At 41.9% G+C, this 72089-nt stretch overlaps 2 protein-coding genes across 4 annotated transcripts; one reads left to right on the top strand and one right to left on the bottom strand.

The window, feature by feature from the left end:
• Positions 1-41203: 41203 nt before the first annotated feature.
• b9d1 (B9 protein domain 1) lies at positions 41204-45258 on the top strand. The gene is made up of 7 exons (XM_049561019.1): positions 41204-41382; positions 41530-41598; positions 42011-42122; positions 42266-42362; positions 42507-42569; positions 43323-43390; positions 44378-45258. Exons 1-7 carry the CDS (start codon positions 41320-41322, stop codon positions 44524-44526), a joined length of 621 nt encoding a protein of 206 aa, XP_049416976.1. The 5' UTR covers positions 41204-41319; the 3' UTR covers positions 44527-45258.
• Positions 45259-46910: 1652 nt separating this feature from the next.
• Positions 46911-71736, bottom strand: epn2 (epsin 2). Of its 3 annotated transcripts, none has more exons than XM_049561009.1 (10): positions 71553-71736; positions 62446-63239; positions 59939-60093; positions 54825-54937; positions 53992-54096; positions 53424-53562; positions 52767-52919; positions 52251-52343; positions 49287-49517; positions 46911-48668 (listed from the first exon to the last, which is right to left on the bottom strand). In XM_049561009.1, exons 2-10 carry the CDS (start codon positions 62874-62876, stop codon positions 48358-48360), a joined length of 1731 nt encoding a protein of 576 aa, XP_049416966.1. In that variant the 5' UTR covers positions 62877-63239; positions 71553-71736; the 3' UTR covers positions 46911-48357. The 3 variants fall into 3 exon arrangements, with proteins under 3 accessions (XP_049416966.1, XP_049416967.1, XP_049416968.1); XM_049561010.1 differs by having other exon boundaries at positions 52314-52343; XM_049561011.1 differs by lacking the exon at positions 52251-52343.
• Positions 71737-72089: the final 353 nt, after the last annotated feature.

Below are 72089 nucleotides of genomic sequence, written 5' to 3'. Positions count from 1 at the left end.
CCTGCAGTCTTTTTATTTATGTTTCTTACAGAGTGTCAAATAAAATCAATCACTCACTTAATCGTGCTTTCTTCCTCTTCCCTCTCTCTCTCTCTCTCTCACACAGACACCTACAGGCATGATTGCAAACACACTTGCGCACCACACACACACACACACACCCAAGATACAGACGTGGGTGATGTCATTAGGGTTTCTAGGCGACCTGTCACTGAACCCTGAGGCCTCTGGTTACAGTAGAGCTGGAAAGATGTGGTCACTCAGCTGTCAATAATAAACGAAGTGTAAGTAATGGTGTGTGTTGGTGTGTGAACAGGTTACATACAGTTAAGTGCACAACAGGAGGGGAAATACACTCACTGTAGGTGTGATTGCAAGTGTGTTGGTGTGTGTGTGTGTGTGTGTGTGTGTGTGTGTGCGTGTGTGAGTTTAAGGCTCGGGGTAATTAAAGCAAGAGGTTTATTGCGCGTGTGTAAAACAGTCCTCAGCACAGTGGGACAGTAAAATCTCTCAGAACCCGTTTACCTTACGTCGACACATCACTCCCTAGATTACTTAAATCTCTTTAATGGGAGTGTGTGTGCGTGTGCGTCTGTGTGTGCGTGCAATGGGGATTGGTAACACACATGGGTTTCCATTAATCTGGTGGTGAATGTTTTACACACAAAAAGCTAAAGAAGCAGCCAGTGCTAGTAGGGCCAATAAAGTTTTAACTGTGCAGCAGTATAATATGATAACAGCATACTGTATGCATCTGAAAGGCCTATGGGGGTCACTGATCAATACCAGTGACTCTGTAAATATGATCACAGGGTTGATTATATAAAAAGGAATATTTCACATTTCTACAGCAAACAGTAGCTACAGCCAGTTAGCTTAGCTTAGCACAAACCTGGAAATGGGGAACAGCTCTCCTGGGTCTAATGCGTAAAAAGGCAAAGAGTAAAAACAACACTATGATATCAGTCTCCATTTGTTGCCTGACAACCCACAAGCAATGACAAGGAAGTTCCTGCACCTGGTCAGGAAACAGTCTGCCATTTTAACACTTTGGTTTTTGTATGGTTGGAACAAAACGTTCTTTTCCAAAGTCATCACATATCGCTGCTTTGTCAGTGGCCTTTCATGTCTACACTAAGTACTCTTCTGGGTCTGCTGTTGATGTTCAAGGATGCTGCTACCAATGCCGGGACCTTAACGAAAGCCCACAGTTAGGTTTAGGGAACAAAAAACCCATCATGGATCGGTTCTACATTCATAAAGGAAGTGAACACCAGGCTCCTGGGTGAAAGTGCATGGTTTGTTGGACCCATCCACCACCACTCCCGCCCACCCTACGGGGGCTCTCCAGCTCCTTATACTGTATTTACCGTACGGACACTGAAGTGGCATTGATCTTTCCATCTAATTCTACACTCAACAAAGCAAATGAGCAAATTTCAAAATGCTGAACTGTTCTCTTAAGACACATGGGAATCCCACTGCTTGATAAAGGACGCAGCACATACTCTACCTCAGGTTTTCTTCAGGTAAAGTAGAAGTGTCATGCACCGTAATAGGGGGTGTCATTACTTGTTAATCAAGATATGCACTGCCATACATTTTAATAGTGTAGTTTCATAAATCAGCCCAACATCTTATTCAAAATAAGGCCAAGGGTCAGACTGTTGCACTCCATAATAACAACTTCATTAGATGTTGAGATTTCTGCCAACTTAACTATTCAGGTGAACAGACTTGGTTCTTAAATACAACAGGTGTTGCCAGTTGAGTTAGAGGAGGAGCCTCTTTAACAATCCACCAAACGCCATTGGCGCCTCGTTTACGTCACATGAAGAAGTTTTGTTTACTGCACTGCTTCTGCATTGTCCGATGTATTGTACACGTGTATGTAGCTAAAGCCAATTTCCAACGTCAATCCCTTCATAGGCATTGCTATTCATTCATTTCCGTAACCGTTTATCCCGGTACAGGGTCGTGGATGTGCTGGAGCCTATCCTAGATGTCACTGGGAGAAAGGCAGGCTACTATCACAGTGCTCACACATAGGCAGACAATCAGTCACACTCACATTGACACCAAAGGGCAATTTAGAGGAGGAAGCCAGAGAACTCGGAGAAAACCCATGCTGACATGGGGACAACATACAAACTCCACACAGAAGGGCCCTGTCATTGAATTGGAATCTGGAGCCGTCTTGCTCTGAGGCCACAGCGCTAAACCACCGTGCCCGGGACTGATAGTTCAAACAAAATTCTCTAAATGCTGCAATTGCTGATCTGACCTTGCCTGTCGTCTGCTGATGTTGACAATGACGCTCATCATAAACACAAAAGGTGTAATGGTTTGACATTTTGCTTAGAAAAGCTTAAGGGTAAAAAAAGATAAAAAAGCAGGCATCTAAGGGAAATGACTTTAAGCATAAATTTAAACTATAATTACATCATAAATATTCTATTTAGTTTCTACCCTGCACTGTATGTGTGTGCTCAGAGTGTAAAGAAACATGCATGGCTGTATTCAACACAGATTGTAACATGGAATTATATGAGGTTCATCCGGATAAAGGTCAGGATCCAACGGATAATCGTATTATTATAAAGTCTAAGGTAATTCTGCATGATTTTTTACATTCTTAACCTGAGTGGCAATGCAGTCTAGCTGTTGATCTGTCATTAGTCCGATACATGGCAGTTATATGACATTACTCTTCTATATTTAACTGTCAGGGGCCAGATTAGGCCCAAACACAGGATCCCAGGAAATCTGTTCTTTGTTCTTCCTGCTGTCTGTGACAGTGATTACATAACCCTGCCCTCCCTTACATAAGTGTCATTATTCAGCAGTAAATTTCAAACTGTTAAAATGCATTAGAAAAGCATTGGGCGTGCACTCCTGATGGCCTAGATTCATAGGTCTAACATAAATACTTCTGTGTCTAGTGATAACCTGTAATCCTAGAGACCATCTTTGCACAGCGGGGCATGGCAGCGCTAAGTCGGAAATAGCACTTAATTATTTATTTGCAGACAGAAGGTCCTGCACTGTGTAAAGTATACTTCAGTGTGGCTGGGATAAATCTAGGGAGGCTTAGACAATGCTGTAAATGCATGGATGTGTAAGAAAAACTGTGTATCAGTTTGGGAGACACATGGATTTTGTGCATGTCATAAGACTATAATAATGATTAAACTTCTTCACATCTTAAAATACCAACCCAATTGCTAGGTTAAATGATGTCACTGTACATTTCTGTAAACCATGGATATGCAACACTTGTACTTTATTATGTGTTGGATATATTGAGACGTAATGTTTCTTTACATTTCAAAACCGCTGTGGTTATCATGTGGTTATGTTTAGGCACAATAACCACTTGGTTATGGTTAGGAAAAGATATTTTTGGTTTAAAGTCCACAGCTGGAGAAGTTGCCTATGTCTCCCTAAATAACACCTGCTTTTGGGAGCACAATGATGGCTGCAAATGTTGCTGATTTCTTGCAATAAACATCCAATTACAGCTGGAAATGCTGCCAATATATTGCTAAAAAAAAATATCTGATTTTGGTGTCACAATCACAGCTGGAAATGCTGCCTACGTCTAGCTGAAAAACACTTGTTTTTGGCAGCACAATCATGGCTGCAAATGTTGCTGATGTCTCATCAAAAACACCCAATCACAGCTCTAAATGTTGCTGATGTCTTGCAAATTAACACCCAATTACAGCTGGAAATGCTATTGTGTATCGCTAAGAAACACCTGCTTTTGGTGTCACAATCACAGCTGGAAATGCTGCCACTATCTTGCTAAAAACCACCCAATCGTGGCTGGAAATGCTGCTGATGTCTCGCTAAAAGACAACTGCTTTCAGTGGCATAATCACAGCGGGAAATGCAACCGATGTCTTGTTAAAAAAATACCTTCTTTTGGTGGCACATTCCGGCGGGAAAACTGCTAATGTCTCACTAAATATCACCTGCTTTTGGTGGCACAATCACAACTGGAAAATGTGCTGATGTCTTGCTTGAAAAACACCCTGTGCTGCTGAGGCTGATTGAAAAAACAACCAGTTTTGTTGTTTGTTGGTCTCGAACAATGGTCTGCAGCTTGGCAACCGTTTTGCCTATGCCATCCACACCTCCATATGACAAAGTCAGCTCATATACCTCTAATCAGAACTACATCACTTTAGAAACATTGATATGATATGTATTAAATGTTCAAATGTAACATATCTTTGATTTGCAGACATTTTCAAAGACTGGAATATCAAACGTCATATCTTCTTTCATTAAAAACTCTCTTTAATTCTGATCTCATCTGATTTTCTATTCTGTAGGTCTGACTGACAGTGCTGACTACATAGTTCTCTGACTGAGGAAATCAAATTGTGCAGCTTCACACCACACGTCAGTGCAAGTCAGTCTCCTCTTCTCAGCAGCATTGCCAAGGCTTAGAAATGACCAGCTGGTGCAGAGAACATTATGGCCAAAACTGTGTGGCCAAGCCAATTTGCATTTTCATGTCAAATTACTTAATTCTGCTCCCCAAAGTGCACTAAGCCTATAACCTGGTAACAATTACACTGAAAGCCACAACACTGTCAACCTGGCAGGAGTGCTAAGAATACAGAAGGCCGTTAATTCAAACAGATGGAACATAAAGTGATTTGGGGGGAAAGCTGTATGTCTACTGCTCCATCTTTTCCCAAACATCAAATATTAATGGTCAGATGACTTTCCACATCACATAAATTGAGATCTCAGGGGGTTTTTCCCAATGAACAAGGTTAACGTTAAGCCTTATTTATTCAAAGCAAAGCAAATGTAAATGCTAATGCACAAGATGAAAATCCTTTAACTTCAAACCAAACAATCTATGGAAAACCATCTGGCACGCATACTTTTAATGTATTCCCTCAGTTGTATACAGTGTGTTAAGTTGCAATGGCGTGCTCCAATTCTCAGAGGGAAAAAAGGAAAAAGCATCTGTCACTGTATACCCAATAATCTTCTTTCTGCTCTCATTTTGTTCAGGTTTGGGAGTTCTTAGACTCAATTCTCCGGCAAAAATCCCTTCCGAGGGGCTGTCGCATTGGGGATTTGTGAATTTGTGAGTCTTTCTCACGCTGTCAATCTCTTCCTCTATATATCTTACTGAAAAAAAAACTCCTCCTCTTATCTCCTCTTATTTTCTATTTGTAGCACCAAGGAGCCCATTCATATTATCAGGCCACTCGGTCAGTCAAGGTAACGGAGCGTCGTTCACTGTTGCACTCATCGCAGGCTGCTCTGTACGCTCCTGTCAACTGAAAGTAGAGTTTAAGAGTTTTCGTGTCTTTACAGAATCATGAAGGCCTCATATGATGGGACAAAAGATCAGCTTGGGAACAGAACAGGATGTAGCCCTCTCATAGATGCCTTTCACACACTGCATCAAAATGCATCTTGTATCCAGACTGTATCTAGACATGATCGAACCTGATTACATTTACCTGATATTGATATATGTCCAGCATCCACAATGAGAGCCGATTAAGATCCGATTACTCTGTCCAGCTCAATCAACTGAGCACGGCCTAAATGGACCTTGCCCCACCTACTTTCAACTGTTATTATAGGTATAAAAAAAGGTTTTCGAAGGCAATAGCGAGGTCGACAAGGATGAAACAGGCATATCTGGTTGTAAAAACAGCCATCAACAGGAAGAGAACATTACAGATGAGGGAGACACCCTAGTAGCTGTAGCATCAGATGAGAGACAGACCACTGTGTGCCCTGCAGCTTCAGCATCAGGTGAAGAAGAGACGCTGCTGCCTCACTGGTTTAAAACAGTCGCATGTGACTATGTGTTTCTGTCCACCAAGTTGTTGTATGGAGACTGAAAAAGTAATTGCATTTACACTTGTGTTCCAATACACTTGAGGAGGTTTGGCCGATGGCTCACAATCTGTCTACAATGCATTTCGGGTGCATTCACACCTCAATTTTCAGCACTATCTGATTTTAATCCCATCGCCCAAAATGCATTTTAATTAAAGGTGCAAAGTTGGACAGAATATGTCTTGCATCCTGATTGTATTTAGATATGAGTGAACTGATTACATTTATACCTGGTTTAAATAATGTCGCTCCAGCATTCACATTGAGATTCAATTGAGATCTGACCATTCTGCTTACAACTGAATGTCCCTCTCCTCAAAGTGGGGAGGAAACGGTCTTTGACAAATAAAATAATGAAAGAGGAAAGCAGAGGAGAATGCTGTTTATTATTGCTTCCAATGTAGAAACGTGGAAGGCGTGCTCAAAAACAAGAGCGATGCAGTCGCGGCACACAAGCGTTCCTAAGCGCCTGTTTCTCAGGGCGCAACAGCTGTTCCTTGAGATAAACAAAGTTCAACTTTTGGAATGCAGCAACACAAGGAACAACCAGTCATGGCCTGTAGATATCTTCCCTTTCCTCCATAAATATCAGTCTATGTGGGGAAGTCATTGATGATTTTAGTTCAGGGCTACCCAGAGCTTTACATCTGTCCCACAGACAATATTTTTGGCCATATACACATTAAAAAACAACACCTGGAAGAAAATCAGCATTGAGCTCTGGAATTCTGGTAACTAGGCTATGATACAGTGTTGGTTATGGTTGCTTAACAACTTTAGACGCAAGCTGCTGGCCTTGAAAGTTGGCACTGAGTAGGACAAGAATAGCATCCAGTGCCTAACCTCGCATTTTCTAGGTGGTTAAAGACAGCATTTCCTGCTGCTTTCTTGCTAAAAGCTTAGCTTGCTGACTGGCTAACTGTTGCCATCTCGCTGTTTTGAAACAGTGGTGCATAATTCCACCTACGTAGATGGTATATTGATGTGTGTTGTGTCTAATGTGGGCTGGACGATCACATCGCAAACTACATTTACACACTTTTACTTTCATGTGGTGAAGCACTGCCCGATTGCATCCGATCACTGCAAATGGATTTTAATTCAAGGTGTCAAGGGGGTCATAATTAGTAGCGTCAGAGTCAAAAGATTCAGGGAAAAATAGAGGTGGATGGCAAGAATATGTCTGTATGTGCAAGTGGCTTAGCTCTGCTTCTCTCTTTATCCTCGACAGGGAGTTCATGCGGAAATGGCACATTCATTTCTTTAAAAAAGAACATCTGCTTCTTCACTTCTGGGCTCAGTTTATGTCATTTTTCTTTCCTCCTTTCAAACTGGTCTTGATCTCTCACTCTGTCGGGCACACACCGCCCAAAAAGTTCCCTCAAGAACAGGAAATCAAATATGAATAAAACCTTGGAGATTTTTACCAAGTCTATCTTAATACAATACTTCACCCTATAAGAGATAAGAGACAAAACCCACAGTTCATGCTCTGGAGAAAAACGCATTTTAAAGTTCAGCCGAAGCTAATGTGAGGACAGAGGGAAATGAGTAATGATAAAAATCTGAAACCTATCCTTTAAAGGACTGTACTGAGCTCAGGATTAAAAAAGGGTGGGGAAATGGGTTGAGCGTGAAAAACGCGGCCTTTCTGGATTTATCGGTCAAAAACGTGAACATAATGTACAATGTAATGTTTCCCTGATTCAATTTAAATGGCAAGCGTTGTGGAAAATTGTTCTTTCGTTTCATGTTATGCATATCAATGCTTTGCAGTTTGAGCGAGAGATAGGACACAGGTGATGCAAAGAAAAAAAACACAGTGACAGAGAAGGAGAGAACGCACACACACTCCCTTAAATAACAGATAACACCTGATGCATGGGGAGATGTGGACATGTGAGCACACGAGCAAAGAGAGCACACACGATTATATTTAAGTGAATTAAGATTGCTGATTGGTGTTAATGATCATTATTTATGTTATCGTCAACAGTGATGAACACAAAGCCTCTGCATCACATGCTGATTTGCGCTCAGTGCTAGCAAACGGAGCCAAATTGAACTGAGACAAGGGATGGAGTGAAGGAAGAGAGGATGGAGGGAGACAGGGGAGGAGGTTAATGACGGAGGGAGGGAGGGAACGAGATGAAGTGATGGTGGAAATGGCCGGGAGGGAGGAGAAAACATGTTGGTGTAAAGCGGACGCAAGGAACAGAACATTCTCTTTGGTTGGAAATGACAGCACATAGAGTGAAGATGAGTGTGTGTGTGTGTGTGTGTGTGTGTGAGAGAGAGAGAGAGAGAGAGAGAGAGAGAGAGAGAGAGAGAGAGAGAGAGAGCCTGCTCAGTCCTGTAATATGGGTCAGCATATCCCTCCACATAAATCCAGCAGGATGTGTGTATTACATTTAATGCTATTGTGCTTGACTTGGGAATATAGTAACAACATGAATGGATGCGTTAAGCCACTTTATAGAAATTACCCACTACATTTACATATGGCAGCACTAAAAGCTGAGCATTATTTGTTCCACTAAAAATACACTGACACTGGATACACACACATATTGTCATTTAATATGTCTCTGTTTACTATCAAGCTAGCTCTCTGTGTGTAGCATACGTTCCTGCTTTTTGCACAAGCATATGTTTGCTGACGCGACGAGGATGATGTCTCCAAAGCAAATAACCAGCTGCTGTATGAAATTCATACTGCATGCGATGATCATTTTGAGGGTGGGGGACAATGTGAGAGGGGAATGGAGCGCAAGGAAAGGAAAGAGGGAGAAAAATGAGCAGTCATGTTGTGGGTGTGTTAAGGTGAATACAAAGCATGCCTTTCTTTGTCTGTAGATTTTGTCTCATTATTTCTGCAGCTCTGTTGATCACGTGTTTAATAGAACAGGTGCACAGACCTGATGCTAAGACAAACATAGATGCATGCAGACTTTTGCTACTGCAGAGCTAAATCTGAGTCCTAATCTTAACCCTTAACCTTAAACCTGACACATACATCCACATAAGAAGTCTAAGATGTGGCCACATACACAATCTCACAGTGGAATCACAGGATATGTCCATAACGGTAAAACTGCCTGGCTTCCCACAGTCATGGATACTAATTCACCCCCACTTCTCTCTGTCCTGGATTCTTTAGGGTAACAGCTGCAAATGCTATGATTCCATACCCACTCACATGCTCACAAACATGCAGACGCTTGCACATAATGCACAGGCTCATATGGACACATATGGGTTGAGATTTTCAGCTCTGCCATTTCCAGAAGCAGGTTTGCTCTTAAATCTAACAGAGGGTTTCAAATATTTTTAATGTGTATGTCTTGAATAGAGTCAATTAGAATAACTGGTATATCAATAAAGAATGAAAGATGGTGCGCCCTTAAATTTGTAGCTGAAAAAACTGGGGACACACTACTGCTGCTACAGGAAAGTTGCAGCAAGCAGTCATGGTGGAGAAGAAGAAACAGTCCAAAGTGTGGTTTCATTTCACAAAGGAAGATGACATCAGTGCTGGCTGTAATGTGATGTAAATTCAGCTGTATAAGAATGTGAACTGCAAGGAGATGAAGAGGAAGTGGGCCAGCACCTGGGTGCAGGTGAGAGATGTGACCCATGTCAAGATTATCAGTTCATAAAAATGCAATGCAGTGAGGGTGCAGACACTTCATCCCTCCTGGATACCCTAATGTTGTGATTGCAATATTTATTTTTCCATTACCATTTATCCTGTTAGAGTTCACAGGGGGCTGGAGCCTAACCCAGATGACATGGCGAGAGGCGGGGCACACCCTGGACAGGTCACCAGACTATCACAGGGCTGACACATAGAGACAGACACCTACGGACAATTTAGAGTCACCAATTAATCTGTAGGTCTTACGTCTGTGGGGGGAAGTCGGAGTCCCCGGAGAAAACCCACGGTGACACAGGGAGAACGTGCACAGTTGTCACCAAAGGGCTTCCCCACTATGGGTCCGAACCAGGAACCCTCTTGCTGTGCTGACCATAGCTAACAATGCTAACCACTGCACCATCATGCTGCCCGCAATCCCATTGCGAACGTGAATTCCGTGCAGCCCTGAAATTTTGTCCAATCACTGCAACTTCATCGCAAATTTGACTATTTAAAATAGCTAAAATCCAATTACACTGTAAAGTTGTGTGCAGTGTGTTCATCGTTCAGCCCCCTCTCTTTCTCTCTGTTCATCATAAGACTATTGCTGCCATACCAGACCTCTACGCCTAAGACAGTGTCACAGGAACACACACAGTGACAGGGCTAACTTAGCCCAACGGTTACTACCAGGTTAAATGACAGAGTCGAACCATTTTGGTGACAGATATTAGCCAATACTGTGGGACTGGTCTGCTGAAGCTAGCTTTTAGCTGGGCTAGCCAGCCACTTCGCTTGCCCCTCTTCTGCTTCCACGCAGCCTACTTCCTCTTGCTCTTTTTCCGCTGTACTCTGCTACGCCAGTCTGCTGTCCTCTGGAGCTGCAGTCTGCCAAGCTTCGTTCTGAGTGGATGAGACGCTGTTGCCGTTGTTGTGGCCGGTCCATCCCTTATTGTGATAAGTTCGGTTCAGCTATGTCTCAAAAACAGTGTTAAAAACATTGGTGTCGGGCTGAACACCGGGAGCTCGAGAAGCCGCTGCACTGCTGTGTACCGCCATCTTGGTCTTGATCATCTGATGTAGCAATATTTATATTTTTATTTATCTATCATCATCTTTAATCTTATGCTATTTAATGTCCTTTGATTTTGTCTTGTGCTGCTGTGATACTTGAATTTCCCACTTGGGGATCAATAAAGTATATCTTATCTTATCTTATCTTATCTTATGCCCAAGCTGCAAAATATGACAAGCAAGGATGAGATCACGTTGTGCTGTGTTAGCTCATGCTAACTGGGCAGAGAGAGCAGGAGGAGAGCCTCTTGCAGGGATGGGCTTTCAAGCGCTTCGTTGAACAGCATTAACAGCTGATCGATGGCAATTAGCTGTTGCTGCCACTCATCAATCCCACTACAATTACAAGTATATTCTAATTCTGTGGGAAACACTGAATGTTCATAATAATACGCTCTGAATCTGAGACAGCATCTAACTACTTCTGCAATTTTCACTTGCCCCCGCAATATCACTGACAAAAAAACACTAAACTAAACATCGCAACATTCATCGCAATTTTTTAGAAAAGCCATGGCTTTTAAAACACCATTTAAACCAGAAGCTGTCAGTACACACAGTCAGACAGTGACAGGAACTAGTGAGCTGTTACTCACTCTTGCTGACGAGTAAGGATGAAGCAATTTTAAGTTTTCACGGTATTCAGATGTGACGGTGACAACCTGTTGAGTCAAACATTGTTAACAGTGTATCCTCAGCCTGTCTGTATCCTAAAAATACTGATAATCTCATTGATGCCTGACTATCAATCAGCTGAAGTGGTTAATGTGCGTTATCTGAGTTAACACATCGACTAACACTTAGCTGTCTTGAGCGAGTCCCAATTAGGTTATGTTTAATTCATGAGGCGCCACTGTGTGTCTGCATTAGATAGTGGCTGATGAATATGGATCAAGGCACTTCCACACACATAGACACACACCGACCAAGCACTACTCAATAATTCCAGATATTACAAATGTTTCTGACACTAACTGCCCCATTGACTTTTCAAGACAGCATTTACCTCGTTTTTTTTACCGGTGTTAGGTGGGTGTTCCTGTGAAAAACTGTCATCTCAGGAAATGAGACAGTTTTCATTTCTGGCAGCATCAACCAGGGCAGTTTCTTGCTTCAGACTTTTTTTTCAGTGCTGTCGGCAAGACACCAAATGTACACTCAGTAGACTTATTACCTTTCATATAAACCTGTCATAAACATCGCCTCTCCTTTCCTGCTCCTCCTGCTTTTATCTTTTCATAATCTGCAAATTTATATTCCACTTCTCCTCGAATGTCAGCTCAGTTTAACATGAATATGAATGTCTACCTGCACTCTATCTGCACAAACCCCCCCTTGATGACCGCACTCTCCATCAAAACTTCGACTGTCTGGGGTGCAACCCACAGAGATGAACACCCCCTTGTGGCCAAACATGTCACCTGATAGCCAGATTTCTTCTCTCAAAAGCTTCAAGCAACAACTCCAGAGCATGTCATTACAAATTGGCGCTTGAGCAACTTGTTTGCTACCCGCAGAGATTCAAGTCACAATGCCAGACAGTGTTTGACAAATGATCTCTGCAAAGTGCAGCGCGAAAAAACACTCCAGGCCCCAAAACTGTCTTGTAATTTCAATGCAGGTTGCTTGAAAGGTGGCTCCTGTGACAGCGTGAGTGGCTGCAGACAGGCCAGACAGCACAGTCAGCCAGCCCAGGAACAGTTTAAGAAGCAGAAGCTGAGTGACACTCTGCCTCCTCACATTGCATCATCCTTGTTTCCTTCCTCCCTTTCTTTCCACTGTCCCCTGTATCCTCACCAACCCTCCTTCACCCACACCCACCTGTCTCAGAGCAGGCATGCTGTTTGTGATGAGGAGAGGTTTAAAGTCACTCTCACCAGCAAGAGGGATAAATCACACAAAATACTGATACATCTCAGCTTGATGCATGTATATGTGATCATGCTGATAGTGGTTAATGTGCGTTATCTGAGTGATCAAACATGCTGAACATGCTATCTTGCTGCAGTCCCAGGATGTAGGTTATGTTTAACCTGGCGAGGATGGCACAGGTAGTGAACAGCATTTTCTCACCTTCCTATCTGATCACACTGCGGTGTAGTTTGTTAACTGTGGATGGCACTTACACACCCACTCGACCAAGCCTACTCAATAATTCCAGATATTACAGATGTTAGTTTCTACGAGCCAGCAGGTCCTCATGCTTAGAAAGCCTGGCATAACAAACTGAACTGTGGTCAGACTGCCACCTGGAGTGATTCTCATTTGCTTTCTTGACTGAACCTGCAGCTTCTTCATGGTTTGCTAAACTCATAGCAACTGGAATCACATTTGTTTCAACTCGCCTCACCATGAAAATATCTTAAGACGGGAGCAGAATTATAATATGACTGTAATATGTATGCCTAAGTCCCAGTGAATTTCGTTTCCAAGCCTGGCACTACTGTCTCCTTATAAAGTTGATACGCAAATGTGTTACCAATTGGTAGGAATGCTAGGGTGAGGAAATTTTCCTGCTGGTTAATAAACTTGTGACAACATCAGACATTTTTTTTAAAAAGATATTCATAGATGACATTCAATATCCGTAGACATTTAGAAGAACATTGTAGAACACTGTAGCAGCACCTGCTTTTCTTGTACTAAACTTGCTGAAGTCTTTTGGTTATTTTTGTTTTTCAGGCTGTGTCTCAGGCTGCGCAGCAGCTCCCTCCTCCTGTTTATCTCCATCTTCTCTCACAGGATATGCTCTCTGCCCAAAGATGACCGGTTCTTCCGCTATCATCATCTTGGTCTCCGCAACATTCAGGTCATAGTCATTCTAGTCTCGCCACCAGACAATCAGAGATCTCCGCCTTCTGATAGTCTGGGGACACTCCTTTCTAAAGTGTGTTTAACACACCGGAGAAAACGGCCGGCAACAAAGCAACGCCTCTTGCATTTTTTAAAAGGACACGCCCTCCCGGAAATGTGCGCTCCCCTTTTTCTTGTCCGCAAGGACACAAACACACACAGAGCTTGAAAATGGATGCCGAGAGATTTAACTCTGTTTTATCAAACGTGTGCTCAGTCCACAAGATTGTGGAAATGAAAGACTTACAGTGACTTTGTTTAAAACTTTTAACACAGTCGGACTATGTTTACGAGCACAAGAGTTCAGCGAGCCACCAAAGGACCGCCCTGTGGATTTACTATTGGTTCTGCAACGTAGGGAGTTTTTTTAAACTCTGAAATTGTATCTGCTCATCTAAAAAATCAGGGAGAAAGACATCAGTCTTTAGTTAAGCAAAGCGTCTAAAGACTGACTTGTGAGTCTATAGTCATTCCATGAATGATGCCTTGAGCATCAGATCCTGCCTTGCTTCTGGCAAAGCCCACTGCAGAGCACAGTCACAGCTCTGTGATGCAACTACTGCACAGAGTAGACATTTTAAATTTAGAATTGTAGTGTCTGTCGTCGAACTTAAGTATTGATAACACGCTTAGTATTTCACAAATTCAATTTTTATTTTTATTTTTTGATGAACACTGGCACTGAAAAGCAAAAAAAAAAAAAAAAAAAAAAGAAGCACTAAATAGGTTGTAACTACGGTAACAACTAGGGATGCACCGAATATTCGGTAACCGAATATATTCGGCTGAATATTGCAAAGCAAGGCCGAATAACAGTGGCATGTTTTGATAACGCAATCAACCAGCGTGCGGTGACGGACGGAGTAAAATGTCGGCAGCGTGGCGATATTTTACTCCGTCTGTCACCGCACTCGCATTTGTGACTAAAAATAGTTTTGTGCGGGCAAAATAAATCATTCAGCATGCTGTGCGAGTACAGATTTCAACCAGCAGCAAAAACAAAACGGCGAATCCTGCCGGTTGTGGGTTGAACAGGGGTCACAGACACAGACAGGAATGTATTCCTGTCAAATACGGCGGCGCATGATAACGGCTTACCGGCAACGGAGAAATCCAACTCCAGGTGAATAACTTGTTGTCATGACTGCCCAAAAGTACCTGAACAGCCGAGCCATGGCGGCACACAGTATGTGGCGTATCAGAGGAGAAACGAACCGTTCACATTTCTCTCTTTGTCTTTGTGCCAGGTAACAGCCCACAAACCTCAGCGCACTTTAGGGACTGTTCTTTACTTGTCAGGGGAGGAGGGTGGCTGGTTGATTTTTATTTTATTTATTTATTTATTTTATTTTGATCCCCCTATGTTAATCACTTATAGATGTTGTTTTTGAAGTATGAATAAGTCAATGAGTAATTTATTCCACTGAAATATCATTGATGTATTATAGAAAAGTGATTTAACTTTTATAAATGACAAAAGGCACAGCTGTCTCATTTTTGCTGTGGTATCCTAATACTACTCAGAACCGTGATACTTTCACTGGTATTGTACCATGGGTCCCAATTTTGGTATCGTGACGACACTAATCTGGAGGGGGTTCACCTGCAAAAACTGATGAAAAACTAAAAAACAGCATTCGGTATTCGGTACTCGGTATTCAGCCAAGCATTTATTATTATTCGGCTTCGGCCACAAATTTTCATTTTGGTGCATCCCTAGTAACAACGAGTATTAGTAGTTAGTTAGTTAGTTATTAGTATCAGTTGCATATTTGTGGATCTTAAACCAAAATAATATGCTGAAAGAAAGAAAAAGAGTGAAAGAAAGACTGAGGAGTTGGGTGTTACTTCTCTATGGATTTGTTACAACATTGCCATTTTATCCATTGCTAATTTAAGAAATACTGAATAGAACAACATTTAAAATTAACAGTATGTGCATATTTGCATATTTTTTTAAGAAAGTACAATATCTATGAAATAATATATTGTAAATTAGACCTAAAATGACCAATTGATTCACAGAAAATTACTGAAACCAGCAATAACTGGGGGCAACAGAAACAAGCTGTAAACACAAAAGACTAGTATCTCCTTATAAAGCAGATGTGAGGAACTTGCTATCAAGTTGTCTCATTAGACAAAAGCAGAGATAGGGTGGCGTTAAACTTCATTTGGAGTCATTTTGTGTCTACATTGTCAATGTAAATCTGATATTCACCATTCTTTAGCTCTGTTGTGCTCTCTGTTAGGTCTTTAGCTGCTAAATGCTTCACTATGTTTCACTTACAGTTAGCTGCTATCTTTATCTGTCTGCTGTTTGGTGCTGGGCTCTGGTCGCACGGTTGGCTTTTAGAGCTTTTTGTTGTTAAAAACAGGTGATAATTCTCTGTGGGTTCATCACTATGAGTGACCCCTGTCACACACCAGTATTTCACTCCTTCTTGAGAACTGGGACAAAACTTACTTTTTGGGGGAGTTAGTTCTACTCTTTAATTAGGCTAAGAAAATATATTTTAAAAGATCAAAGTCTTGATTATTAAACCTTGTTTGGGGCCAATCTCCCAGTGATTTAATTAATGTCTTCAATAGCATACATAATGGATGTCAGAGGTAAGATTTGACAGAGCTGATGTCTTACGGAGTTAACAAAAAGTAATATACTTGCTAATTTCACAGCAGTTGTATTGAGTAGCAATTTTATTTCTCAAACTTGCTCACAAATCTCTTAATGCTCGTCAAAATACTCCTTTTTAAACCACATTTCTTATTTAGCTTTGATTTAGAAGGGCTAAGGAGCTGACATGTTATGGTTGAGACACACCTGATGGCAATATTATTTAATTAATTTATCAAAATTTAGAAAGCTTACTAGAACTTCAGCAGCATTCCCGCCCCTTTGGAAACCAGGAAGTGTATCAGGAGTCATTCGGATATAGCTAACCCCTTTAATGGCCGATTAAATTATGTTTTTGTCGAAATCTGACAGAGCTGACAAAAATCTAGGACACTTTTCATTTTTCTAAAATACAGAATTTAAAACCAAGATAAATATAACAGTACATTTTTACAGTGAGGCTTTTAAAGCTGTTTAGTTTATTTAAGGTTGCGAATTCTTATCTGGGACATGGGTGTTTAGAAGTTAAAAAAATCAAAGCAGATAAACATATTCTATAAATCATATCTATTTCATGTAAATGAATCTTTAAAGATAATGTTTTAAAGGGCCAGTGTGTAAAATGGGTTGAAAACAGTGACATCAGTGGTCAAATTCTATATTGCAGGGCTCACTCGCTCACCCCTCCCGTCGGGTAAATGACGGTGGCCTCGTAGGGACAAAAAGCCTTGCGCACGAGTTTTTCAGGAGTAGGTCTATCTAGCGACTAGATGAATGTTTATTTAGAAATCTAAGCCATGTTACCATATTGTGATGAATCCCTCATGAGCAGGAGACCACAGGAGCGTTCGGGAAAAAGGCCAGTTTATTTGAGCACTCCAAAAACTCCAGTAACACTCCAGGGAGTAAAAGACTACATCCCAAACTCTGACTCTTCTGGCATAACAGACACACTTCATAACTTTACACACATACTCGTTTACCATGCTGAGTGGGGACCCCCTCCCTCCCTCTCTGCTCCGCCAATCTCCAGCCCGCACACTGACTGACAGCGTAGCCGGTAAACAGAGCTCAGCTGTTTATTTAGCCTAGCAATATCTCTGGACTATAGTAGGTGCAATGGACGACTTTGAACGCGATTTTGAAGAGTTTCTTGTAGCGGACACAGATCCAGAGCCATACCTGTTTGAGCTGGAGCATACAGATGAGGAACTCCATGTGTTTGATGCTGAGCGGGCGAGAAGAGAGGCTGAATGCACAGAATGGGATTCGGTGCTACTGCTACCATCGTTGGGGAGATAAATCATCAAGAGGAAAAGCGCCGCAGAGAGTGCATCACAAGGAGTGAAGATGCGTCTTCTTTTCCTCGCAGATGACGGTTCAGGTTCATTCTCTCCTGTTGCGTGTTAAGTGTGGTCCATTCGCAAACTTTATAACTAAAAAAACTTTTCACTACTCTCTATCGACGAACTACCAACACACTCTGCTGTTTCCTCCTCCTTCTTCCTTCCTTCCACTGTCTTCGTTGGTTTATTTATACACGCGAAACGCGTTCTCTGGCTGGCTGGATTGTCCGCTCAGGCTGCCTTACATACTTGGTGGCACAAGATGGCGACCTCTCTAAAGCAAGGCCCTTGCTATTTATATATATATATATATATATATATATATATATAAGCATAATTATAAGGCTCCGAAAACCAAACAAATTTTATTTTATAGCGATTATACACTTGTATAAACATATTAATGGGTAGAATATTCAGATTCAGATTCAGATTGACAATAAGCCATGCCAAATATTACACACTGGCCCTTTAAATCAGAAAAACAATAGTTACTGATAAGTTATAATTTTAAGGGTTTTTCTTTTTTGGAAGAACATGATTTGTCCCAGTTACATGATCCATTGTTTATGAAAATATTGATTATAGCTCTTTGATGACAAATTTGGAAATTGTAAGTCAGTTATTAGGTATAAATATGGAGTGTCTGCTGCTTTGATTGCTTTTCTTCATTTCGTAACAGTATTAATTGAACTTGTTAAGACCTTTGGGACAGATTGTCAGACAAAATAAGCCCTTTGGAGACATTACGTTACTATGTCAGCATGTTTCTCATTGTGGGAAAAGCTGGATATCATAAACATACCAAATTTTTATCATGATGCCCAAGCGTGACGTGCAACAGGCAATATGTGGAGTCATTAAAACAACAACACTTTCATTATGGATGTTATGAACTGCCTTTTATCTACAGTGCCTGCCTTGATGCGGAGCAGTGCAGCTGACAGTATTAGCATTTCACCAATCCTGCTTTGTTTTGCCTTCCTCTGGCAGGATTTAACTTTTTATTAATGTTTGGATTACTGGGTCATAACAATATCTCTGCTGGCTGCACGGTGAGATACCACATTACAATTGTGTTTGTCCAAATCCAATCTTCTCATATTGTCAAACGCCTATAACTGTACAGATACTGCCACAGCCGATGTGGGGCATTCCTTCACTTCTTCAGCTCACCCTGCGCAAATTAAACACACCGAGCAGACACGCACACAGCATCACATCTGTAAACACACAATTAACACCACGGAGAAGCCTAATCTGGAGCTATAGTTGTGTGGTTTTGCTGTTCTGAACTGTGTCCACGATTAAACTCCGTGTCATGGTTACTGTTCAATATGGAGATGATGCCTCTAGGCTGCGTGTGTCACACACATCCATACATCAGAGAGCGGCATCTTATCCAGTGACAGCGGCGACATCATGAGGATATTACAGCAATCGAGTGGATGATAAAACTGAGTTTTGCAGCATCTGTTAGTACTGTGAATTATCTAGTGTACTACTGTAGCTGCAGGGGTAAATGAAGAAGTTATGCATATTTCTCTATCTAGGCCACAGGGAAGGAGGGGAGGGAGCAGGGGGTGGTTGAGAGGGGAGTAATGTGATTGTCAAGACATGCAGAATTCCCACTTTGCTGTGCAAGCAGGGACCATGTGTATGTGTGTGTGTGTGTGTGAAAGAGAAGAGAGAATGAGAAGATGAAGGACAAGAAAGAGCAGAAGATGAAAACGCCACTGTATATGAGCAGAGCGGACTTTAAAGCCTTCTCTGATATTCAGAGTAAAAACATCAATATTCAGCCACAGAAAAAAAAACTGCGGGCTTGATTTGAGTTCCCCGTCTCTCTCAGTCAGTGATACTGCGGAGCTGGGAGGAGGACTTCTTCCTCTCTTTTCCTCTTTCATGTGTTCAGCTCTGTGGAATCCATAGATAACAGGCGTACATAACTCACACAAACACACACACACGTGCTGTGGTGTCATTTAAGCAAGGCGGCGCACTCAGAGGTGAGCGTGTGAAAGCCTCAAGAATGTTTTGAAAGGTTACTCAGAAGAAGAAGAAAAAGAAGAAGAAGAAGAAACGGAGGGGAGTGGAGTGACTCTGTTGCTATGCAACCAGACGGTGCTGTTTGAGAGCATAACCATCCACTCTGCAATGAGTTAATGCATGCCTGCGCACACACTCACACACACACATGCATGCACCCACGCACCATGCAGGAACTGTGGGAATCTACACACAGACACAGACTCCCATGGTTGATTCCCACCGAGAGTTCTGACACATAAAAAATATTTGACGTGTGTGCGCTCACGTCACGTCAGAATCTCTCTGTCTCTAATTCATATGCATGTTTCTCCGTTCAACAACTGCTTTGCTGATTGGTTATCAGAGACTGGGTCCCTTCTGAAAGCACTCAGAATAATGCCCCTTTCATTGGAGTGATAGAATTTCCCTCCAGGGATAACAGTGTGGAAAAATGACCTTAGGCATATTGTAAATTCAGCAGAGTATCATTCGGCTCTCATGTGACCCACCAGGACAAATCATATGAATGTGTCTTATTATCCAGTTCTTTTCCAACTCCCTGTCCCAAGATGTTATCCTCCAGGCACTGCTATACCTTAAATTTGCATGTTTTAAAGACTCACTGTCAGTGGGGAGACCATCTCAACACCCCTCACATATCAGCTCATACATCTAGCCCCGTGTGCTGCACTCCAGCATTGCTAACACGCTAGCATTGCTACTAGCCACTGTGTCCGCCTATTTTACCACCATGAAATTATTCATTTATATGGTGTTACAAAATGCTTTGCCACCAGAGATAACCAAACATGGAACAAACCCAGTGTTGTCAAAATAAAAGGTCTTCTGGCCAGATTGGATGTGAATCACAGTGTTTAGGCTAACTTTAAGCGACAATGTGGGTTGGGAATGTTTTTGTGGTGAGATCTGTTCCAACATCCTGTACAGGGACTTTCACATGCAGCCTTTGTATAGTCTGATACTGACATCAGTAAAACCAATTATCTTTAAAACTCAACACCAAGCTGAAAAGAATTGCTTATCTGCCCTCTCTGGTCTAAAGTTTCAAGGTTGTTTCAACTCACTGACCACACTCAGCATCACTGATAGGTGTGGTTGGGTGGGATCAGAGGTGTGCTATGTTGAACTGTGACCACACTCAATCAGTGCTGTCACAGGGTCTTGGAGAACATCTGTACATCGCTGCAGCAAGATGAAAAGTTAAACCACTGAAGGTCAGCAAAGACAAGATTTTCAGGGGGTGTTGAGTCACTCATTAGAGTTTTTAACCCTGTTAACAGTTATTGATGGTGTTTTTTAAATGCCACAAGAAATGTTGGGAGCGAAATAAGCCATCATTGCCATAAGTGTGCATTTCTGCTTTGGAACTGTGGTCTACAAATGGTCTCAAAAACACCTACTCTGACTTCCAGGATTTGTTACGTCACGAACCTAATGAACCAATACCAAGAACACTACAGCGAAACAAGGGGTATCGGAGTAAAAGCAAAGTTATGTATCAGTATTTTGCAAGCTAAACAAATGCTCATGCCCACTTACTGAACAGTGCACTTCAACTGTTTGCTTGTTGTTTTTTGTTTGCGAAATGTTTATGCTTTTTAACTTTTTGCTGTTGTGTTTTCAGTTTGTTTGTTGTATTACATGAAATTCTTAATGCTGCTGTCTTGACCAGGACTTCTTTGCAAGATTTTAAGTCTCAGTGGCAATATTCCTGGTAAGATAAAAGTTAAATGAATAAAAGTTAAACTTTTCACTCTCACTTCAACTTGTCAAAGCTGGAAATCAGGAACAAGGTTTATAAACATTAGCTGTTTGACAACGTAGTCAAGCTGAAGGCTCATGTTATCTCTGTCATGTTTCTAACGTTGTAGGGAGTAATGAGCAGAATTGAAGGTGAGCGTGTACGCTCGACCTGCAGGCAAATGCTGAGGGGTACGGCTAATTGCATATTTATAAATCTGTGCACACTAAATTAGGCAAAGGTGTGGAGTGACATCTAAAACATTTTTAGGTATGAAGACTTTTTTTCTTTTCATGACAAAACTTCTAAATATGTAATTCTGATGAACAGAGATGAGTGTTCAGGGATTTAATCAATGCCCACAGAGGAACTTTAAGCATTGACATACAACAACATGGTAACATGCATACGAAATCCATAAGTAATCGAAAGCCCCTTTCCCACTGGGCAAAATACCCACTAAAACCCACAACCATCTGGCTTTTGTATTTTATGAGAAAGGTTGCTATCAGCATTTACTCCTGACACAAATAAATCTGCAGTAGTCAGTTGTTTATCGGCTCCAGCCCTGATCAGCTTCAATTGGCAGTGATGGAAATACGGCACCAGGATGGATGTGCTCATTTTCGCCCCTCTGCCAGCGTCATGCAATGACAGGCTGCTACAAAACTGTCTGTCTCTGTCCAAGCAGTGCTTGAACATCTTGTCAGCACACAGTTTGAGAGAGACTGAATAAGTAAAGCCCAGTTCAAACCAAAGATTCACGACTAGGTGAGTTGAAACATCCAACTTCTTGCAATGCACCGTTCTGCAACGCTCTACAAACCGTGCTGGTTCACACCAATGCAACTAGATGAGACTGTGTATCATCTCGATGCAACAACTCTCTGTGCTTCTGTTCTGATTTCCAGCTTTCCAGGCTTATTTTCTAGCTGAATGTAATTTGTAGCTTCTTAAAGTATGAATGAGGACAGTGATAGTGAGATACTGGCTACAGTTGCATTTGTAGTAGTGACGAAACAAGCATCAGATGGACTGTATTCATAATAAATATGCCACAATAATATAAATAACCAGCACCAATTAAAGAGAAATTGCATGTGTGGGAGGTGTGTCTGACACCGGCACCCCGTAAGGACAGAAGGGGGACTTGGTGGGGACGAAGCACCTGCCACAGCAAGCGAACACGCCATCTGTGGTCATTTTGACTTGACCAGCGGACTTCACCACAAGCCGATTGGCTGTAGAAACAGGTGACCTGCTTTACGTTCTAAAACCAGCCGCTGGCGATTTGACCAGTGGAGTTGCAGGTCACGCCATCAGCCACCTTGAGTCGAGGTCAGACGGCCACTTCAACTTTTCTCTGCAACGCTCTAGAACGGTTTCCTCTTGTTGAACTACGTCTTGTGCCCACTGAAATATTCTCACTTGCCTCCATGATGCTTTCTACTGTTTACTAACCTGTTTTCCACCCAGTCCATGATGTTGGACATGACACACCAGAAAAAGAAAAACATATGGTAACCTTGTCTAACACAGAGCTGCATATATGGCAAGGGGAAAGGATACTATTGCTATGTTTAATGAGTTGTCCTTCATTAAAAAGAAAAAGGAAAATGATGGGAAAAGGGAAATAAAGGTTCATTCATTCTAACACAGACAGATAAAACAAACCAAAAAAGTAATTACAATGTCCACATCAACACCCTGAAACTTTATCAGTTCAATAACATCTCTAGCTAAGAGCAAACATTGACGGGATGATGTGCCAAGGAAAAATGATACTTCCAAAACATAACGAAAAGCAGATATCTAACACAATATTATTGGTCTGGCAGGTAATGTAGGTCTTTTATAAGGTTATGTCAACATATTGAATGACAGACTGGAGTCAGTGGTTGGCTTCCAATAATAGCACTGACATTTTAAACACTTAAAAAAACACTATTAGTTTTCAGTGATAATAAAAACTTGCTGCAGAGGATAGAGAAACAGTCTGAGTCTATACTGTAGAGGGAGTATAATTCAATGACTAATGCAGAAGGCATTAGGGCTAACCATAAAAAGGAAGGAATTAGCTATCACAACACCACATCAAAGTGTGCATTAATCCTCGTACTTTGTTTATTCTCACAACTCAATTAGCTGTTATTTGATTATTTGTGCTGCTTGGAATGAGCCACATGGTGAGAAGTCAGACATCTTAAAGTCTTGGATGGGAGTGGGAGGGTGGTTCTATATCACAGTGCTTTATTTAACAATGCTATGGACAAAGAGACACGTAGGCAATCATCTTTTGTAAACCCTGTCTGTAATTTATGCCCTCGCAAATGCTCAAAGTGTGTCGAGGGGGTACTTGTAGACAATGACAATGAAGGGACAGCAGATAAGTGAGTCATAACTTCCATTTAATATCTTCAGTAATTTGCTGAGAAGCACTGACTGATGCCAGCTATCATGTGCAGCGATATTCTCCAGCCTTGGATCTGGCAAGATTGCCTCACCAGCACTTGTTCTTTCTGCGTGCATCTGGTGATTATGATCAGTTCTAGGGTTTTTTTTCTGTCTTCCTTCCCATGCTTCTCTATTCATTAAATACGTCATATTCCCCAGTCCGTCACTATCCCCCCAGTCCTTGGCTTCCACTTCCAACCTCCTCCCCTTCTCCCACCAGCACCCTCACCCCTCTCACCCCCACCCCTCCAGTATTGGTCTTCAAAGCAGCAAGCAGAAGTCTACAGCAGCTCTGCAGCTCTTGAAATATAGATTTTATTGCCTGTGGGACCCTGCCTGCTGCTCTGTACATTTCTAACACAAAACACACACTGATACAGCTGTATGTATTGCAGTGCACATCCTCACATACACACACACACACTCATAAAGTCACATACGCACAGACACGTAACATCTTTCATTTCTCCATATGTCCCATTGTAATAAAGTTTGTAGTGTTGCAGTGGTTCAGCGTTATGAGCTGATCAGTGAGGAATGAACTGCAACCTTTACTAATATCTTTCTCACCTCCTCCACACTTCTCTATAAGGTTACACTATCACTGCTGTTGATGACTATCTGTTGGCTCTCTAAATATACACAGGAATAATAGTCTACAGCCACACTATCAGCTCTGTGAGGCTGTAATTTGGTACTAGGGTTGCAATGGCATGAGATTTTTACGGTACAATAACCGTTGTATCGTCTTATCAGTTTCACGGTGTCACAGTACAATTATGCATTATCATTAGTTACAATGACCCTTAAAGGAATGAAAACAGAAGAGTTATTTTTTGGTTGAACCAAAGGACCCTCTGTCCAGCTGCATTTTTTTTCCAGTAAGAACACTGCCCGTTAATTTTCATCCCACAGTATACCATGAAAGCAGTATAGCGCTGCAACCCTATTTAGTACCGTATTGCTTGGAAGCAAACATGCTCACGATGTCAGTGACGCTGATTCAGTTTGGGCGGTATCTATTTTTCCACACCTTCATACCTTCCTGAAATTTCACCAGGTACACAGTATATATCGGTGTCAAGAAGGATAATATTCTTACACCTATTGTCCTTACTAAACAGAAAAATACAACAATAAACCTTCTGAATTAAAGCTTCTCTTCTTTTACCGAACTAAGACTAGCTTAAAGAAAATGGCCACTTTAGAATAAAAATACAGACAGCACTTAGACAGTGCAGGCTTGCTGTGTTTACATGGCAACTCACGCGGGACTTGAGAACTAGCACCACCACTAACCATCAGCTAGTCTCGGGCGAGTTGCCATGTAAACACAGCAAGCCTGCAGGGCAGGCTAATTGACCATGATGAGAAATGATGCTATAAAAGTGGAGTAAATTACGTCTTTTCAAGTCAATTTTGCATGCCGCGGCTTCAGGGCACTTGGATTACGACGGACGAGCTGTTCTGATGTTTTTGAAATGGTAAGCTAGCTGTTATCCTCCGATACCCCAAATGAGTTTTGTGGATTAAAAAACTACACTGGACTTCTTGTCGGCATGAGGGTCAGTAAGTACTGCCTGTATTTTCATTCTAAAGTGGCCATTTCCTTTAATTGCTTTGTTAACTCATCGTAAAACAAACTTCGTTCAAACTCGACAGAAACAAAATAAAACATTTACCTACTTAAAACCGCTACTCCCATGTCCCTGCAATCACCACCTCTGGTTGGTCGCAATATGCTCTTACTTCACCAAATTAGATGTGAAAATATGCAGTTTTTCCCCACAGTGCTATTGTTAACTGACTGTTTACAGTCCTGTAACGTTATCCCCACCACCCACAGTCATTTCTCTATTCAGCTGCCTGCTCCACCTGTAAAGTCTGACCCCAAGTGGCACAATATGTGCACTACATACAACACATCCTCAACACAGCCTCTCTGTATGAGTTTAACAGAAAGAGCAGCATCTTTATTTTTTGACAGTATTTCAAATCATAGCTAGGATTTCTAGAACCCTGGTATGCCCATCGTCAATATATTATGCAATATTTTTCATAACATCATGTGCAATTTTACTCTTCAATATCATGTTCACTTGTCAGTGTAGTGCATCATCATTTTCTCAGTCATGTGCAATACTACTTCTCATTGTTATATCATATTAACTATAACATTGATTTACAGAAGCAGTCCATTTTTTCCACCATTCTAGTTCACTTATAATAACTCTTCTACTTATCATACTCCTGTTATTACTCTATTAGTCACTGTTTTTTGCTGTTGCTCCTTGAAAACATTTGTATCTTGTATATTTGTATATTTTGCCAGATATTTAATATTGTTCCAAAACTGGGCCCACTGAGTGACCCGGGGGACCCACTGGTTGTCTGGTTGGCAATGGTTGTGAATCGTTAAAATTGTAGTTACTGTACTTAGTATTACTGTAATTTGAAGCATTCTCTGGCACAAGAATTTCCTTTGGGATAAATAAAGTTCTATTGAATTTAATTGACTTGAATTAAATACCTAATACTGTGATACCACCCAGGCCTACTGCTGATGTTTAGCAGGTATAATGTTACTATGTGCAAATGTCTATGGATGGAAATGTCATAAAGTTGTTGTTGTTTTTTTTGTTTGTTTTTTTAAATGATTATTTTTTGGGGCATTTTCCCTTTATTGATAGTACATATAGAAGGAGAGGAGGGACGACAGGCATCAAAGCGCCACAGGTTGGAATCGAACCCAGGCTGCTGCAAAGGCCTCAGCCTATATGGGGCACACACTCTACAAGGTTAGCTGGAGTTCACCCAAGAACGTCATGTTAAGGGACAGACTCAAAGTCAGTGTGATTCATGGTCTGGGAGCCAATAATGTCTGCACAAAATTACAAGGCAGCTCATCAAAAATTTGTTAATATATTTTCAGTCTAGACCACAGTGATGGATGGACCGGCAGACCAACATTGCCATCCCTAGAGCTAGAGTGACTAACAACATTTTGAGGGTGGTACCAATTCACAGCTCATCCTTTCTTAGCATTTATAGACCACTGCCAATAAGGCAAAATCAATATGTCTCAAGCAACAAAAACAAAACTGACCTTTTTACTAATTAGTGGAGGATGTGTATCCGAGCATGAAGAGTAAACAACAATAAATCGATTGACAGAAAAAATTCAAGCAAAGTCAGTGAAAGACAGCAAAGGGAGCAACATGGAGGCAACTTCTGTTTAAGCAGTGTGAATAGTTGTTTTCCAAGAGCGGAGGGCTCCATTTTCTTCTGATTAGCCAAACATGATTTGGAAATTCTCTGATTTTTTTTTTTAAATCACAGAGGGGAAACAACCCAGAAAATTGTTTGTAGAAATAATCTGTCATCAACTACTACACTAAATTCTAGTTTTGTTGCTTTAGGGAGGGGAGTGTGTTCATGTTCTTCACCTACTAGACTATAGCTGTTGGTCTGAGACATCTACAGACACGACAAAACTTCAGCGCTCCAACACTTTCTAGTTATTGCTCCATTCAGTAGTTTACTTTTCTCTCTTTCTACATCTGTTTGTCTGCCCGTCTTCCGCCTTGTTCCTGTTACTTTAGAAGCCATTTGACCCGAATTACAGTAAATATAAGCCAAGTCACAAAAACATCTCGGGCACTTCTCAGTCCATCGGTTCATAATGGAACAGATAATCTTATCGCTGAGATGCTTTTTGTGAAAATGGGCCTGTATAACTCCATTGTAACTGCTCTGTATTGGAAACAACTCTCATGGGAGGGCTCTCCATCGCTCTCCGTCTCTCTCATTTTCAGCCACTCACCGTTTTCCTACAGTCTTTCTCATTCACTCGCTCGTTTCAGCTTTTTCTTTCACTTCCCATCATCCCTTGTTTCATTATTGATTAGTTCAAAAACCTCTCAGATCCCAAAGAGTTGCCCTGCCCTAGCTGAGAGTGTGTGTGAGCATTCCAGCCAAGTGGGACTTTGGGACCCACTTTGCTATATTGACATCAGTGGTTGCCGGGTGTGTTCATAACTACGGTGACCCTGTTGTCTGGGCGACCGCCATTATGTTGTCACGGAAGCACTCAGGCTAATGGAGGAGCCATATAAATGATCATGCACTGTCCGCTCTTCCTCTCGCTTCTATTCCTCTCACACACATACAGATATGCATACATTACTAATGGGCTTCCATAATAAATGGCTTCCTCATTCCACAGACGCCAGCCGTGAATCGATGACACTTTTACCTGACCTCCTTTCTTTTACCCGTTCGCTGACAGAATTGCGAAGATACACACATGCCCACGGCAGCTCTGTTTATTTTATTAGTTTATTAGTTATTTCATCTATTGATTAAACTTTTATCGAGGCCAGTTACTATCTGTAAGCAAAAAGATGCCAAGGTCTGCCGTTTTAATAGACAATATCCGTGACAAACACACACACAGCTGCATGCACAAGCGAACATGCTGTACACAGAGCAGATGGAGATCATTATCAGTCATATCATGATTTTCTCTCTGTCAGGAAAATGCTACTAAGCACGAATGCTAAAAAGCTGACAGTAAAGAGCAACTGTGTTTGTATATTTAGGGTCAGTGTGCGTGTGTGTATGCTGGTATCACTTTTTGTATGTGCGTGTACATGCCTGTGTTTAAGTCTGGCTGAATGTAGCAGCTAAGCCTGTGTGGTTTTTCATATGTGGCATGTGTGTACGTGTGTTTTCTTGAAGAGCACTGGTCGACTGCTCCTGCTGATAATAAAAGTCAGACATGTCAGTGAAAGTAAATATTACTGGGATAACAGATCAATAGACGGGTAAATGGGTTCAGCTACTCAGCAGGTAGTGTCCCCGTCTCCCACATTTCAAAGATAGACGTCAAGTGGAGACTTACTTCCCTAAATGCAGTGGTGCAGTGGTAGTTTATGAGGTGGGTGCACTATTTGGCAGATGGATAGGTTATCTGAAGAAGTGGATATACTCTTCTATATATTCCAATGGCTTTTTAGCGTTGATAGTTGGGTATACTGTCAACAGCCAGAAAAAGACGTGTACATACTCTGCATACCTGTGTATACATTCCACTACACCCCTGCCTGTATGTTTGAATGTGTTTGACTGGGTAAGGTCTGTAATACGCTGGTGACCCAAAACAACAGTCTAGAAAATCAATTTACAGAACATGACATTAATTTAAATAGAAATGCGTGATCAAAAAGCTCCTAAAAGGTTTATAAAATTGTTAAAAATGTAACATACAACTGAAGGGGTGAGAACCAGAGCGGTGTAAGTGACATTTTAGGCAAAAATTAGTTATACATATCAAATAAACGCTCATGATGAGCTCTTTCTACTTGCAAAAGGGTACTTGTGAGATCTAGACCAATCATAAATTATTAATCAAAAACCAAAAGACACAGTTAACTATTTGGAGTCAAGAAGAGTGTAAGTGCACTTAGTCACTTAAAAATATTTTTCAATCAATATTAAAATCTTATTCACTAAGTTTACTGTCATCTACGTGTTTATGAAGCTTTAATATTAAAGACAAAATTCAATAGACAAAGTCAGGTCCAAGTATGGTCATTTATTTGTTTTGGCTGTCCTGTAATATTAGTCAAATGTCATTTATGCCTGTTAGCTCCCTGAGATAAGATGTACACCACCATTTACTCACTACGTGCTGTGACCCTGCACGGAACAGACAGGCAGGTCACAACAAAAAACAGATGCTCTCAGCACCTGTTGTTAAGCAGGTGGTTTACACAAGATACTAATATCACATTCATATTATATAGTATGGATGCTATTGAATGGTGACGGTTCAAAATATATGCATTAACAAAAGCACTACATTCATTAAATTTGGGTTTTATTACCTTCAGCAACAGTCTTTGTCTGATGTGGGTCGTCTTTATTTGTTTAGCTATCAGGCACTTGTGTATCATCAGACACCAAGTCGGGTATGTCGCTGTCCTGAGCTTCACATTCTTAATTAATTACAACTGTGATGTTGACAAGAAACATAATTACCGAAACTGTGTTAGGAAATGAACCTGGCAAAAAAACAACTGTGGAGCTTGTATCTTTGTCAGAACATCAAACAGCATCTGAAACCACCCACCACCTCGCACCTTTTCAATGTCGGGTTAGGGAGGGGTGCATCCAATAATTGGCTCAGATAAGGAATCTGATCCCATTTGATTCGGCGGTGGGAACCTCTTGCGACCACATGCCTTTGCTGACGTCAACCCTGACAACCGAAAACTCAACACCCACTAACATCTGGCTTTGTCTTAGGTGGTTTACAATCAGCATTCATGTGTTCAAGCTCAGATCAGCAGTGATGGAAACATGACACCCAGAAGGAATAGCTAATTTTCACCCCTTTTCTGGCGCAACCGTCCTAACTTCTGCGACTCTTTGTCATCGTAGCAACAAACTCCATCCATCTCCGTCTGAGCAGTGACACCATTCTAAATTACTCTGCACCAAGTTTGAAAGAAAGACTGAATAAGTAACAGGTATAAAAAAGAAGTAACTCCACAACATTTTAACTGGCCTCCATGCAGTTTTATACTGTTTGCTAACCCTTTTTATATTATATTCGTGACACTGAATGTGACACACCAGAAAAAAAGGAAAAGGCATACCCATGTACTTTAATATGAATATTGTCTATTTTTGCAGGTTTTCCCATGTTTAAAAACCTTGCATACATGTGCTTCTTTGGTAGAAAAACGTTATATGACAGTATATACAGTTATTTTCACCAGTGGCCACTTACACTCTGTACAAATTGTTTAGTTTCAAGCATGCATCTGCCTCAAGAATCTTAAATTCAAAGTCAAGTTGTACACTGCTGCCTTTTAGCTCACCAAAGTCTCCTAAATTATCAAACATGCATTTCTCCAGACCTCTGTCATTTCAGCAAAAGCCTGCTGAACCTCTAGCTGTGAAACTGTTGCAGCTTTTAACTGCTAACCGATGAGTGTTTGAGTGTGTGTAAGCCACCCTCCTTCTACAACTACTCCCCCCAGGCTGTTACTGTAAATAAGAACAAGTCTTTAAACAGCTTGCCTGGTTAAATGAAGGTTAAAATTTCTAAATGGGCTTCAGACTCCCAGAGCAGAGCAGAGGTACAAGGGAATGGAGAAACTGCACAAGAAAAGCACTGGAGGCTCCATCATTTCCCATTAAGTTTCAGTGGTGTTTAGATCAGGTGACTGGGGGAGCACTGCAAGTCATTTGAAACCAGTCTTGTATTAGTTTAGCAGTGTAAGTTCGCGAATTATTGCCTTAGAATAAGGGACGATCATGAGGTAGTCTGCATTCACCATTCAGTTTCATGTAGGCTGAGGCCTTTGTAGCAGCCTGGGTTCAATTCCGACCTGCGCAATCAAGTCATCTAATGATATCCTGAGGTGACACCTAACCAATGCATCATGTTTAACAGCTGAGAACACACGGCTTAAGGCATTCCTTGGCTTCCTCCATCTGTCCAGATACAGGAAAAAAGTGAAAGATAACCATTCAGGCTATTTATCGCACCATCCATTGTCTAAACCTGCCTGTTTTCAGGGTCAGGGAGAGGCTGGGGGGCGATTTCTCAGGCCTGCAGCTTGGTTATCCTTAAACTAGGTTTCTTCTACATTACTTCTAACATTAAACAAAAAGAGGCCACAAAAGCTGTTGTTGCTCTTTCATTACTTTTCGGATAATTATATATTTTTCAATCATCTGTCATATTTAGCCACTCTACCAGGTGTCCCTCAAGCAGCAGTTCAGCAGTAGGAATGCCAGGTGTTGGAGCAGATGTGGGAGATTAGCAGGTGGAAATGTACAAGCAGATCACAGCACCTATCTGGCCTTCCTGCTCTCCCTCCTGTTGCAAATGATGAACAGTGGTAAGGCTGGATGCTGCAGCTTTACAAACATTGTTCAGGTCCGCTGAGCTGTTTTGAAGTTAAAAAAATGCATTGGAATATTTTTAAATACACACAATGTTGCCTAAGTAGACTCAAGTTGAGACTGTAAGCTGATATGACGGAGGAAAGAATCCTAAGTCCTAAACAAGGCATAATGTGGTCTTGTGTTACTTTATTTTACTTATTGTTAAAACATATTTGTTTAAAGTTGTTGTGTCTCCATTTATAATTTTTGACCCCCGTGCTCTGCATAATGCAATTCGTGTTTGGTTGACCAGCTTGTAGTTTTTGTACATAAAAGAATATATCTTTGGTTCATTTTTTAACATAGTTACATGTTAGTTGTTCATGGTTCTCTCCTGCTATGATTGGATGCTGTCAAGGTGAAGGTATCGAGTATTTTCAAGTCTAAAGACTCAGGTCCAAGTGAAATCACAAGTCATTGGTGTTTAAATCCAAGTTAAGTTGCACAACTTTTTTTTATTTTGTCAAGCTGAGTCTACAGTCATCAAATTTGTGACTCAAGTCCAAGTCATGTGACTCGAGACACCTCTGCGACAGAAATAACAAAGCTAAAGGAGCACAAAAAAGACTACTACAAAAATGACTACTAGATGAAGAGTGTTTGCCAGTATTGTTAATGATGTTCTAACAATAAGACTATAACATGCAAATATAGATATTTTTTCATTGACTTGGCAAACCAAATTTCATGTGCCATATTTTCCTTTTCTGCTGAACATTTAAAAAGAAAAAATTAATAATCTGTAGAGTGCTGCAGGAATAAGTCCTAAAACATGTAAATGAGTTGCCATTTTTTCACTTTTTCTAATTGGTTTTTGGTTAAATGTCCTGGACCTTGAACTAATGACTAAGGTGAAATCTGGACCCCGTGGCTGGACCAGTTTAGCCTGGATATCCAGACCCAAATCTAGAAAGATTTAGGGTCTGGCCATGAGTAATGAAAATGGCCCACCTCGAGGGAAGGCACCAAGCATGCATTTGTAAATATCACTGCACGCAACTGGATAACACTATGACCAATCAGAACAATACACAGGGTGGCAAAACGTCCTTCTTGCAAAGGAAAGACTTGAGCGCCGTCTTCTGTTCCTCTTTTAGAGAAAAAGCCAAGTCTAACTCGTTCATTGTAGCAGCCAAAGCCGTTTCAAACAACTGGTGTTCATCCATCTTGCAATGTTTACTGACTGATTCCGGACTTCGTCGTCGCAGCGCTGTCGTCATCTGTTTAGCTCGCCTCTGGCCCGCCTATATCAGATACACCGATATGATTGGTGCAGCTCAGTTCCAAGGGCTTAGGTAATGAGCATCATTAGTGATTGCCAGAGTGACTCGCTGAGCAAATTCAAATTGTGCTCTTGCGAGAACTCTGGATTTCCAGGGTAGGACCAGTTGGCAAGCAATGTCATAAGAAAAATGTCATTACTGTGGCGCTTTATAGAGGAAGTGATTGTGTGACCCCTCATTTCATACCCACTGTGCGTTTATTCCATATTGTAGGCATTATTACTGCAGCTGATTCTCTCATAATTTCACTGAGCACAAAAGATCAAGGGAAAAAGAAAAGGCTTAATTCCTGGATCGACTACATTTCAAGAAGTCAATAGTATGGCACAGAGGACCTTTTAAAGTAGATGTTCAAAATGAGCCTGGAATGAACAAGTAACAGTGCTGGTTAAACAAATAGGAGCAAAGGAGATTTAATTGTGTACATTAAACCGATGTGACGCATAGAAAACCTGCTCCTATCTGACAGGCCGGAATACATAAAAAGCTCGCCCTGGTAACTGTTTTCCTTTTTCCCCCAAGCAGAGCCAACAGCATCATGACTTATTACTCCACCGCTGGAGAGCTCAGTAGACCAGCCTGACCTTAAAGACTCACTCCAGTGACGAATATCTAAATAACCTCCCCTCTGAGTTCTTCAAATCTATCGCTCCTTTCCCTATTCCCCCACATCTGCTGCTTGATATTCTCCTCTCCCCTCCACCACCCACTCCTTAATGGTACTTTAAAACAGCAATCTTTTTCAACCAATAGCTTCCTTATTTTTAGTCCCTCGTAACTTTCCCACCACCTTGTCTCCTCCCCCCTCCCCTTGCTCTCTTCGTCTCCTCCTCAGTGAAGGACGGCAGAGGTTACAGAGCTGTGTGGTAGCCTGCGGGCAGAGCAGGCTCTCGGAGAAAGGAAGATGAGGTTGATGCTGCCTGGAAATGTAGGTGCCTCCCCTCACCACTCGTGTACTCACAGAGCCCTTAAGAGCTGATTTTACTGTCGACTAAATGCATTTGAAGTTTTTGTGGCAAAGCAGGGCAGACTTGTGGTTAGAAAATTGACAAGTTTCATCCACTCATAAAGCAATTATGACTATAGATGAGCTTCCTGTTCATACACAATCAAGGATAAGTGTGCAGCAGACGGTAAAACAATGATTACCACAAAGACATGATGGCTTATGTATGGACTTTCAATAGTCTATTTACTGTGGAAACAAAGCAGGAGAAAAACATTTAGAGATGCATGTGTATGCAGCACTCATGCTTGCATTTCCAAAACTTTTTACCCACACACACACACACACACACAACACTCTGGTAGATATCTGCTGGTCCTGGCATGCAAACATGACACATATTCCAATGGGAAATGGCAGCTAGTAATAGTGATAACAATAACCCACTGTTTTATAATTCAAATTTCTGTATGGATTAAACAAATGCTGTGTTAATCAGTGAGCTTTAGAGATGCTAGCTGGCTGATTTTGCTACATGCTACCCCGCCTGTTTTCAGCCTGTATGCTAAGCTAGTTGCCCACTGGTTGTAGCCCCATATTTAGTAGAAGGATATTATACTGGTTTTCTCTCCACAAGAAAATCAATAAATGTAGTGCAATAACTTCCCAAAATGTCACACACTCCTTTAAGGCTAAAACTCTTTGACTTGAGTGTGAATGAAATCTGTTCTCTACTGGGAAACCTGCTGTAATGACCACAACATTCAAAAGAAGCCTTCAGCCCAAACAAGACCAGCCTGATTCTGGACAGATGGGCCCTTGGGAGCCAAGAGGACTCTGGGACTGATGCAGAGAGACATTTGGGGAGAGGCAGAGAGAGGGGGGGACAGCATGCTGGGTGGAGGAGTGGAGCAGTTTAAAAATATGATGTGGAGTTTTGGTGGCTCTCCCAGAGGGAATACAAGATTCAAAGTGGGCCAAAGGCGGACCACACACACACTCACCTACATGCATGCAGCACACAGACACGTGTACAAACACACAAGCACACAAACAACCAACTGTGGATTCAGCCATGCTAGAAAGGAGTCCAGGTTAGGCAGACAAGAAGACGACTTGGACAAGAAACTTCTGCAGACAGTTTAGCCAGAGGCTCGACTGAGGAGGAGACAGCCAGAGGAACAGCTCATTAAACTGAATGTGAAGGGCTGCAACAGACAGTTTGGGTTTTTTTTATTTGACAGGCTGGATGTATCAACTGTTGCAGGTGTCATTACACAGAGAGTTGTCCTCATAAAGCCCCCGAGAACGACTGGTGTGGAATTAATGGACAGCTTTAGCGCCAAACACAATCTGTCTTGTTAGGTAGGTAGTTACTCTAGGACTGCATTTCTGGTGCAAGAAAAAAAACAACAAAGGAAGACTCTGTAGCGCCAGCACGTTGGCATCAGAAAGCTAAGAAATGCTCAGGAAATATTTCTGCTAACCCTTTCAAACCATATCTGTCTCCTCCCTCTTTCTTTCCCTCATTCCTTCCACGGCTGCAACCAACTTAGTAAACCATGGCTGTGTGCCAGAAAGGCAGCATTGGCAACAGCAGCACCCTGACAGTGAAGCAGCTAAACGGCTTTCAGCGATCATTAATTTCATTATTTGCACCAGTGGTTTTCCTACTGTGATGTGTCAGAATGTCATGTGATAAAGGCCAAAATTGAATAATAGAAGTTGAGGTTCGACAGTAACCATGGCCCGATGGCCCATGTCCACAAAAAGTTACTCTGTGGCCACCAAATATCACCTGTTGGTGGCCACCTGTGGCCACTTAGTTTTACCAGGCCTCCATTGAGAATGAGACTGCATGTTTCAATGAGATTATAGTCTATAGAAGAAAACAGCAAACAGTACTCATCACCAGCTAGTCTAGACCAGTGCTCCCAACTGATGGGTCGCGGGTCCATCCTGAATGGACCGCAAGTGACTCGCAAATGTGGGGGAAAAAAAAAAAAAACACTTTATTTTGAAGTATAGTGAATTTCTGGCACAGAGCTTTTACTTTTAAGTGCCGATTTCTACTGTAGAGTGAATGGCTAACCTACAGCTACTAGACAGAGACAGCAAACTAGCTCAGCTGCATGGCCAAACACAAGTATAATGCTTAATATATTCAATTGTGTGGACTTTGAACTAATGACTACGGAAAAATTTGGAGCCCATGGCTGGACTAGTTGGGAACCACCATGGTGGCCCATGTTGCAAGTGCTTAAAAATTTTAGCATCTATCCCTGAAAGTGTTGTCTAACCCTGAAAAAATGCAAAAACAGAAAAGAGGTCTAACTCGGCAAAGTCTTAATTGTCAAAATCACTCTCAATTTCTTTTTTTATCTGTTCACTAATGGACTAAAAGTTCTATGCAATACACATTCCATATTTCATCTATTCCCCTTAGATTTCTTCTCTGTCCTTAATGTCATTTTTTAATGGGTAGATCACTTCCTCTGCTCCTTTGTCAGCAGGTTAACTGTCGGGGCCTCCTCTAGGAGCAAAATCTGTACACCAGTGGTCATGCACCATTAGTCACACACAGTTTAAGACATTAACCTCCATCAGCATCTCTCACTTCTGTAAGCCTATTCCGTGTGTGCTTATGTGTGTGCGGCCATTTAAAAAAAAAAGAAAAAATTAGATAAATATGACTCACCAAATTATGCTTGTCATACATAATATTTTGTGACAGTCTGTTTTTGAGCAAAGACTCTGTGTGGTGAGTGCATGTGTGTTTAAGCTAAAATAGGAAAGCGGTCTTTCTCAGTAAACCTCTCCATCTCCCTCTCGCTCTATTCCTCTATTTTCCACCCCTGTTCTGGATGAATCACACTCACCCAGTAGCTACCTGTGAAGGGCACTTCAGCGACACATTTTCTCCAAGATGCTGCAGCCTCCAGGCATGAGATCATTGTGCACTCTGTGACAGAGGAAAAATCTCCATCAGGAATACATGTAGTGTCACTTTCAATCACGTACGCACCTGTGAAGAGCACTAGGTGACCGGTAAAGTGTGTTCTCATGTTCAGTGATTAACAAACAGTCCCACTGAGTGTTTTTGTCTTATAAAAGCTTCCAGGCAGATTTTCAATAAGATGGTGTACAGAGAAATGGGATAAAACCTGAAAATGGTGGGCTTGGAAACACATATATGCAAGCTGTGTAAGACATTCATAATAAGCATTCATAATTTGCATGAGTTTTCAGGTATAAAGTCCAAAGCAAATGAGATCCCATATGGCCAGATGACCCTTTTGGACCGGCCACTCCACAGCGACTTTAAATGGGCCGTGAGTCGTGAGGCTGTCTGACTCTAAATCAGGCATTTGGCAGGGAGAAGGAGGACTAGAGAGATGGAAGAGGAACAAAGGGGGTCAGAGAGATGGGGGAGGAGGAGAAAGAGGGACAGGGGGGAGTGGGAGGAGAGGAGAAAGGTGAATGAGAAGAAGAGACTGAAGGAGGAACGTTAAAATGAGGAGAAAGACACAGAGTCTGATTTAGGAGGGAGGATAAGAAGAAGATAAAATAGACAGGACCTTGGGGAGAATGAGGTGGGAGATGCTGGCAACAGGAGCAAATGCAAAAGGGAGATGAAAACGGGACAGAGGGATTGCAGGAGGTGGAGAAACAAAAAGACAGAATTGGCAGGTAGGGAGAAAGGAGGGCCAGTGACGTGCCATGATGAAGAGAAGGAGGGGTAGGGAGATGCTGGGAAGGAGATGAAAAGTGATAGGGTGTTAGTGGGGGGCTAACGGGCGGGATGAAAATATGCAGGCAGAAAACGAGGGATTGGAAGAAGAGGGGGGATACAGCAAGGAAAGAGATGAGACAGAGAGGCAAAGACGACTTAACTGGATTCCTTGCAGCTTTCATAACAAATATGGGCAGTATGTGTAAATGAACTCAGATCTCAGAACTCAGACCAGATCTCCCGGTTTAACTCCCAGCTCAAAACCTCTAGATCACGCAAAGTCGCGGATCAAGAGAGAGAGACCCTCACCTCTCTATTTCTTTCAAACTCAGACCAAACTCAAATAATCAAATGTAAACCAACACTCAGTTACTGCACTGCCTATTTCTTGCCTAAAATGTCATCAGAAATACATTTTAGTGCACTGTTTGGCTGTAATACGAGAATTTGTGAAGGAAAGTGAGTACAATAATGTTTCCTGTATTGGAAAACCTAGGGATGTCCCAGTCAACTTTTTTGACCCCAATTCCGATCTGAGTCATTTAATATTAAGTATCTGGCAACACCAAGTCCTGATCCCAGGCTTTTATTTTCTTTGATAATACAGCTACTCAGTTCACACTTCAAGTACTTCAAAGTTATTGAAATCAAGCCAACGTAGGCTACAGCCTCTTGACAGTTGAACAGCTCTGCTATGCAGTAAGAAAAAAATCCCTGTATCCAAGCTGTTCCTTGATGTTTTATTTAGTTATTTATACAAAATAAAGTATAAAATAACAGACTTTCTCTACTCTATGCCTTTAAGAGAGTATTTTCCAGTGTTTGTTGGAGTGTTTATTTTAGTCGTCTGTAGGCTAAATATTTTGTGCCAATTAGGGGACATTAATGAATTAATATTATTCGCTTTTTACTCGTGTGGCTTTTTTGTTTTTGTACTTGCACTGGCATTGTGAGTGTAGTTGCCATTGATGCTGCACCACTTTCTGTCTTTTCTCTGTCCACTGTCAAACATCACGCACTGTAGATGACAGTAAAATGCAAGAGACTCTCGGCTGAGAAGCTGAAAAGAAACAAGTGCTCATGATTTGGGGAAAAAAAGCATAAACAAACAATGTCATATTGCATTTTGCTGTCTTTTAAGGCATGTGGTGTTTCACCGCAGACAGGACTCAGCCTCTGCTTTTACACACGGGAGGTCGGAGAGACAGACAGTGAAGAGTTGGAGACAGCAGCACTCCACATTGCTGTGTATGAAAGCTTCGCAACTAAACACCTGTGGGACAACTGACGCGAAACAAAGCATCAGATCAAGCTTTCGATAGCTCGTTTGGGAAAGGATCAGGACATATTTTGTTATTTTGTTGCTGAAAAAACTGAGATTAAACTGTAAAACTACACAGAGCTGAGCAAATATGAACCAAGATTATGTTACTGTGTCACCTATTTTGTCACCTAAAATGTTTTCAGAAACATTTTAGCTTTAAATGTTTTCAGAGACATTTTCGCCTCCTGTTTTACTGTAATTCAAGATTGTTTGCTACCAGCTGGCCACCATATTTCTTACTATGTCAAAATGGTCAAGCTTGCATTACGTCACCCACTAGGCGAAGTGTTTATTGGTCTGGTGCGGCACAGTGAATTCTGGTAGTTGTAGGTTCTCTACCTCTTGAGCAAAAGCAAATGCCACAGACATTTCCCTTGGTTTACTCTGGTCATGTAGCAGCAATTTCAAAAGTTTTGGGGTCCTTCTGCGTAGACAGCCATTTCATGAAAATACGATCTTTCTAGCAGTGAAATACTTCTTTAAGGAGTCAAAAGGGGGATGATAGGAGAATGAGGGAATGAAGAGTCTGTAGTGGAGGAGAGGTGTGTCATATAGTGTCATCATACGAGTTCTTCTTCTGTAGTATTTACTTGAATGTCACCGAGTCTTTAGGAATGGCTGGTGTCTGTCTGCTGACTGTGTAATGGTGGCCTGTTTACTAATGATAACTTACTGCTTCCCTGATTTTATTACAAAAGGAGAAAGAGAGAGGAGGTGAGGGTGAGTTAAGATGGCAAAGATAGGTCAAAAGCATCACGAGCCTCGAGGACGGCGAATGAACAGCGTAGTGAAGAGATGGAGGATGGAAAGAGAGCTGCTGTTTGGGCAGTAATAAAAGGTCAGAGACTCAGGGGGCCCGCTGCTGTCTGACAGCAGGACACACAGCAACCCATCACACAGAGGGCCTTTTCCGCTGTCACTTTTGGAGAGGTGGGGGTAGAGCAGGCAGACAGAGAGACAGACGGAAAGGGGAAATTATTGGTGTGTGTGACACAGCTGATAGAAACAGTTGATTTGCCACAGTAAAACTACAACATAGCTAATTATCCGAACAAAGGAAGCAAATGGATACTTCGCCTAATAATTACGCTTAAGTGTATGCTATTTCGAGGAAGGCCTTTGTAACGGGCCACGCTCCTCACAGCAATATGGTGTTGTGCCTTGTGGGATACATCACAGTGGCCTACTGTAATTGTTTGCTAGAGCACAGGACTAAAAGCTGTATGAAAGCCTTCTCTGCAATGCCAGATAATATAGATATGACTGGTGGTAAAATATGAGATACTAATTGACCTAATGTGTGTGTTCTTTAAACAAATTTAAAAATACTGTGATGTAACTCAGCTTTTACACGTCCTTGGTTAACCTCAATGGTAAACAACTACAGTTATCTACTGTAAAATTGCTCATTTGTGTTTAGCTGAAGGAACATTATTATTGAACTTTAATACCTGACTCTGGTTATTTTGGGACTTAATAATATTGGTATCTTGAGTGTAATACTGTTTAAGTAAAGTTGCAAGTATTACTTGAAAAAAATAGGGATAAGTTAGCCTTATAAATTCATCCAGGGTACATTTTCTATGTTGTAGAGATAGCACAGAGACTGTGTCAATGACTTGTGTACATATTTTGCTGTAAAGTTTCTTTAACGTTATTGGGCGGGGGGGTTATCTAATTGGTTATCTAATTCTAGGTACAAAATTTGCATTTAATTGTCCTGAAAAACTCCAACAGCGCATTTTCACTTCTCAGCATTAGTAAAATCATTTGACTGACAAAGTATCTCAAGACAAAGTCCACTTACTTTGTGTTTCTAGAGCTTTCCACAACATTTCGTGGCCGTCCTCGGGAAGTGGAGATGCTCCGTTGTCATATAATTGGGTTAAAGAAAAAGCAACCATGACCTTTCTATCTGGAAACGTTGGTTTGGGTTCAAAGCAGCCCTGTAACACCGGTGAACACGTTGTAGAAGTTAGTTTCCGGCGCAGGTGGATGCATCCTTTGCTTCAGGTAACACTGGACCGTGTTTGCTACGCAGTTGTATGAATTTTCCGCGATGACTTTCCTACTAGAAAATAATACCTTGGTCAAGGTTAATATAAAAACCCGTGGTTTATGGTTGAAATTGATAAATTCCTGCCAGAAAGGGGTTTTCTTGAGGAAAACCTACAAGAAAAACTTCTCGCATGAGCTGTTTGCTACACTGCCGCCATCTTGTGGATTGTTTCAGAACCGCTTCGGCGCTTTCGTTCAGTTTGAACCACGTCCGTTACCGTAGGTAAGAGGAAGCGTCGCCGTAGCAACGGCTAGGGAATGGATCATTGAGTAGCAGCAACATTCCTCTAAACTGGATTGAATTACTCATAAAGCAAATACGCCTTTAATTTTTCAGGTTACGAACTGAAAACCTGATGGCGGCAGTCAACCCGTCGGTGTTTCTTCTCACGGTGAACGGACAAATTGAGGGAGCAAACGTGAGTGGTGTTTCGGGGGGTTAGCTTAGCCTAGCAGCTAATTTCAACCAGCATTAGCAACGGTTAACCATGGCGTCAGTTTGTCTCAGTTCTGAGTTTGTGTGTCATTATTCCAAAGTATAACTGTGCTGTTATGGTGTATTTCAGTTTCCAGAGTATGACAACTTGTATTGCAAGTATTGTTTTGTCTACGGCCACGACTGGGCTCCCACCGCGGTGAGTGACCTTAAATAGCTACTTCATATTAGGAACCATTATGATCAGTGTTATAATAGAATTTTAATGTTCTTATTTACATTAGACACAACGTTAATCGTCTACTACTGGTTAGTAACTGAAGCATTGCATGTTTGCATGTTTCAGCTCCTCTGCAAAGCAACAAGCAGAATAGTCTCGAATAAAAGAAGTGCTTTTTACAACAGAATTGCACATTGGCGTTGAATTCAAGAAACTATTGATCATTTCCAAAGGATTGAAAAACATTAAGGCTTTTGTCACAATGTCCAGATGATTTATAACTGTTTTTCACATGCATACCATCTACAAAATAAAGTATAGAATAATTAAAGGCATGTCTGGTTATGATTTTACTAGCAAGTCTTTGTGTCTGTTGATGGTTTCTCTCTAGGGTTTGGAGGAAGGCATCACTCAGATAACATGTAAAGGCAGTCAGTCCTCACACAAATTAATATGGAACTTCCCACTGGAGACAACGTTTAAGAGCACAAATCCCTCTGGATGTGAGTGATACACACACAAACATATCACACAAAGTGGTTCGGTAGCTGTTGTCTTCATTGATTTATTGATGAAAAATAGAAACTACACTGAAAGCCTGAATATATAACTAGCACAAACTGAAGACTTAATTCTAATTTCCCAGGGCCTCAGCTTGTGGTGAGTGTGTACGGTCCAGATGTGTTTGGCAATGATGTGGTCAGGGGCTATGGAGCAACACACATCCCCTTCACACCTGGACAGTAAGTATTACCTCCATATACTTCCTCTTCGTTTTTAGAAATGTCTAAACATACTGTAGTGACATTGGGTTTGATTTTGACTGATGTGTTTTTAAATGTTACTGTCTGTTTGAGAAGCATCTGTGATTTATTTGTATTCCTCAGACATACACGAACCATCCCCATGTTTGTTCCCGAGCCCACGTGGAGACTTCAGAAATTCACGAGGTGCGATGAACAGTTGTGTGTGTTCACTTCTCTGTCTCAGCAGCTGTGGTGCTGTGGCTGATGAGTTGTGCCTGCTGGGGGAAGCAGCTGATATCTTAGCGATAGCAAATGTTTACTGCTCCTCTGTGTGTGCATGTGAGTCTTACTGGGGACTCTGTGGTGAGAACGCTGCACATCAGTATGCACTGTTTGCCAGCTGCTGTTATCAGTGTACGGAAAGACACTCAGTTCATTTCAACTCCCACAAACACAGGGGGCTATTAGAGATGCAGAGGTGCTCGACTGGATCTTTCGGATCTGCAGTGTAGATAGCAACATTGGGAGCATGTTTTGTTTTTCCACTTGATTTGGGAAAGTTACAAGCTGATGTACGTAGGTGGGGATTTCTTGCTCATGCCTTCTTCCGAGTTGTACTTTATATTACCTCTCCATATTTCAAATGATCAAGGCACTGATGTTAGAAACTGTTTATTAAGCTAACACTATATTAATGCATCACTTCCTGTTTGCCAGAGATTACCTCACATGGGAGCGATTTAGAGTAGCAAGCCCATAATATTCCATGATTGGGTTAATCCATTTTTAACATCAAGGCAAGATTTATCTTTATGAAAAAGAAAGTCCGAAAATTGCTTTGAAAAACTCATCAGAAAAAGAATGTTAATAATATATTGGTCTAATCATTGTGTGTATACAGTATATATATGGTATATTGGTAGCTGTTTTTAACATGTTTTTCGCTCTCTTGTTTAGCTGGCTGTTGGGACGGCGGCCAGAGTACACAGACCCTAAAGTAGTGGCCCAGGGTGAAGGCAGAGAAGGTTTGCTTTGTGCATGTATCTGTGCTGGTATTTCTGTATTTTTTAAACATTGTTAACAGTGACATGTTAGTTGCGTAGTGACTTTCACCTTTTTACAGAAACATTTGATTTAACAAAAAAAAAACAACGGAAAAACAAACAAACAAAAAAAAAAACAGACAACTCATTGAACCAGACATTCATCATTAGGTAGGTTGATTTTAAGCTGATGTCAACCAGTGTAACAGAATGAAGAATGGTGGTCTGAAAGCAAAGACACCCTGCTCTCTACTAGTGTTGTCACGATACCAAAATCTTTGTTTCGGTACCGATACCAATATGAATTTCGATACTTTTCGGTACTTTTTCCTTAGGAAAAGTCTATTTGGATACAAACCTTTAGAACAATAAATAGTGGGGGTGTAACGGTACCAAAAAAAAAATCATGGTTCAGTCAGTACCTCGGTACGGACATCATGGTTTGGTTGCTCAAATGTTTCACCAAGTTGGTGCTGTCTCGTGTTGTCTCCCTTTGCGAGGCAGACTTTCTCTTGCCTTTTTTCACGTGTGCCAGTTACGAATGTTGATACAGGTGTTGTCATACACACCACTTGCGCAATCTGTGCTCCAGTAGGAACAAGGAAGGCATTTGTGTGCATAAATGAATTAAATAAATTAATGAATTGAATCAGTCAGAATCAAAAGTACCAGTATTTTCCAAATGCAGTATAGTACCGTTTGGAATACTCTAGTACCGCGGTACTATTTTAGTACCGGTATACCGTGCAACACTACTCTCTACTAAAGAGATGTAGATGAGTATAATCCAAGTTTTAGACACTGATCATGTGTATATTGTCGCTACAGAGGTAGAAAATGTTTTAACAATTCACTAAAATGAACTCCTGAATAATTCAATCCCCATTTAATTCTGATTTTAAAATTTTCAAGTATCTCTTTAAATTGTTACTTTATACATTAACATGTCATGTTTTATTTGTGTTGCAGTGACGCGGGTTCGTTCCCAAGGCTTCGTCACTGTTTCCTTTCACATTATGACTAAAGACATGAAGAAACTGGGCTACGACACAGGACCATCAGGACCTGCGAACACACCGTCTTCCACATCTGGCTGGTCGACAGAGGAACAACCATAAAACATGTACTAACATAAGCCAAAATGAAAGCACAACACTAATGTTACATATAAAAGGACTCGTTTACTTCCAGTTAGTGTGAAATTCCCAAAACTGTTACGCCACTGTCACTTTAAGTGGCATGAATGCAGGGGGTCACTCTCATCTGTCAGAACACACTCAAACACTCATGTATCTTGTGTTTTTTTAGTAAAAATGTGTAAAAATTAAATGAGATTTTATTTGATTTATTCAAATTTAAGCAGTTTCTTATATTGTCTTTCAGTTTTACTATATTTTTTACTTTTGTAAATAAACAGACTTTACCTCTGAATTGTTTGCGTTTTAATGTTCTGAGCATATGTAAATAAAAACATACATCACTGTGGTTATTCAGACGCATATTGAAATACACTCTACCCAAAGTCTCATGAGAAAATATCTTGTTTGGACATTGGTTGGTTAAAAGAAAAACAAGGACACACACTTGAATTACAGAGCTGAAGTGATACACATTTTATTTTGAACCAATGCAGCTACAGTTGTCCTCATCCAACAGGGTGCGGCCTGCTGCGTTCGTTTAGATGCCGTTAAAATACCACGGTGACTTTTCCTACAAAAACCCATTACACAGAATAATAAGGTATACAGAGGAACAGTATGTTACAATAGTACAAATGATAAATTATATTATACAGTTATAATGCCAACAGGTTGAGCATGTATCCAATAAAAAAAAAAAAAAAAAAAAAAGCAGCCTGCTCCCAGTACTATGAGAAGGGTAAATAGACAGACATGGAAAAGATTAAAGGAGGCTGTTTATGCATATAAAGACAGACAGTCCATAAGGTCAGTTAGTCCTCTTGATAAAAGCATAGTGAATACATAGTAACACGCAGAGGAGCTCGCTACACACAGGCCACATTTTCACTGCACCATAGCCACGACTGTGAAACTGCTGCCAGGGATCAAGAAAAAGTGTTCAACTGCAGTGACATCTGACTGTTCAGGAGTGCTGAATTTGTTCAAGACAGTAAAGTTCCTTTTTTTCTGTTTTTCAATGCATCCATAACAACCTTTTCAACAATCGCTGGAGTGAAGTTAAAGGTCAGGCCGCAGTGAAATGAAGGCCGGTGAGAAAGTGACACGTCTTAGCTAGAATATCATAGTAGCATTTTTATAAACAAAACTTTATTAGCAAATCTAACTTTGCAAAACACATCAAGCGTTAAATCTTTTTTTTTTTTTTCCACACTCCAATTTTTGCATATATTTAGTGGAGATTAAAAATGTTTGCTGGTCTGCAAGGAAGTGTCACATCCATTCATCCAAGACCCCAAGCATAAAAGTCATCATCCCCACCCTCAGCATCATCAAAATCATACACACAGTTGGAGCTGCCCCTCCTTTTGCCTGAGAAAAATGAAAGGTCTGCGTTTAGTGGAGATACCAAGGGGTCTGTGGTGTTGCTATGATACCACAGCAGACCAGGAGCGGGCGCCAACGCACACTAAAAGAAAAAAAAAACCAAACACCTTTTCCACAGTAATAACATTGGCAGTGATATCAACAGAACTGGAGACGGGAGTACAGTGACCTAAAGAAGAAGACGGGTCTAAACACCGGGCGCAGTTCATCAGCTGCGTTTCATTAACCCACTTTTCTCAACCGATAGAAGAGACGGAGCCGCTCAGCTTGCTGTCAGTAAATGTGCCGATATTCAGCCAACAGTAACACTTTCTTACACAAACTCCTGAACAGACAGTAAAATAGCTCTGAAATATAAAAAATGATAACAACGGATCCATAAAACAAAACAAAAAACTGTCAGTGAAGTGTGACCCTACTGTTCAAACTACTCAAAGTACGACGTCCTCAGAAATCACAGACGCTATGACTTTGGTAACAGTTGTGCTTCTAAGAGAAGAGAATTACATAGCCTACCCATAGGGTGAAAAAAAAAACAAACTACAATGACAGAAAATAGACAAAAAGAGTGAGTGAAGATGATACATGGCTTAGCTAGTACACAGCTCCAAAACTCTGAAAGGCTTGGCTATGGATTTACATCTAATGAGTAAATAAAAACAACGAAAAAAAAATGTAACCAACAAAATTAACAACTGTTTGTTTACATGACATGTCTCACTGTTGTTTGCTGCGGGATTCGCTGTGCTATCAATAGACCGATCCTGGAACAACCCTGTGTGAGTGTGTGTGTGTGTGTGTGTGTGTGTTTGTGTGTCCACCTGCTAATGTTCTTGTAGGATAGATTAGCCGCAGTAAATCCACTCAGAGGTAAACTCTCTTCACGATGCTGAGTGGCTGACGTGCTCTTTAAACCCAGAGCTTTCTTTGCAGCCCTGTCACCATAGTAACACTTCTTGATATATGGTTGCAAACAGCACGCGCGCGCACACACACACACACACACACACACACACACACACTTAAGGCTGCAGTCTACTTTATACCCCTGCTCTGACTTGCACTTCAGAAACTTCAGCCATTTCTGAGCCAGTTTCCACTTTACTGTGTATTATTGTTCACTTGGAAGCTAAAGGTATCGCTCATGCAAACTGCACGCACACACACACGCACACGCACACACACACACACACACACACACACACGCCCTCTTCCCTTTGACCCTAAAAACAAACTAAAAAATAAACAAAACTGTCCCATGATGCCTCACTGCATCCATATGTTCAGATAGCAAAATACTGATGCCATCACAGTTCATGTCTTTTCTCAAAACACGCACGGGGGGGGGGGGCTTAGTGACAAATACATCAACATGTGGCTGTTAGTATACGAGCATTAACAGTACATCTGCGTGAGCACACACATACAGACGAAAATTACGTTCCAACCCCTAAAACAAGGGGTTCACCCCCTTTGATAAGTGTTCATTGTTAATCCTGCGACCCCTGGAGGTCAAAGTTCACGTGGAGGGTCGGGATTTAAAAAAAAAAAAAAAAAAAAAAAAAAGGTCCAAGTTAACGGGAAGTGACCAGACGAGAGTTGTTGACTGAGTGGTACCAAGAGCCGAGGCAGTGTGTGTGTGTTGTCGGAGCCGTTTTGAGCGGCGAGCCTCCCTCCCTTAGCTAAGGTGTAACGGTGAGCCCAACAGTCGCAGAAAGAAAAAATAAAAAGACAAAAAATTGTGCAAAATCCCTGCTTAGTAACACACGCAAGAGTATAAACACATCTGACCATCTCTCATCCGTACTCCAGTGTGTGTAAGTAAAACCCACTGGAATATACACAGTGTAAAAGTACTGAGATGTGCGCTCACTCACTCGCACACGCGCACACACACTCACTCGCACACCGGCTGACAGGGCTTATAAAAGATTAGCTCTAGTGAAGAGATAAGATCCTGGCGTTAGTATGGTCAGACTCTCCTGTCACTCCACCACAGAAGAAGAAAAGAGCAGTCCTAAGGGAGGAAGTAAGGGAGAGGAGGCGAGTGAAGGAGAGGAGGACAGAGGGGAGAGCCTGTCCTGCCTCTGTGGAAAAACTGTAAACACCACTGCTACTCTGTAAGTCTGTAGACAGATGCAAACGTGTTGTGGTCATCAACATCATCGTCAGATCAGTATGGAACACACAGGACTAGGCAGCTTGTAGCACTGAGACAAAGAGATGGAGGAAGAAGGAGTACAGGAGTGTGTTAAGGTGGGGGGGGGAGCCAGGCTGGGACTACGACCTGGCCAGGAGTTGATTATAAAGGGATACATGGGATCTCCTTGTTCATTTTGAAGCTTCTAAAGGAGCCAAAGTGGACGAGGGAGACAGAGAGAGAGGAGAGGGTACTCAGGGGCAAGTCGTCCCCCAGTCGCCCCCTCACAAAAGGAAGGGGTTGGTGGTTCCGGTGGGCTGCGTCCCGGCCTGGGGTGGCATGCTCATCAGGGGCTGGGGCATGGACATCCCCACGCCTCCGATAGTGCCGACTCCCATTCCGGGCATCGTGCGCGCCATGGGGGCCATGCCTGCCAGGGGGACCATGGTGATGGGCTGAGCGGGCAGGGAGGAGAGGGCCATGGGCTCCGCCATGCCAAAGCCGGGGGGCATGGGACTGACCCGCATCTGGTTGAGGGTTGGAGGGGCTGGCTGGCTCACTTGGAAGGGGTTTGCTGGAGCTGGAGCAGCGGCACCTGAACAAAGGAAGGACGCAGATGTCACTGCGCTCACAGAGCGCCAGAAATGGGAACAAAGAGAACTACACTACACTACTATACTCTCATTCAGGGTTCCCACATATTTTTAAAACTGAATTTTCAAAACTTTTCCATAATATTTTACCCATATTCTTTCCCAAAAACATTCTATTATTTCTTAACCATTTCCTGGCCTGTAAATGAATGTGAAATCTAATATCATAACTTTTCCAGGAATTTCATGACCGTGAGAACACAGTCATTTTATAAATTGTATGAATAACCTTTCTCGCCTCAGAGTTTACCGCTCACACCGACAGGGCAGTGTCAGTGATTCAGCATTAAACTGTGTAGATGGGTGTGTCTTCCTGTGCATTCAGGCCTGCACGTGTACGTCCATGTCTCTTGGCTTAGCGACTACGCTTCTGGCTGCCACACTCTGTTATCTAATCAGTTTGAATTAACCTGTGTGTTTACCTGCTTCAAAATAGCCCGTCTGTACGTTTATATAAAAACTATTCTACTAAACAAACATACCTGAGTAGAAAGCGATTAAGTGTAAGAACAATGAAAGTTTTGAAATCAACTTCCTCATATTTCCTCATCGTTACTCACCACCTGTTGAAGCTAAGAAGGGGTTGATGACTGGTGCAGGCTGGGCTGGTTTGGTCACCAGAGAGTCCAGATTGACCAGAGCAGCATTAGGACCCAGGAAGGACTCCGGGGTCTTTCTAGTTGGATTTGTGGTGACAGATGTGGAGGTGGGCAGGGGGTCGAAGAGGTCTAGGCTGCCGCTGCTTGCAAGGCTGCCTTGGGAGGGGATAGAGGATGCTACGCCCCCGTCACCTGCAGAACGAAGAGCAGTTGGATTTCACTGATGAAATAAACTGTTACTGGACTTCTCTTTGAGGAAATAAAAAAATAAATAAAACACTGAGAGCTCATGAATACAGAATATTTCTTATCTGGCCTTGAACTGTGAGGAACAACTCTGTAAACCTGAGTTTGACATGGCCTGAGTACGTGAATGGTTTGCTCATATTTGTGATACTAAAAACGAAAGTGACCTCAAATTCTGCATTATAAAAGGTCTAACAGATATTCAGCCCCCCACTACACCCACACACCACGCCCACTTGTACATGAGCACCCACACTCACATTTACAGTGAAATCAAATTGAGTTGATGCAATAAAATGATTAGAAGATGCTTTTATGAGAGGACATCAGAGGCAGACAGGCTGGCTGTTTGTGTTGGGGTTTTTTTTGCAGTCAGACAGCAGTGGAGACATTCATTATTGCACTCACATATGAATATGCACAGACCTAGCATGCCAGCAGCAACATACACAAGAGGAAACGTCAAAGATGGAAACTTGTCTTGTCAGAACAGAAACTGAGACGCAGCACAGCCACAATAAAAGGCCCATAAGATCAGACAGGCCTAATGTGTATTAACGCCCCATAAATCCTGTCGGTTTCAGCCAGAGGTGATTCAAACAGTAACATTTCTACAACTCATACCAGGGGTGGGCGATTATTCTATTAAGCTCCATGTATCATGGCTTGTTCCACGTGGGATGTATAAAATGACTACATCGCAATCACTGAATATAAATTCTCACATCATTTCTTTCTTTAAGCCACTGATACAAACAGGATACGTTACACACACTCCCCCGCTCATGCAGAACACGGGCATGGGCAGTAGTGTGTGAGGCGAGGTGTGTGTTTTGTATGCAGGGTTCCAGACCACTGCCATTAAGTAGCATTTTGCGACCATGGAGCACCAGAGCGACTTGTAAATATTATTTATGTATGAACTGAAGAGCTGTTTTTTCCCCCCCACCCACAGTGGGTCAAGTTTTGCAGCGCTGCTGTAACGGTTTAACTTTCTGTTAACTGCTAACAGCTAACTGATGACAGAAGCTTCACATTTACAGCAAAACATCAACACTTCTGCCCTAAGACGAGCCGGGTGCTTCAGAATAAAAGCACCAGTGGTTTGATTCATTTCGTTATAGCAACAGTTCATTTAACTTTATTTATTTATTACTTCAATAGTACAACCAGTAGTTTAACTTTATTATAGCAGTACTTTTACCAAACTTTATTTGAACAGTATTTTATTTAACTTTATTACGACCGTACTTTAACTATTATACCAATAATGTATTCAACTTTATTATTAGAGCACTTTTTAAACTAAAATATAAGAGTGCCTTATTTAACTATTATGAGAGTGTTTCATTTAATTTTTTTGTAACAGTTCATTTTTAAATTTCATTTAAGCAGTACTTTTATATACCATAATTAATACGATGTAACAGTAGTTTATTTACCTTTATTTTTAAAGTATAACAGTACTTCATTTACCTTTGTTATTACAGTGTAACAGTACTTTATTTACCTTAATTATAAAAGTACTTTATTTACCTTTATTATAAAAGTACTTTATTAAACTTTATTATTACAGTATAATAGTACTTTATTTACCTTTACTTTTAATATTGCAATATAACAATACTTTACCAACTAATACTAACTCATACTGCAGAGGTCTGCTTCCTAAACACCACTTAAGTCCCTGTCGTCTCCACGGTGTGGGGACTTGTCCCTTCTGAGAACAGTAACTTTACTTTATTCACCTTTATTTTTAAAGTATAATATTGCTTTATTTACCTTTGCTATTACAGTATACAGTACTTTATTTACATTTATTATTACAGTGTAACAGTACTTTATTTACCTTAATTATAAAAATACTTTATTTACCTTTATTATAAAAGTACTTTATTAAAATGTATTATTACATTATAATAGTACTTTATTTACCTTTACTGTAAAAGTACTTTATTTACCTTTATTATTACTAACTACTAACTCATACTGCAGAGGTCTGCTTCCTGAACATCACCTAAGTCCTTGTCCTGTCCACAGTGTGGTGACTTGTCCCTTCTGAGAACAGTAACTTTGTATGACTGTGTTTCTGTTATTTCTTGACTTGTCCTTGACTGTATCAGAAGTGCTTGTGTCGAGCTCGAGCAAACGTTAGACACCAATGTCACCCTCCCACACAGAGAGACTGCCAAACCACATGGGAAATACATTCAAGACCTGTGCCAACCTGTTCACTGGAACCTTCTTACACACCAACCTGAATGGAGTTGTAAGTGGGTTTAATTCAGATTTTTGGAGCATTTGTTTTTGGTTCAGATGCACCAGGCAGATCACATAAAATCTATAAGAAACTCCATAAACTGGATGGCCCAGGTCTTGTGATAAATTTCATGATAAACACATAAAAGCTGCACCACATTACACCACAGTGACATGGGACCAGACCAGAGCAAACAGCTTTTTCCCACCTTTTGATATGATTACTGCTGCATTTGAGTGCAAATTCTAACACTGTCTTTGCTCAGGTCTGGTGATATTTACATACAAAGACAAGACATGAGTGTGTCTGTGCCCCGCAGAGACATTGTATCTGCAGACAGGCATCATTTTCAGACACCCAGGAAAAAAAAAAAACAACAAACTTTGTGTCATTAGAGAGACGAAGACAAGGGTGAGTACCAGTGGGGACAGAGGAGGAAGAGCGCAGGCTGTCAAATTCTGAGAAGTCCTCTTTAGACGTACCGTTGGATGCATTGAACAGGTCAAAGTTACCTGAAAGGGGACAACACATGTACACACATACAGACATAATCACATAAAACAAACAGCAAATACACATAAACACACAGACAGACAGATGGAGACAGACAACACAGGTATGAATGAGTGTGGATAATCTGGTAAACTGAGAAAACTGAACACAATAGGCAAGTGAAAGCATGCAGATGTGTGTAAGCATTTGGTAATGTGTGCTTTATGTGCCCCTTTTGACTCAGCTATTAAGTATTTGAGACACTAGCCAGCCAAAGAGAACTCAATGAGTGCGAACTGTTCTCCAAAATCTTTAAGACTAAAACACATAATTCCCAGACAAATTAGCTGACGAATACAAATTCGTTGGTGGAGGTAAGGTTGTGGTGGTGAATTGTGAGTTTTATGGATGTCCTGAAAAAGCTACTCTCTCTTGAAGGTCACCTGTGTTGGAAGTCTTAGGGCGGGCAGCTGCGGAGCCCCATGGGTCAGCGGCAGGGGTGGAGTTTGATGCCCAGGGATCACTGCTTTTCATGGGTGGGACAGAAGGAGTAGCACCCCATGGGTCCACTGGGGCTGCTGGCTTAGGTGCAGACCCTGGGGAGAGGTTCGGAGTTAGGGAGGACGATGGGTTGGATGCAAAACATGTGGTCAAATTGGATAAGAAGAAGAAGAGAGTGAGAGAAAGGTGAAAGAAGGTAAGATAAGAGCAAGGTGGTTTCATGCAGGTGCTGACAGCAGGCGTGTATTTGATCTGACCCATGCTTAAACTACAGCTCATCTGTCCCTCTTTGTTTCCCCTTCAACATTTACATATCTTAACTCCCCCACAGCCTCCTCTCCCTGCCTCCCTGTCCCTTAACACTCCTTTCCTTCACAATATCTTCCTCTAACACCCCCCCCCCCCCCGGTGCAGTAATGCTGCTGAGCCAGTGGAGCAGCATTCCTATTTAACAAAGAGTCACAGTCCTGCAAGCTGCAGGTGGAAAGCAGACACGACACACACGCACAGAAAGACTAACTCTATACACAAATCCTTAACAGCAATGGTCAGTGTGTAAATATCTTATGCCAAGTGAAGAGTGTGGGTGAGGTGTATACCATAAGACTGCCAGGGGTCTTCGGATGCAGCGGCTGCCCCTGCCCCGGCTCCGGCACCAGCCCCGGCCCCTGCGCCCCAGGGGTCAGCGCTGGCACCTGGCTCTGGGACATCCATCAGGTCCATCAAAGACGACTGTGGCTAGAAAGAGACAGAGGATGTGACCAAGTGACAGGAGACAGGAAGACAGAACAAAGAATGCAGACAAAAGAGGAAACCATTAGGAAGTACCATCTGTTGGCCAGCCATTATCCTCCGCGGCACCAATACTATTCAAACATACTGACAGCGTTCATGTCATTATAATCCTAAAATAAAACACGCAGCCGTACGTCTTCTTCACTTTAGCTCTGTGTGCCTTCAAACTTCAGCCAGCCAGCTATTCGAGCAGAATAATGATGAGTAAACTAGGTAGTCTGCTGCCCGTTAGTGGGCTCATTACTGCTCATGATGCAGTAGGCAGTGTGAGGCAGAAAATGAGGATGGAGAGAGACGAGGCTGTTTCATGGGCATGGTCATGACAACGGAGTAACTGAGTCACTCCAGTCTCCATGACAGTGCATATTTTACCTCTTTCTTCTTCTTGGGCAGTTTTGCTGAATCTGAGCCTCCTTTCTTACTCTCCTCCAAGGCCATCTGTAGTCTCAGGTCGTCCCCTCTGCGTATGCGCTCCTCCTAAGCACACACCCAGAGGACAGTTAGCAGAAGCAGAATGTGCAGTTTTCTATGATTTTTTTTCTTAACAGGTTGGTCTCGCTTTTGTGGGCAGCATGACATTTGCTGAACAGTCTTTATATATTTCAATTTCAATTCCTATTTATCCATATAAAGTCTATAAACTGGTGTTGCAGATCAGATTGTTTAACGGAAACTTGGATGAGTAAAGAGAAACAGTTTCCATTTAGCAAGTCATACACGTACAGCTGATGAGGATAACGGAACACAGTATCATGTAAATACATGTGCAAAAATCCATATACCAGGAGTATTTCGTACATCTTGTCTGCTCTAATCGACAAACCCTAACCCTAACAATTATCTTGATATTTAGCTGACATCAGAAATGTTTATGTACATAAGAAACCTAATTTCTGAAGTTCAGGAGCTTAGATACCCCTAGCAGCTTTAAGAAAAATATTCATTAGCAATGTGAATGCTTAACAGGGTTTCAGAAAGGTTTTTGAGTATGTGTACTTTCAGGGTGATGACCCAGTGAAGATAATTAAATTCAAAACTGCCTTTACTGTAAAGTCATTCACTGACATGTTAAAATAAGCTGGTTATCACGAGTGTAAACTACCTGCAAATTTCAAACACAGACCCACAATAAATAAAGATAATGACACGCATGGATTCACGCTCTGCCATGTCATCATATGTTTAATGTATGTGTGTGTATGTACCTGCTCTGCAGCCTCTCTGCTCATGGCCAGAGCCAGCTGCAGCTGTAGCTCCTCCTCTCCGCTGGTCTGAGGTCTGGCCTGCTCCAGTTCTGAGCCGGCGTTGGGAGACGTGGCTAACACACACATTCAGAACATATGTTAACATCACTGCCACATGGGACTCCATCACACACTGTGTATATTACAATTACAATGAAAAGCAGTGACACTGGCTGTGGAAATTATCTGTGTTAATTGTCCAAAACCAAGATCCGGTGTGATAATTACAATCATACAAATACATATACACAGTGTTGTCTCGTGAAGCAAGTCATATTTGAAATACATCTGTTCTGTGTGTGTGTGTGTGTGTGTGTGTGTGTGTGTGTTGTGTGTGTGTGTGATTAGAGGCCGTCAGTGAGCCTGTAAAGGATGACAGGTCCATTCACATTCAGCTTACTGGATTAGACCAGGCCATGTGGCAGCACAAAAACACATAGACGCTGCACGTGGCAACACACACACAGCTATCTCGCCAAGAGAAGTTACAGCGCCAAAAGATTAGGTTCATTACAGTAGCCTGAAGTGTATGCTTTAATTTAAAGTTTGACTGTGTGAGTTTGGAAACAGTAACCTTGTTGTTTTAGTGGGAACCATGGCGTGGGAGGTGATGACAAGTAACCGTGACATCACCACATCTCTTAATGTAATTCTTGACTCTTACTCCTGTATAATGTCACTACATCAGCTTGTGCAGTTTCATGCATGTGAATGTTGTGGGTGTTGGTGCACTAAACCTGTTTTCTTGGGCTTGATTTAAGATTTTCTGCACATACGTCCTTACATACAACACTGTTTTATCCATTATAAACAGCATTGGAAAAAACACTGGTGTGCAAATTTAATTTTTGGCCAGATGATTCCTCTCAGACTTTAAGGTTGCTCCTGATCTCCTACTTAAATAATAAACATTGTCTCTCTCCTTCTGCCTGCCTAATCTTTTTCTCTCCGTCTCTGATTCAAACAAAGACCAGTCATGACATGTCTCACTGCTGATGTGGACACTCCCAAATACACACTCAATGCTCATCACACTGTGATGATCTTGTGTGTAGTGTTACATCATTTAAAGAGTTAAGAGTAGAGAGAAAACCAAAGGCATTGGTGCAGAGGCAAAACAACAACAGTGACACAGATATGACTCGGGGAAACACTGTAGGTTAGTTTCACTATGTGACACAATTAACTCTGAAACCTCCCATTTTGACTGAAGTCTGCAGGAAGCAGACGTCACATCAGCGGTTTTCTATAAACATTACACAGAAAATCTGCCACATCAAATGTTTCCATGATGAGGAACAAATCATTTCTTTTTAAAAAGGAATACCCTGACACTTCGTTAAAAGCTTGGCCTTCCCTGAAGAAATGGTTGCTAATTTAGGAATATGCCAGTATGATCACAACATACTGACCCTTAGAAGAAGCAGATAGAGGACGCAGCCTCACAGCCAACTCATAAGAATGACCAATAATGACACTATGCATGTTAATTCACTGTTCGTCTTGCAATCCCAGGCTAAGATCTTGTCCCTGCCTCCTTTCCTCCCTCCTTGCTCACTTCTTAGCTCTGTTCCTGCCCAACTTGATCCTCAAACCCATGTCTCCCATGCTCCATTAGACTGTGCGTGGGAAAGGGCCCAGAAGTACCAGGGGTGAAGGTGTGTTTAGTTAGCTGGTGGCTGGACTTGAACCATGGCTTCGACATCAACTACATATCTGCCTTAAATAGACAGTGAACACACAGGGGTGCTTCAGCCTATACAGAGATAATGTGAACCTGTGAAATATCCAGGGATGATAGGTAATATGGGAAATTGGGACGACGTCTAACCATAAAAAAACAGCAGCAGAGGGTAAATTTCTTCACTAATGCTCAGACAATGTGACATCTCACCATTATCTTCCATTAACATGTTTGATAGATGCATTATATTCCTTTATCAAAGGGATATTTGCCGTGAGCTCTCTTTAAATCTCACCAAAACCAAATGCAAACCAAAGGAGGGCTTAAATAACAGGTTTTTCAACCACTAAGCCTAAAGAGATATGAAAACTGGCAACACATAACACACACTGCAACACTTGATAGTAGCAAGTCAGCAGCACAAATAAACAAAACTCAAAGCCAACTAAAACACACCAGGTTCTTGCCCACCACTGTGGGAATGGACCATATATGGATAGTCACAATTTTTTGGCATTCCTCACAGGCACAGCTCTGCCTGCTAGGAGCGACATACATTTAAAAAAATCCTTCTAATACGTGCCACTACCGCTTGTGTAGGCTGTTTAGTCCAGTCATGTCTCATCTTATCATAATTTTCTGTGCTGCTATTTTTAATAATTAAGCAAATAAACACAAAACTGGAATTGAACAAACACTTCAGCTTACAAAACTCCTTCCAACCAAGCTTAGACCCTGACTGCAGCCTACAATTCAAGTTCTAAATGGAGATTTTTGGAGAAGGCGAAATGGGCTGATGACCACTGGTGTCATCTGTAGTAGATTTATGTGGTGATAACAGCACAGAGAATTTTATCCCAGGGTGTCGACCACTAATGACCGCAACATTCGCAGACACCCAGTCTCCTGTCTCTCTAGATAAAGAATTAAGTGGCTGTTTGAAACCTGGTGAGTGAGGCAGTTCATTAAATGCACTTTCTAGATTGCTTCTTTATACGTTTTCCAGACTTTTGGCGTGAAACTGTGAAAATGTATGTTGTTCCCAGCCTTTGTGGGAGACTTGAGTGTTGCATGCTCCTGCGTTATCACTTAAGTGTTCAACAGAGAGAATGCTAGGAACACTGGAGCCTTGACTCTGATCTGTTTAGACCCCACATGCACATACATAAAGACACACAACTAGGATTGCGTACCAAACTCTGTACTTTTAGGGTACTGACCAAATTACATCAGTGCAACAGAGTACCAATTTACCAATCAGTGCCTAATTTTGGTACCTGAGAGCACATCTGGGTGAAAACGCTGAGTTTAAACAAGAGGCAGACATGCTGTGACAGCCCCAAAGCCTGGAAGCTAGCCATGGAGCTCCAAGGATGGAAACAGAGCTCAGTGGAGTGACCAGGGTTCGCCCTCAGACAGGAAGCAACCCAAAGCCAGCAAATCGGCCATGGAGCTCTGCGGCCACTCCGTTGGCTTTCCAGCAAGACAAAACCAGCACTGCAGCGCTGACCTGCCACGATAGTTCCTAGATTGTTTAAGCAAAAGCCTAGAATCACTGCTAGATACACAGACACATATACACTCGCACAAGCAGACAGATTGCTTTTAGTCTCAAACGTCATCCCAGCAGCTTGTTCAAAAATCACATTTTTGTTACAACAGAGAAAGTTAAGTACCAAAAAAGGTACTGTTGGGTAGCAGTACCAAATTACAGGTACCCTTATCAGTTAAAATGTGAATAAACCAACCCTACACACTGCTTAGCATTGCTCAAATAGCATCACACCACTTATGTCAACGTACTTTAATCATGCTGATCTTTAGAGGCACTAAACTATTTGAACTTCTACAGTGAGACGAAAAGGCATCATTGAACCAGAAACATGGAAACTAAAGCAAAACCAGCTTTTACTATTGGCTCGTTAACCTCAGAGAAACTACAGCCTAAGGGGACAGTTAGGTTCTTTCACAAACATGCACAGATTAACATTAACACACACAGAAACACAGGTGTGTGTGCAGACTGACAAGGTAGAGACAAATTACAAATAACAATCTGTAATCACAAATTTGGAATTCATGACATGCGATTGCCTTAGGTCAAACATATTTCAGACCTTTCCAGATACGTAGGAGACTAGGGGGTGGGGGGGCATGCTAGGTTAACACCAACAGTCCCACTTGCATGGCCGTTCATTCACACCCTGTCTGGACAACAATACTCGGAAAGTTCGCCTGGAATCCCAAAAATCCCCCCCTGGAAACGCCCACAGCGACAACCCGGCCTCACTCCTATTGGCTGGTCTCTCCTTCAGTTTTCTCAACTGATGACTCAGCTGCTGGAGCTTCCGCCTCTGAGCCACACGTTCAAACATAACATACAGGAAGGAATGTGGGCCACAAAGTAAAAGATGAACGTGAGCTCCATGCAACATGTGGGATCCATGCAGGCTGAAACCACATGTGTGTCAATAGACAGACACACACACACATCCATAGGCACATACACACCTCAATCCTGCTGTGCACAAAAGACTGAGGGTCAGGGGATGAAAGGGAAAGAGGCCATGGTTCACTCTTTCATTTCAACTTCTCCATTCTTTCTCTCCGTCCCTCTCTGCATTACCCCATTTCCTGACTGCCTGACTATGCCTCACCCACTCCATCTTTCTATCCATACATTTAAACTCTGCTTTTATTCTCTGTTAGAATAAGCTCGTGCAACTAGAAAAAAAGAGTACTAATAGAAACTCAAGAGCATCGATGACTTATCACAGAATATGTCACCAAGTATGAGGACTCCTAGCTTTGCATGATGAAGATACCAGACTAATTAATACAAAGTTAGAGGGCAGTAGTAATGTGCAGCCGTCGAAAATATCCGCACACGTCGCTGCGCTCTTCATCAACAGAAAGACGTTCCCACTCTAGTCCCTCTTTTTATTCAAGGCTATCCAAGTTTGGTTTCCATTCACTTCCTATATCTCTCTCAGTGCAATCTTCATCTATCCATGTCTCTCCTGTTGCAGTCTGTCTGTCACTGTGCATTTCTATGTCTCTCCCTGTGTCTCTGGAGGAGTGAACGAATCACTGAAAAGACGAGCAGATTCCTCTGTCATGTGGATGATAGAAGCTAGGGGGGTGAACTCTGCTTCCTCTTCTGTCTCTGTGTGTGTGTGTGAGTGTGTGTGTGTGCTGAGGAATGCAACCCTACTGCGGGACTGCAAGCCAGAGACAGAGCAGGGGGAGGGGTAGGTTTCAGGATGTAGGCCAAAGTTACACCAACTGGGACACAATACAGTATAAGGGAGTATTCTGTATTACATGTGCTGTTTTAACATACGGAATGAGCCCTGGATGTGTTACAGCCTCTGTGGTGGCTAATACTTACAGCCATGGTAGGACGCAGGTGAGCCCTCTGATCTGCCATACTCTTCGCTGTAGGAAGTGGAGAGGTTGGGTTGAGACGAGCCTCGGCCAAAACCCATCTGACTGCTCCCAGTGGACACCTGGGCCATACGCTCTTTGGTCTTCAAAGCCTGAGACCTAGTAAGACAAAAAAATACTATGATCAGTCATCTTGACTAAAGTTAAGGTTCTTATCATCCTTAGCGTGACGTTCAAAGGACAAAATAAGCATGAGGTATAAAAGGTTAATTGCTCTTTGGAGACCTAGCACACCAATTATGAGATTGAGTCTATTTCCAAAACCACCCTCATTCTAAAATGTCACAACATTATCATTAATTAGAGTTAAACATGCTGCCAACAACAAATGATGAAGAAACTCCCTTGGGCCAACTAGTGCTGGAAATGATGCAATGCCCTGTTTTTTGTAAAAAATCAAATCAGAAAACAGATGGATAAACAAAAAAGCAAACCATATACAGACATTTTTTTGAAAATGGGTATTTTCCCATCCAAAAAAAAATCAGTCCATACAACTTTCGTTTTACAAAAACGACGTCAAACTCGTGCTGGAGTTAGCGTCTAACACAAGCCCTTTTTAGATAGGAATTGTGCAAATTTGCAGGAAAGCCCAATCAGTCTTCTTTCAGCATTGGCAGTATAAAAGCAAAACTGGGGAGTGCTGCAAAGTGCCGCCTACCTACTTTTGTTTATACAGAACACGCCTTTTACGGGGCAATGGGGGGCATGAGCAAGTAACAAAACGTGTAGCTCAGTGTGTGACGTAAACAGTGACATGGGAGGGAAGCCGCGGCTGGTCAGTCCTTCGGCGATTCTCTCGTAAGTCGGCCTGTTCTTCACCGTCCCCGTCATCTGACGGTTAATGGCCTCTGCGTTTGCGAGGGCAAGGAGGGTGCACAATTCCTTGTCTCCCCAGTTGCTCATCTTTACAGTGTCTGTCAGGTTTGCGTTTCTCTCTTGCTACTAGCTGCACGCTAATTCCTGCTATCATCTGTTTCCTGTTTATCCACCACCAGTGGGTCACACGTGCAGCGTCATCAACAGCTCCTCCCACAAGTCTTCAACAGCCCCTCCCGTTGCGAAAGGCCGCCTCAATCTGTTTAAACTGAAAGGGTTCCGCCAATATGACTACCCTCCAAGGTGGAAAATTGGGCACCTCGGATCAACTCGCCAATCCGGCTCTGTGTGTCTAAAAGCTTGCCGGCAAAACGGCCCAACATTCGTGGAAAATCTGGCAGTGTAAAAGGGGCTACAGTCTCCCCCTGTTGCAAAGGTAGTGCAGTGTTAACAGGTCAACATTACCCTTTTCAAAACACCTACTGGAGATCCAATAACCATTTATCCCCTTTGATATGAAGACAGAGAAGCTTACTCAAAAATACAAGTGATGCTCTGGACATGGGCGTGTTTTCCTTCCACTCCTCATCGATAACAATCCCACTTTCAAAATTGTACAACCATCTACTACTTAAATTGGGCCTGTTCAAAAAGCGCTGTTTCTGGTGGACTTCAAACCGCAGATGCTGAGGATGGCCATGTAACATTGGGCACAGTAGAGGCCTCCATTCATCCTTTTTCAGATGTAAGATTGTCATTAGATAAAGCAGTGTTAACAAAACGTAAAAAAAACTTGTCTCTAGCGCAAGCACATTACACTAAGCAACACCGGGCATGCACAAATTGGGGAGATGATATCATTGTTTCCCCAAACGGTCTGTTTTACATGTCCACACTGATATATAGTAATGGAGAATAGATGCCATTTTGGTGACCTAAAAGTGTGTGGATAAGGGGCCAAAACATAGAAGAAAATTTAAGTTCTCAAAAAGATCTGTGTATGTGTAGACAGGGCCTAAATTGAATCATACAGCAAATCTTTAAGTACAGTCACAGAAAGTCACTGAAGCAGGCAACTCATGTCCATAGTAGGTTTTCCTTAGGACTGTTCATCTGGAAAACACATCATCTGTGCCGCCATTTTTCAAGCGCAGTAACCTTGTTTGCACCTCTTATCAGTGAAAGAGATTCACTGTAAATGGCATAACAATAGAGATATGGAGATATGGAGTAGCACGACACCCTGGGGATCAATCTTTGCTAAGCACCAACAGGTGTGGAAACACAGTGTCAGCTGTAATAAAATTGGACACACCAAAAGCACCAGTCATTGTATAGTAGAGGAAGCGGTGCTGGGGTCTGGTGTGGCGTCAGAGCTGTTTGGTCGACCTCGCTAGCTTTCGACACCGCAGCTGAGAGCAGAGACAAGGGTGAATAAAGTCTAGTGCTTCAACGAACAGTGTGCTCCAAAACTTATGATTCAAATTAATGTTTTTTAGGGAGCCCTTTTAAGGGACAAGGGCAAATGCAAAGTTCTGTCACTGTCACACCCAACACCCTGCAGAATCAGTGGACCCCTAAGGTTTTTAACTACTGTGTATCTGTTCCAAATTTGATTTACAAAGCTCTTACCTCTCTCCTTTGAGGCGGTCCTCGTCTTTCAGTAGGACCACAAGCTGCTTGCTCTTCTCCCTGACGTTGATGCCCTGGTCTTTGCCGTCTCTGTCGATGTACTGGAAGTCCTTCAGAGTCTGGATGGCGAAGATGTTCTCCTTGCACTGCAGCGCCACTCGCTCCGAGCCTGTCTTGATCAGGTAGTCGAGCAAAGTGAGCGCCTTGTAGACGTGGCGCCAGTTCTTGCCGTGGTCGTTGAGCCTCTTCCAGATCATGCTCATGATCTCGCTGAAGGCGACCACGTTGTAAGTGAGGTCGGCGATCTCGGACATGAGCGAAGACGACGGGCCCCAGGGGTCATTGGAAGTGGCCTCTCTGACTTTCTTCTCGGCGTCAGAGTAGTTGTTCACCATGTTCTTCATCTGCCGGCGGATGGTGGACCTCGGCATGGTGGCGGTGGGGGTGGGACAGATGGGAAGAAATAAAATGCACGCTCTCACACAGGAGAGGAGATAGAACACCAATGATGTATGGGTAGAGAGTCTAACACACACCAAGAGCTTAAATGTGTGTGCGTGCTTCAGGTGAAGCTTGTGTTATGTATCCGTGCGCCTGTGTCCTTTCTCAAGGCACGGCGGTGGCGTGGTGTATGTGTAAATCTTCTTGTGTGCAGGTGTGTGTTGTGTACGTGTGCGTGTTTGTTTATGAGGCTTCTCCAGGCCAGTGCAGTGTTCCTGAGTCCTCCAGAACAGCGTCTGTTAAAACCATCTCCACACACACAGTGCTGGCTGCACACATGACGACGCCATCACCTGGGACAGACAGACAAATAATCGGTTAGTGGAAGGAAGAGAAGAAAAAGACATTTAGGATATGTAACAGAATAAAGACGGAAAAAAACTGATGCATACTAAAAGAGCAAACACCTCAACACTTCCGTGTTATAATCAGTTTCTGAGTAACTCTCACACGTCTGAATACACCAACAGCTTAGTATTTGTTACAGCACAATAACAACTTCACGTTTCTCTCTAAAATGTTTTAAACCAATGATCTTAAATGATCAAATTCCCCCTCCCTAAGCAGTCATCTTCAAAGCATACATCAAATTTAACCTACCTTTCATTAGAGAAACACTTCAGGAAAAAAAGTCCTTAATATTTTTGACACTTTCGAATTACATGATAAGACAAACTACGAAACATCTGGTAAAGTCGTGGGTCTTATCAGAGTTTCTTTCTTGAAGGTGTCGGCGTAATTCCGATTTCCACACCTAAACAATGAGATTGTGAAGATAATCTGTATTTATAGGAGCAGCTGTAGAGCCTTCCTTTATGAAACTAGACTAAACAATATGTTTCATACTTTCACGCTTAGATAAGCAATTTCCATGCACTTACACAGAGCCTGCCTCCTTCTTATTGAGGAGGGCCAGAGTGTTTTGACCAAGAATTGTGTTTCCACTTTTGTAATCACACTCGAGTTTACAGTAATCTGACTCAATCGCAAATTACAAGGCATGGTGATGAAAATGAATAATTTCAGGGCGGTATGTGTGTGTGATGGAAAAGTTGCTCATTGGGTGGGCTGGGAGGACAAGACATGGGAGCAGAAAATGCAAGACGAAAGCAAACACAAGATTACTTGGAACGAATTAGAAGAGCCGTGCAATGAAAAGACATAACATAAAAATAGTAATCAAAAATGCACAAACAATATTAAGATATAACTAGTGTCTCGTGGGATAATAATGTCCTAGTCACAGTGTTTCACTATCAAAAAGGTTTACAGTTCTACGTAGATAGTGAGTGACGTGATGATTTTCTAGTTACTGAGAAAAATTACATCTACATTTGTTGATTAATGTCACAAATTCTATGTCGTATTAGATTTTACTCAGTTTTCAAGGCAGATCTGACAAACACACCGTCTGTTTGCAGGTAGGGCTGACTAATCGATGATTAGTCGACAATGAAAATAATCGTGAGTGGCAGCCCTATTTGCAGGTGTACCAAATACACTACTTTACAAAAGGGCAACCTTGTAGAGACATGCAAGAAGTGCTGGGCAGTATACCAGTTCTTCAAGTATACTGGTTTCCTTCTTCCCCATGAATTTGTCATATTTTGTCTTACCGGTGAATAAATAATACAACTGCTATAACTCTTCAATGCACATCTGAGGGCACTAGGGGCTACACATGCTGTGTAGAGTGGGAGAGGGGGACCCTATTAACTGCGTACCCTTCTTACGAATGTTTGTAACTTAATAATACAACATCTGATAACCCACACTTACTCTTTTTAACAGGGAAATACAATGACGCACAACAAAATTACACTGCTGGGTAGAGAAAGCAAAGAGGTAAAGAAAGGTGTGAGAATGAAGAAAGAGACCAGAGATGCACCACAGGAACTTGTGCCCAAAAAAAGAGCTGTGTCTGCCGAGTGGAAGCTTTTTGTTTTTAAAAAATATGCCATTACGTTACTTTGTTGAGCAACTGTTGTTGCAGGCCCTGGTAACACTTGCAACTTATCCCATCACCTCAGCAGAAAACTATGGCAAGCCGTTTTAACATTTAATCGCTACGTTTGACTATCTGGAATTACCATTGTAGATATCAACAACATCATTTTGACTAGTCGTAATGTCATTGTGACTAGTATGCATTTTAATTGAAGATATCTATGACGTCATTCTGACTAGTCAAAACTACAGTTACAGATATCTGTAGTTCAGTTTTGACTAGTAACATTCAAACTATTTTTGTCATTAATGTGCATGGGGTTTGTCATTATAAATATCTCCAAAGTAGCTGCGAATATCTGCAATTCTTATTGCGGATATCCGCAACTGAATTGGAGATATCTGTAATTCAGTTGCAGATATCTACAACGTCATTTTGACTAGTCATAATTCAAGTTGAAGATATCTACAACGTCATTCTATCTGAAACTTAATTCAAGGTATCTAGAAAGGACCATGTAGATATCTTCAATTGATGATAATTAAAGATATCTTGAACTTGAATTATGACTAGTCAAAATTACGTTGTAGATATCTCAAACTGGAATTACAGATACCTACAATTCAGTTGCAGATATCCGCAATAAGAATTGCAGATATCCGCAGCTACATTGGAGATATCTGCAATGACAAACCTCATACACATGAATGGCAAAAGTAGTTTGAATCTTACTAGTCAAAACTGAATTACAGATATCTGTAATTAGGGTTGTGACTAGTCAAAATCTAATTACAGATATCTTGAATAAGAGTTCTGACTAGGTAAAATTATGTTGCAGTTATCAGTAATGAATATCCAGTCTAGCGATTAAATGTTAAAACGGCTTGCCATAGAAAACATGTTGGAATACCAAGACAGTGTAAGACTACAGTCGTCAGATTCAAGGTCATCAGCAGCACCAGTGAAACCAGAGGGTCAGACATAGCCTTAAGCGGCATTTGCTCAAGGCTCTACATGTGACAGGAAAAGCAAGCAGTGGAGGGATATTATGAACGCAAAAACAATCCACCTATGCAAGGTCTTGGTCCTGCTACAGATTGTTGAGAAAGACGGGTTCAGAGCAGAGCAATGACTGAAACGGTGGATTCGAGGTATGTCTTACTGGGGCAAAAATACTTCAGACCCGTGCAATCGAATATTTGCAAATGATCTCTGTAAACACTAAAATACTTAAGGTATATAGATTTTTAGTGGCTTATCTATTAGTCCAATAACAAAATGTTTATACGCTGCAACTGGTTCATGCACTCTGATTCCTTCATATATTGTATCATTGTAGGGTCAAGCAAACGCAATAGTAATCAAAGACTTCAGTATAAAAATGACACTGAAATGTTTTTAGATTTAATGTAGTACTGACAGTGGAATAAGCCACTACGCCCAGTGATGAGAAAAGAAATAAATACCGTGATAAAACAGGAAACCACCAGAATCTTACAAAGTACTGTGATAATAATATTTGGGCACACCGCCCAGCACTATATGCAAAGCAGCACAAAAGCAATCGCTATTTTTAGCAGAGCCGGATTTTAAGTTTTACTAATTCAATTTCAGCATCATTCTTGAACAACTTAGATCTTAATGTGCCTTTATCTATGCTCTTTCCCATCACCGCAGTATTAACATTCAGTCAGTGTATCACCACGAGAGACGCCAGCGCAATGAGTGAGTAAAATGTGTTTCCACCCTTTGGTGGGTGGCAGGGGAGATAAACCATTTCCAGTCTGACGATGACTACAGGAGTGACTGATGACTCCTCTGTCCTGTTTCTAACAGATCAGAGCAGCCCAGCTACTGATCACTTCCTGACACACAAGAAAGTATGGAAAGTGTGTGGACACGCACAGCTGTGTGACCTAGACATCTCATTTCCATATTCAATGAAAATGTTACTTGAGTGTGTGACATTAAGATAAGAAACACACAGCTACTGTTTATGGGCCTTGTGTTTATGAAGTCGAAAGAAAAGTCGATTCAATGAAATGTGATAGCGTATTACGGTTTGAGCTTAGATGCAAACTCGCCACAGCAAGATCTATATAACTTGATAATTTAGTGAGATTAGCACAGAGACTGTTTTACTTTCATTTATGACACATTCGCACACATTCACATCAGCTGCAAACTTACCAAATCTAATTTAATTCATTGTTTTTTTCTGATGGTTTTTTTTTTTTTTTACCACTGTTCCTCTGACTGCCACCCAGGGCTGTTCATCTAGACCTAAGATGACTTCTCGCATTAAGTAATCTGATCCCTGCACCAAGCGTGCACCAACATGCCCCACGACCTGCTGCTTGCATGAAGAGAGGACAAGTGTTAAGTGATTAACAGTCATTGCAGACTCTGTGTTAAATGTAGTTCGATGTTTTAGTTTTAAAAGTAGCAAATGGCAATGTACATTTATTTATGCATGTGTATGCATTTGTTCCAGGAAGCTTCCTGCCTAGCAATGCTACGGAAAGACAGCTGGGAGGGACGAGGGTGAGGACACGAGGGGGAGTGTGAGTGTATGTGTTGGGGAAAGGGGTTAAGAAAACAACTTGGCACATCCCCTAAATTTACTAAACGCTGGTGAAATGTGATTCCTGTGGAGCATGCCCCCCTCCCAAGCGTTCCCTCGTCACCCTCCTGCACCCTGCATCCGCATGAATACAGCCCAGACCTAATGACACATCTGCTGCTATAATCACCTATTCACCCATGGCAGACAGGAAGAAGAGAGGAGAGTCTGTCTTGTCCATCCCAGCCCCCCCTCAAACACCCCGGAACAACCCCCACCAGAAGACACCGCTGGCCCGCCTTCCTTCAGCCCCTCTGTGCTTAGATCATTCGAGCCCCAAGGCCCAGAGGAGACGGCATACAAAACTTGTATGTGTGTGTCTGTGTGAAATACACAGGCTATTCATGTGTCAGTGCAGGTTCATCATGTCTGAATGACTGAGCCCGTCATTCTTGTCAAACTGCCACTATGCCTCGCCCTTGGAAGAACAGAGGGATAACCATAAAAATCATTTAGTCCAGGGTCTACTTCTTGCAGCTTCAGATGAACTCACACACCTATTATGAGCAGCCATGCTTTCGGTCTTCTCTGCTCTCTCTGCCTGTCATTGTCTGACTCACACACGGAGGTTAAAGGAAATTTGAGAAGAAATTAACGAAATTACGCAAATAATGGCATCTACACAATGGCAGTCCAGCTCCCTCATTTAAAATAATACTCTTTATAATCCAATCAGTAGTCGTACTCCTGGATTGGATTACTTGTATACCTGTATGAATATTTGCAATGCAGACTGCCTATCGTCAATACTGGATTGATATTGGATTACATTCAACATTACAGATTTTCTCTACATCCTCTACCACTATTTCCATTTTGTGTTTCGCTTTGGCTGCCTTTGCTGCCACAGAGCTGTCACATTCGTGTAGAAATCGTTGACTATCAATGCATAGGATGAACAGAAGCATGGCATCAGCAGAAAACTGACAGTGCCCTGCAACAACATAAAAATTTGGGCTCATTCCAAAGTCAGCCAGAGTTTTTTGAATGGATTAGAGCAGAGAAACTACCTTGTAAATATAGCCTACGTCATGGAAAACAGTAACCACAGGACCTCCAACGTGGACTAGGAAAACACAGTGGCGTGCACCACTACATGCAAAGTCAGAAAATTCAAATTTCACCTTCCTGTGGTGTCCCGTTTTAACCAAATAAGATACTGGTGAATCCGCTCACAACATTATCAGATCTGTGCCTTAGGCCACAGCTAAAAATAACTGCAAGATAATTTGATAGTGTGATGTTTACATTTTAAAAATGAATTTAAAAAACAGCTACAGAAAAAAAGGGCAATTACTATAAAATGCCTGTAGAAACTTTTACTGTACATGAAAAACAAGTGATCCAGCAAAGCCATTTCCTGTGCAAACCCAAGGCTATTAGGCTAAGTGAAGGCTGGGACACAGTGTCATGTTGCGTCATGTCATTAGGGTACAACATATGCATAGTAAAGTCTGGTCTCCTAAAAGCAATTCCATACAAGGCATAGATCTGATAATAATGTCACTGGTTCATTCATCAGTATCATATAGCAAAACAGTCCTCACACAATTATTTCAAGTATATAATGTATGGAACAGACTGACATACCCATGAAGTGCTCTGGTGGTGCTTATCAACTTGCTTAAATGTAAATCAATTTCTTTGGCAGAGGAGACATCAAGACTCAATTGCAGGATCGTTACTGGGGTTGATCAGACCGTGTTTAATGGATCACATCAACAATAAAAAGTCTGATAACTTTCCGGTAGTGTTTGATGCTTCCAGTATGACAGCCATCAAATATGCCAAATCACACTTAGTTAAAACACTGAGCATGGTGAATGAATGACCTACACATGAACTGCAGAGCACACAAAAAGTAGATGACACGGCAATGTCAAAAACTATACAAATAATTAGCTCAGGGTCTGTGTCACCAACCGCTCTACATCTAAGTACCTGGACATGAGTCAGAAAAACATGATTGACGTCTTTAACAGAAGCACATCGGTGGAGAAGCATAAATCTGGCTTAGCAGAGGACTCACAGCAGTTGTTGCTGTGCTGATTTCAAAGTGTTGCCAGTACAGAAAAAAACAGAGTAGAGACTGAGGAAAGGAAGGCATAGTGTGTGTGGGACAATGTCATGACCTACAGATATTTGCCAGGAACATCCCAATACGACACTAAATATCAACCACAAAGAAAGTGGAGAGAGAGAGCAGTCTCATTGCTAGGATACAACCAGCCAAACCTCTCACGGGTGTGTGTGTGTGTGTGTGTGTGTGTGTGTGTGTGTGTGTGTGTGTGCGCCAGTGTCTGGGTGTGTCTTGGCAAATCCCAGGTAAACTGTGATTAGCAACAAGGGTTGAGAGCAGTACACCAAGAACAGGTCTGCCTTGCCAGGTCTAAACAACAAGTGTAAAGCTGATCTGGAGATAGAGGGCTTGCACAACCGAGTGCCTGTGTGTGACAATATCTAGCATGACACCGAGTTACCCAAGTGGTTCCTTCACCACCTTCATTTGGACTCAATCTCAGTGTAACCACAAGCAGCATACACCCGTAATTAATCTTAAACCACTCAGCTACTCAAGGATTAAGTTCCTTCAAGCCAAACTAACAATCGTATCAAGTCTAACCCAAGGAAAATCCAACCACTACAACGTGTTTCAAAAGCCTTTAATGTGACTGTGAGTGTGTATGAGTTGTGATGAGCATCAAGCCTGACGCAGGGAGGAGAAGCCACCTTCTGATCGGCATGTCACCCCGCCTTTTGTCCTCCCTGGCCGGCTGTGAGACAAAGCCAAGTCAGGGAAGGGAGGAGGACGGTGATGATGCATCTGTCACCCACTGTGACTGACTGATCATCCTGACAATAGACAAAGCCCTGCCCCTCTCTGAGGCCACGTTTATATGTGCAGCTCTGAATACAAAGCTCACATCCGAACACCACTGTACCCCACAAAATAACCAAACCTTACCACCCATCAGTGTCTTGAGGTGTTGACGCCTGCCTACCTACCATCGGGGTTAGCCGATTGGAAACTGAGCGAGTAAACAGACAGCGCCCACACCGTGAAGAATTTCCCTAAAATCGCAAATAAGCACGTCAAGTTTTGCCTTGATGACTCACAACAGCATGATCTAACTCAGCAGTCTCTTTCAAAGCATGCTTAACTGGTAGAGGAAATAATAATGAAGCCGCTCCCAAAAAAACGGGAAGAAAGGGAACAAATCACAGCGTTTCATTGAACTGTGATTGATAGCACTAAGCTAAAGTAGCGTACGCTAACTCAAACACATTCCCAATGTATTTACCTGTTTGGATTGCGGGATAAACCTGAGTGTAACAGACACTTAACTTTATGAAACGTCACTTTAATACATTGGGTGGAATAACTAGCCCGTTTGCGACTCACAGTCACCGCTAACGTTAGCAAGTTGAGCAAACTTGCGGCAAGTAGATGTCACTAGCTAGCAAAATAAGCTAGCTAACATCGTTAACTTGCTTACGTTGGTTTAGTTAGTCAACTCAGGTGATTGGAAAAGTGTGTATCCCGACTACATTTTTATTTCCAGCATGTTATGACCCACTCTGTTTGCCATTGAGATTGATATTAGTGACTGTAGACACAATCGCTGACCAACGGTCGTTTCCAATACGAGATCAAAACTTGCCCTGGGAAAAAAAAGTTGGATCAAAGCTAGCAAAGCTTATGTTACATTAGCAAGCGGCAGACCTGCTCTCTCCCGTAATTCGGCTAAAAAACAACTGTTGCACACTCAGCATCTATATTTAACACAAAGCTTACATTTTTTTGGATTCACAGTCACTTCCATACCTAACTGATAAATACACGAGCATTCCGGTCAGCTCCTAAACGTATTTATATGCTAAGACATCCAACTAGCATGCTAAGCTAGTTAGCATTCCTTCAAGCTAGCAGCCAAGACGGGTGCTCGGTGGAGACATCACCAGAGCAAACTGGATTACAGGACACCCTGGAAAAACAAAACAACTCGACTGTCTTGAAAGCCGACGTGAACTTACCATCTTTTTTGGGCCACGTCAGGTTCAATTGTTAGTCCAGGGATATAAAACCATAAACTAGTTGCGCGAATTCCAAGGAAAAAAATCAAAATAGAGTACTTATTTCGGCGTTCAGGGAGCTTGTTGCGCCTCCGCCTAGCTATGTGTTGCTAATGCTAAGCCAGCTAAAGCCAGGCTACACGTATCTCCTCCTCCAGAACATGGCGGGCAAAGCGGGAGGGGGGGAAGCTGGGAAGGGTGTGACCAAGGCGGCTTGACTTGCCAGGGGCACAGAAAATCCCTTTACTCCCTGGTGAAAACTGCAGTCATGTCACCCATTAAGTCATAAATGTAACGTTGCAGCAACAGGGCAGACCTGTTTCAGAGTCACCATCATGATACTTCCATATATTTCATCCCAAATTTCCACAAGAGTGACATGCAGGGTGGGCCTGATTTTTGGGAGAGGACACAATATGCCTTTTAAAATGGAAAACTACAAGGATATGCTGTTTGAAGACACACTTCCTGTCTGTTGTCTTCTAGCTGTGTCTGGAC

This window comes from Epinephelus fuscoguttatus, linkage group LG19 (assembly GCF_011397635.1).
Source record: "Epinephelus fuscoguttatus linkage group LG19, E.fuscoguttatus.final_Chr_v1".
Classification (NCBI taxonomy): domain Eukaryota; kingdom Metazoa; phylum Chordata; class Actinopteri; order Perciformes; family Serranidae; genus Epinephelus; species Epinephelus fuscoguttatus.
Note: the sequence above shows the minus strand (reverse complement) of the source record. Positions and strands in the feature narration are given on the sequence as shown.

Bases quoted from the DNA above. Each gene is read 5' to 3' on its own strand.
- epn2 (XM_049561009.1), bottom strand. From the start codon at position 62,876: ATGCCGAGGTCCACCATCCGCCGGCAGATGAAGAACATGGTGAACAAC. The intron at 54,097-54,824 runs GTACATACACAC...GTGTGTGCTTAG, and splicing joins GCAGAGAGGCTGCAGAGCAG to GAGGAGCGCATACGCAGAGG. The intron at 52,344-52,766 runs GTGACCTTCAAG...GTCCCCTTTCAG, and splicing joins CCCTAAGACTTCCAACACAG to GTAACTTTGACCTGTTCAAT.
- b9d1 (XM_049561019.1), top strand. From the start codon at position 41,320: ATGGCGGCAGTCAACCCGTCGGTGTTTCTTCTCACGGTGAACGGACAA. The intron at 41,599-42,010 runs GTGAGTGACCTT...GTTTCTCTCTAG, and splicing joins ACGACTGGGCTCCCACCGCG to GGTTTGGAGGAAGGCATCAC. The intron at 42,363-42,506 runs GTAAGTATTACC...TGTATTCCTCAG, and splicing joins ATCCCCTTCACACCTGGACA to ACATACACGAACCATCCCCA.